Source organism: Tiliqua scincoides, chromosome 9 (assembly GCF_035046505.1).
Source record: "Tiliqua scincoides isolate rTilSci1 chromosome 9, rTilSci1.hap2, whole genome shotgun sequence".
NCBI classification, from domain to species: domain Eukaryota; kingdom Metazoa; phylum Chordata; class Lepidosauria; order Squamata; family Scincidae; genus Tiliqua; species Tiliqua scincoides.
This window is the reverse complement of record NC_089829.1, coordinates 45,468,734-45,538,829: the sequence shown is the minus strand read 5'-3', so window position 1 is coordinate 45,538,829 and position 70,096 is coordinate 45,468,734. Positions and strand designations below refer to the sequence as shown.

Here is a 70,096-nt window from a genome sequence, read left to right as displayed (position 1 = left end):
GGCTCACTTGGGATTGCAGCCTTGTATGTACCATGAACTACATCGTGTTTCTCCGGCAGCCCTTAGGAGATAGCCTGCTTGCAGCTTCCTTCCTTCCCATGATTTGAGTGATGAAGGGCTGACAGGCTGCAGGCATGCCCAGTGTGTGTGTGTGTGGGGGGGGGTGAGCATCTCCCTCCCTGCTCCCGGCTTGAAGAGAGGTGATGAGGTACCTGAGTGCTGCTTGAGTCAATAGGAGCAGCCCAGGCCAGGCCTGCGATGTCAGGCTTCAATTATCCTAGGCAGGTCGACTCAGAAGTTAGGCTGCAATCCTATGCACACTTTCCTGGGAGTCATCCCAACTGAGCACAGTGGGACTTACTTCTGAGTAGGCATGGCTAGGATTGGGCTGTTACAGCCATGTCTAATCAGGAGTAAGTCCCACTGTGCTCAGTTGGGATGACTCCCAGGAAAGTGTGCATAGGATTGCAACCTCACAACAGCTTTTATGCTGTGAAAAATGCAATTTAAAAAAAAATTGAATTTTTGCTCCTCCGCCATACCACTTCACACGGTCCACCTATTCAAAGTACCACCAGAAGTTACTGCCTATGACATCATTGCCAGTTACTTCTGGGTTGGGAGGCCAGATGTGATGTGACAAACACCAGTAAGAGGCTCAGTGTGGATGGGAGGGCTTTACTGAGCACAGAAAAACAGGCTTGGAGTTCTGCTCACCTAGCCTCTTACTGCTGTTTGTTGTTTTGTGATGCTGGTCTCGTTGCCGGGTGGGCAGGGGTCCTGTGAGTGCCACCAGACACCACCTCAAGTACCACTGGTGGCACCCATACCACTGGTTGAGAAACACTGTGCTAGATCATTGTTCCCACTCTACTGACAGGAAACAAACTCTCAAGTTCCATCTTGCCCAAGGTCAACAGGCCTGTGGCAGAGCTGGAAATTAGATTAGTAAATTACCCAAAGCGACTCCACTTGGTTGACCACACTCACTAGAAGCTTCCCTGTCAGTTAGTGTGGCTTCCAGCAGATCTGACATCTTTTTGTTGTTGTTAGCAATTGTAAAACGAGGCATCTCAGCCCTTTCTGCTGTTCATTGGACAGCCAGGAACCACCTACTAATTCCTCCAGCTTGAGCACTTCAGGAGGAATCATTTTTCTAGCAACGCAGACAGAGACACTTTTGAAGCTTTCACACAAAGGAGAGAATGTAAGCACCTGAAGGATTTTTACTCTTTTTCAAGTCTCACCACAGTCGGTGTCCAACACACTTCCTTGGGCTTTTAATGCATGTAAGCAAGAGACTTTGGACTGTTTTGCACTTCTCATTTTAACAGAACTGGATTGTGAAGCAAAAACTATATCCGGGAAGGGGGGGATTGGAATGGAAAGCTAAGATTTCTGTTGCTCAGCTAACATTAGATCCTGTCAGCCTGGATTTTTGATGTGCCCCATAGCAAGTGTTGCAAAATTAATACAGGAGAACCATGTAAAGTTTACCTGTGAAAATGCAGCTAGCGTCACCTGCGCAAGCAACATGAGTGGGTAGAGAGGAGTGTGTTTGGAAGCTTGCAAGACCCAGGGCGACTGGGCTGATGGCATTCATGCAGCACAAAAGCTGAAACACACAATATGGCAAGAGGCCCCTTCAGCACCATCAGACATCTGCTAAGTGCTGACTTCAGGCCGAAAGAGCATCTGACAGGGCAACAGATGCACACCAGCTCAGCACCAGCTTGACGAAGTAAGATATCTGCAGGCCCTTCTGCAACCCACATTCTGGGTAGATCCGATAAGGCCCATGGCTCCCAAAGAGGAACCGCCTACTACAAGGTTTTCACACTAGAAGGCTGCAGGAAACACAGCCAGGGGTGGGACGGAGGCTCCCAGTTGAGGGTGAACCCAGAACAAGCTGTGTGTCCTGAATTGTTTGCATCCTCCTGCAGTGAAGGCCAAGGGATTCCGAAGCTGGAGAGCCACAAGTCCAATGCAGCAGGAAGTAGGAGAAAAACTAGCAGATAGCAGACACTGAATCTTCAAAATTGGACAGTTTAATGCACAATAACTGAATGCTACTCTGGTCCTATGAAGATGCCAGAACTATGGTCTCCACGGTAGATCACCAGGTCCTGGTTCTGTGTCCACTATACAGCAATGAACAGCCCATCCATGATATCACACAAGTTACCTATTCACAGATTTGTCTTTCTGCAGATACAATCATAGTCTTCTCTTAGGAAATGAGTGTGACCTCTCTCTGAATCCATCCTGGTACAGATGGATTCCCAGCGGGCAAGCTACTGATTTCCTCATAGGTCAAGAATGCTTCCAACAACCATGTCCCAGCACAAGGGGCTTGCTTACTGAAAAAGCCAGAGATGATCTCCACTGTCACAAGTCTTTTGTATTTTGTTAGACTGCTGCTTGATTGTGTTTGGTTGATGTTGCCTGGAATATTTTGGAGAGTAAGACAGGATATAGTGTTTTAAAATGAAACTACAACAATAAATAAGGCCACAGATGGAACTGTTATTTCAGTTTTGAAGAGAAAGGGACATTGAAAGGAACAAAAATTCTTTCTATGCAAAATGAATTATAGAGTCTTGAGATCAGACACAAATCTCCACAGATCTCCATGCAATGAAATGTGGCGAAATTTATTTCTACAGATAGTTATGTGTCACATTTTTTTCTCCATTAGGACTCAAAGGAGCTTACAGTTCAAAACAATTAAAACCTGAACTTAAAACCACAATATTAAAAAAAAAAAATTACACTGCAGCAAGAAACAGAACAGTGGAGCCCAGTGATATCAGTTCAACAGCTGGATAGAAAAGGAATGCCATTTTTTAAATAAAAAGTGGACAGATTGGGGGCGGCTGGGGCAAGTCCAAAGGTGCATCTTTCCAGGAAGCTCAGGTTCCCGCATCGTTTATTTTTTAAAAACAAGCATGAAAACTGAGCATGCCAGAGATAGCCATAGACCTGATGACCTCGGTGACAGCCAGTTAGGGTGGTGGTTAGAGTGGCAGACTAGGGCTGAAAAGGCTCAGGTTCAACAAAAATCCCTGCTCAGCTGCAAGGCTTTTCACACAACTTATCTCACAGGATGGCTGTGAGGTACTAATGAATAGGGACGCAACGAGACCACGGAGGACTTGTTCTCCCTCTGGTAGTACAGATGCCTGCACATGATGCTTTCGCCAGCCCCCATGTTGGTTTTGCTTTTCTGCCACTGGCCAAGCCTCAAGTGATGGGAACGAGAGTGTTGAGGGTCGCTGGAAACCAAAATTATTTTGCCAGAGCTGGAGAGGAGAAAAATAAATCTCCACGTCTGCATCTGGTCACTGTATCCGCAGGACCGCAGCCTGCAATAAATCCAGTGAGGGGAATGAACCGAAACGTTTCCATTAATACCGAACAGTATCTGCACGTCCCGTTCTTCCTGTCCCCCACACAGTCTCCATCATTAGCTTACAGGGTCACATAAAGCCAGGCCTTCCTCACAGAAGCGCAGCCACCGCAAGGTCATTCACAGAAACTGCTGAAGAGCTTGGCTACAAGTTTCAAACTTCAGCCTCCTGTTTTGGGGGAGTCGGGGGGGTACATTGGTTAATGGCTATTGTTTTGCTTCTCTCAAAAGACAGTTAAGTCTGGCCCACTTGGTTTCAAACAGATGGGCTGGCCTTGTCATTATTGCTGGGGCAAGACATTAGGAAGATGAAGAGAACACTGTTCCCTGTTGCCCACTTCCTCATCTTCCCACCAGGAAATGGTGCACTTTCACGCTTTCAAACAGTGGCAAATGCAAAGAAAGCAGCCGCTGTGACAGAGAGGCTCAAATATTCGGTCAGAAGCCAGGTTCACATTGCAGGTTCACATGGTACAACTGCAGTTTGTGGTTGAGCCAGGATATACAATAAATTGCAGTTTGTTTTAAACAGGAATGAAAGCAACAAATATCTCCCTAGCGCATGAAGGGGAAGGAAAGTCCACAGATGTGACAAAGTCAGCCCCATATCTCCCAATGCTGGAGGCTTTTTTATCTCTGGGTAAGAAAGGACATCACAGAGACTTATAAAATTATATGTGGTATTGCAAACATGGATAGGTTTTCTCTACAACACTACACTGATATTCATGGGTCATCCAACAGTCCCGATTGATAGTAGATTAGCCACAAGCAAAAGACAGCACTTCTTCACACCAAGCATAGTCACCCTCTGGAACTCAATGCTACACAGTGTAGTGACCACTGCTGGCTGAAATGGTTTTAAAATGAAATCAGACAAATTCATGGGAGAGGATTGGTCTTTCTATGGTTATTAGCCATTATTACCCCTGGGGGCTGGGGATAAGAATAGGCCCTCAGTCTGACTGTACTTGTCGTAAGAGGCGACTAAACAGCCACTGGGTAGAGGCAAAATCCGGAGCCAGAGTCCCTGAGGCAGTTCATGGCTGAACACAGTCACGTTCTGGCAACTCCTGCGAGGCCACTGGAACCAACCGTATTGGCCTCTGCCTTTCCATTGGACCATTTCAGCGACGTGGAGAGGGGGGATTTGCTGCATGGGTAACAGCCTATCCTCCATACCTACTTTACCCAGGCTTCGCGCACTGGAGAGGACACTCTGTTCCAGAACCACCATTCAGAGCGTGACACCATGGTCTTCCGAGACTGAAGGATGCCAACAACTTAGCCATGATGGCTACACAGAACATACCAGTTGCTGGGACTGGCAACCACAGGAGAGCTCTACCGCTTTCGTGCCCTGCTTGTGAGCTTGCCTGAAGTACACAGATACTAGCCAAGGCTCTTCTTACTATGCAGAGTCAGTGGGATAAAAATGGTAAAGCACTATGCCTACCAAATGCTATCACAGAAACTATACATAACAAATTGCAGGACAACCACAGGCACTGCTGTTGTTGCCAATTCCATCCATTTTATTCTTAGCCTTGCCAATCTGTAGATGCCTTTAAAGCGTAAAATCAAACAAAAAGGCATGCAATGAAACTGTGAGAAGAATTACTTTCATGTTTAAAAAGCACATCTCCAACCCCTGTGGTGGTAAGGAAACTTGGCAAATGTCAACGTGACAGCAAAAGAGATCTGAAGGCTTTGATCCAAAAATAAATAAAGAAGCAAGTTACATCAAGAAACCTTTTTTCCCAAGTTAAAATTCATGACACTCAGACAATCTCATGGGGCTGAGGAGGGGTATGTTGATCCAAGGTTTTGAAGACTTGCCACTGGCAACTTTCCCTTGTTACTATTTATAATGGCTGGGAGGAGAAGCGGCATAAACATAGTCTGGATTTTCTATGGCAGGGAGGGAGACGGGACTGAGCGAATTGCTTTTTTTTTTTTTGCATGAGTTTGGTTTAGGCATATCACTGCCACACACACACACACACACACACACAGGCAGGACTGCCATCAAGAAAGGGCATCAATGATCTCCCTACATGCTGGAGGTAGACCCTGAGTCAGCATTAGGCATTATTTGGAGGCTGCCATGGCCCTACCGCCCTGGCAGGACACACCACTTGCCCCTTGCCCTCCGGTCCCTTATGGATGGCCATATTTTCCCCACAATGCATAATGTGAGGGGGTGAGAAAATAGATATGGCTGCCGAGAGGAAGCAGAAAATATCTGCTGCCACAGTAAGAGGCATTCTTTCCTTTGTGAGCATGAAGGGGGAACAGCGGTGGTGCTGCAGCCACATGTTTTTGTAAAGTGATTCAAAATAATTAATCTTTTAAAAAAATGTGCTGCCCAGTGAATTGAGGAAGGCTTTTTAGGTTGTAATCCAAAACTCATTTACTAGGAAGAAAACCCCTTTGCAAGCTGTGGGACTTACTTTTGAGTAAATATAAAAACATAGGACTTTATTCCAAGGCTGCAATCCTATGCATACTTACCTAGGAGTGTGTTCCATTTAACTCAGTGGGACTTAAATATGCCTGTGTATCACACTGTAAGTTGGCCAAGGCTGCAATTCTAAACACTGTGGGACTTATTTGAGGAAACTTACATAGAATTCTGCTATAGGAAGGCTTTTCATTGCATTGATTTGTCAGTTAAACTTGTGCCCATATATATTACTCAGCTAAGAGAGAATGGTAGAACTAGAGGCCTCATGAATCTGGCCCATTTCCACTCTTCTCTCTAACAGCTCTAGAAATATCTTGCCTTAGACAACACCTCACTGGATGGCCCAGACCAGAGATTCCCATTCCTGTTTATGTGGGGGAAGACCTTGAGCTGTATGGAAATAGCATTTGAGAGTTATAAGAATCTGCATACAACACTAGCACTGCAAATTCATGCATAATTTGTCAAGATACCAGTCACTTTCACCAGGTATGTGAGAATGTTCATACATGTACAAGACTTTAGTGTTTCTGCATACAGGGTCTATGTGCTCTTGTGCACAATGGTACAAGAACTCAGGGCAGCTTGGGCAGCAAATCCTAGCATGGCCTGCCAATCTCATGTAAGAATTCGCAAGAAAATTTGGCTTTAGGGCCAAATCCTATCCAACTTTCCAGCCCTGATATAGTCTTGCCAGTGGGGTGTGTTGCATCTTGTAGAGGGTAGTTATGGAGGCCTCCACAAGGTAGGGGAATATTTGTTCCCTAATGTCAGGGCTGTACTGCAGCTACACTGGCACTGGAAAGTTGGATAGGATTGGGCCCTTAATGTGTTATATTGCTGTTGTTCCCCCATCAGGGGCAAAGAAGAGCATCTCTCCCCACTGTAGGGCTGCCAACTCTCACTGATGCAATTCTTGGAGATCTTTTGGTGTGTTTTTTCTCTAACACGATAGAAGAAATCCCTGGAGGCCCCTGTGAAAATTCTCCAGGATTGCTTTCACTTGTCACCTGCAGATTGATGCAGATTCCTGGAGGCTCCAGGTCAATTAGCAATCCTGCCCCACAGTGGCACCAGCACTTACCCAACAGAATGAGCTAGAAAGTTTCCTTCTCAGTTTGTCTCTATGGATTCTGAGCAGTGCCACTCAGCAAATGGAGTGAACGACAGCAAAGATGGGAAGAAGCCAGCAGAGAAAGTGGGAACCTTAGCCCCTTTATGTTAGGTTTCAGGGACATTGACATGACTGCTGCCTCCTGAGAAACTTACAGAACAAGCTAAGGGTGGCATCAGACCCAGTGTCAGCATGTGGCACCCTCAGCACACCTTCCAGGGTCCAGCATTCCAGCTCACCACTGCCTGTCCTCATGTCCTGAGGAAGGACTGGACAGCATCCCCCCCCCATTGCCTCAATCTATTGTTATTCCAAAGCATTATGAGAAAAATAACACACTCCAAAATTGGTGGCAGCATGGGGGGCTGCCATCCAGCCCCCTCCCACAAACAGAATGATGCTAAGTCAGGGGCATTATGAGGAAGGAAAATGGCAGCTGTTGCTATTTATGTCAGCAGAGTGCGCGCGCGCTCGCGCACCCCCAACGTAACAGCACAAACTCATGCATATCTACCCAGAAGTAGATTGTTTTCAATGGCATTTACTCTTAAGAAAGTGTGTCATAGGATTGCAGCCTATGCACCCCTTGTGACCTTAGGAGGGTCCACACATGTAAGAGCAGGGCTGGCCTATCCTTGACATTGTCCCTGTAGAAAATGTCTGTTCTAGACCAATGTGAATAAAGTTTGTATTATTAGATCAATGCTGAAATTTCAGCTCATTTAAAAAGTGAGTTTCTCTTGCTTTTATACTCCCCAATGCTTTTTCAGGTCACATGACCCTTTCTCAAGGGCAATTAAAAGAATTCAGGAGGCTCTAATCATCCAGCTTTGTTACATCTCTGTGTTCTCAGCTGTGAATCACAAAGCATAGTTCCTAAACTAACACAGAATCTGCTAAGACAGTTGTTCAGAACATCAAGAATCTGCGTTTCCTTCCTTCCTTCAGTTCTTAATTCTCATAATTGTCAACAGTCTGGCCTCAACCACAAAAGCATGCAGAAAACTCAAAACAGTACAGCACAGACAACTCACACTGCCCATTTATGCAAACATGTCTACAGTACTTTGAATAACATTTTTCATAAAATTTTAGGAGCTTCTGTGAGTTTAAAGTACAGAAAAAAACCCAAGAATTTCTCTGTGACATGAACACGTCAAGTCCTTTTACTTAAGCAAACAGCAAGCAGAACTTATGGCAGCAAGTTCCACTGGTCTGTTATAGTGCAATCCTATGCATGTTTACTCAAAAGTTAGTTTAGCTGGTGTTCAATGGAATTTACTCTCAGGAAAGTACACATAGCACTGCAGCCTTAGGGTCCAATCCTATCCAACTTTCCAGCACCACAACAGCTGCTATGCAGCCCCGAGGTCAGGGAACAAAAGTTTCCATACTTGGTAGAGGCCTCTGTGAGTGCCTCCCCACCACAGGATGCAGCACACAACCCACTGACACGGCTGCACTGGTACTGGAAAATTAGATAGGATTGGGCCCTTAGAGAGGAGTTGTTCTTGGGAAGTGGTTCCCAACCTATGGTCCAAGGACCATAGGTGGTCCATGAGACCCTGAGAAGTGGTCCATGAGGTCTCAGGGAAAAAAGGATTGATTGAAAAAAAGTGACCTTTGACCCAGTGAGCACTGCCCCATGGACCACTGAAGTGCCAGCTGTGGTGGTAGGTGGTCCAGCACTTACTGAAGAGCCAACTGCGGGAGGGTCCATTCTCCAAACTTTCTGTCTGTCTGTGGAGGAGCACTTACTAAGCAAAATGCTTCCCCATGGACCACCAGAGAGGGTGGAGAATGGACCCCCCCCACAGCTGGCATTGCTAGTGTTTTGCCAAACACTCCCCCATGGACTATCAAATTGAATTGTATTTTGGTGTGATGGGGATGGAGGGGTTTGCATGTGGTCCATGACAATTCTAATATAAGAACATAAGAACAGCCCCGCTGGATCAGGCCATAGGCCCATTTAGTCCAGCTTCCTGTATCTCACAGCGGCCCAACAAATGCCCCAGGGAGCACACAAGACAACAAGAGACCTGCATCCTGGTGCCCTCCCCTGCATCTGGCATTCTGACATAGCCTATTTCTAAAGTGTGCAATGCTAAGGCTGCAATCCTATCCGCACTTACCAGAGATAGCCAATGTTGTGGTCCACGGGCTCCTAAAGGTTGGGAACCACTGTTCTTGAGGAAGCAAGGACATCATTTTCAGGGGGTTTCAAGCAGTTTTTTAAAAATGGTGTTAGTGGTACTTATAGCTTCCCTGCACAGGCTCTATTCAACCAGCATTCAACACCAGGAAAAATAAATCCAAAATGCAACTTCCTTTAATTGTCGTCATTGGGTGATATTGGCTTAGTTTCACACAAAATACAAGGCGCTTGGCACAAGTTAAATTGTAACTGCGGCTTGAATTCAACAGTGAATTTTGATAGGAGAGTACGTACGGGCACAATCCTATCCACTTCTGCTCAGAAGGAAGCCCTACACCAAGTTCAGTGAGCGAGACTGTGAGCCCAATCCTATGCATGTCCACTCAGAAGGAAGAAGCCATAGGACTTACTCCCTGGTAAGTATGGATAGGATTGCAGCCTTAGGATTGCACACTTTCCTAGGAGTAGGCCTCACTGAACACTTCTGAGTGATATGCATAGGACTGTGCCCTTAGGCTGCAACCCTACACACACTTTCCTGGGACTAAGACCCATTGAATACAATAGTAGTTCTGAGCAGACATGCATAGGATTGTGCCCTTAGGCTGCAATCCTAGCCACACTTTCCTAGGAGTATTCCCTTTGAATACAATAGTACTTACTTCTGAGTAGGCATGCCTAGGATTGTGCTAGTCGCAGGTACCTGTGCATTGGATTGCAGCCTATGGCCCATTTGGGTGCCACATCAGTAGCAACAGATTCTGCTTCTGCCATAGAAGAAGGGCAGCCTTCCCCCCCCCATTGGGGTGGCGTTACTTGTAGGTCTGGCGCTGCAGTCAGAGTGGGGCAGGGCATCGTAGCCACCCAGATGACGGTGCGCCTCCGCCTACAGCCCCAGCACTCCGGCCGTGCTTGCTTCGCCGCCCGCCAGCGCGCATCCACGCCGCTCCCAGCCGTGCTTCTGGCCTGACCTCGTCCCCGCCTTTCCCCGTCGCAGAGGCTGGACCGCAGCCAGGAGGTGTTGATCAGTCTCACCCTGGGGCTTCCGACTGGAAGGGAGGGAGGGCGGCTGCCAAGCGACCGCCTTGCGCTGTGCTCTGAGGCCGCAGTCCTTGCAGACTTACCTGGAAGTAAGCACCACTTATTATAACAGGACCTACTTCTGAGTAGGCACGTATAAGATCGGGCCGTCAGGCGGCACTCCTATCCACACTTATCTGGGAGTAAGCGCCGTTGACTACAACGGAACTTACTTCTGAGTAGACAGGCATAAGTTTGGGTTGTCAGGCTGCACTCCCAGCCACTCTTGTCTAGGAGTAAGCGCCACTGACTAAAATGGGACTTGCTTCCGAGTAGACACGGCAGGATTGGGCTGCGAGTGCGCAGGCAGCCGGGGGAGCCGCCCGTCTCCGGCGCCTCCGAAACCCAGAGAGGCCGCCGCCAGCCCCCTTGCGCCAGGCAGCGGCGTCGGGCTCAGCCGCAGGTCCCCGAGGGAGCCTTCCGGCAGCAGCCCCTCTCCCCGGCGCCCTGCTTTTGATCTGCAGCAGCTGGATACACCTCGGAACGCCCCGGGCCGCGGTTGCCCAGGCGACGTTGTCAGCAACGCTCCATCCTAGCGCCGGGGAACGTTCTGAGCCCGCCCCCTTCGGGGGGCTGCGCCAATCGCGCGGCACCTCCGAGCCGCTGGGGGTGACGTCATGGCCGGGAGTTCTCCCTCCCCCTGCAGCCTCCTCCCGCCGCCGCCGCTCGCTGGCTGGCTGGCTGTGTCCGCTGGTGGAGCCTCAGCCGCAGCAGCAGCCGGCGGCGCGGGGCGGGAGGCGCAGCAGCCGGCCCGCCCGGCCCGGCCCGGCCCAGCATGGCCAAGCACCACCGCACGCCGGCGCGCAGCCCGGAGCCCGTCATCGAGGTCAAGAGCAAGGTGAGGGCTGGCCGGGCGCGCTGAGCAGGACGCCGAGGAGCCGCCGCCGCACCTGCCCGGCTGCAGAACGCCCGGGCCGGCCGCGTGCGTCGCGGGGGGACCGGCAGCCTCCCCCGCCGCGGGTGCGGGGCCGCTCCGGCGCCCTTCCTGCTGCTCTCTCCCTCCGGCCCGGCGCCCTGCTGGGGGCAGCCTGGCCGGGCCGCAGCAGGTGCACTGGGGCGGGGGAAGGAGCTGCTGCTGCTCCCGCTCCCGGCTGCCCCTCCGCCCGTCTAGGCTGCCTGGCCTAGCGCGGGGTGCTGCTGCCCCCACCCTGGGCACGGTCCGGCCCGGGATTAGCGCTCCCCCCGCAGGCGCCTCTGTGCGGCTCCTGCTTCCCCGGGGAAAGCCCCCGGAGTCCTCCGCGGGTTATGCAACGGTGCGCCAGAAGCGGGCTGCAGCCCGAGGGAGGGAGGGAGGGAGGGTGTCCCCCCAGGACTGGACGCCCAGCCAGCGGGGAGTCCAGTGTGCAGGCGAGGGGAGGCGGGGCTGCCGTGTGTGGGTGGTCAGCTGCCCTGGGCATGCTCGGGCTCCACTCCTGGGAGTCAGCCCCCCTGCCTGTAGTGAGACTCGCTTCTGAGTAGGCGTGCGCAGGATTGGCCTCTGAGCGGCACATCGCGATGCCTCTCGCTCCTCTCCTGGGGCTGGTCGATGTGCCTCTGGGCTACCGCGACCGGCCACAAGGGGGGAGCCTGGCGGCGCAGCCCTGCACTCACGACACAGGGCAGCTGGCTGCGCTTCCACTCGCTCGGAGGAGGCTGCAGAACCCCGTGGTCTTGCTGGAGCGCTGACATCCCCTGCAGGGGGGCATGAGTTTCCAGAGACTGAGGGCCGTCCCAAATTGGTGCTGTCCAGTGGATGCCTGGGGACTGGCAGGGCCATTGGGGAAGAACCAGCTGGGAAGGGGTGAAGTTGCCCTCAGGCGTAGTCTTAAAAACTTTCTTCTTTCACTGTCGTTTGGAACTGATGAGAAGAACAGATCCCTTTCTCCCGCCCGGCATGATTTCCTGGTTTTCAGAGGAAAACCTTCAGACTGGGAATTGACCCATTTCACAGATCCCTGTGTCTGTAGGACTGTAGTGCGCAGCAAATTCCATATGCCCCCTATGTTGACCTTTGCAATTCCTTTGTTCCTCTTACAGCACTGTCCAATACATGTTTACTCAGAAGTGTGTCCCCCTCTTAATGGTACTTACTCCCAAGAAAGTGTGGTTAGAACTGAAGCCATAATAAATTATTCCAACATTGTGCCAGTTCTTGGTTAATATCTTCATAAGGAGACAGTGGAATTTGAGTAAGGGCTTGTGCGAGTAAGGCCCAAGTTCTCCTGATGCCTGAGGTGGGATGCCAAACACTGCTGCCCTTACCGGATGATGTGCCAGCCTCTGCTCTTCCCACTCTCCAATGGTCTAGCTTAGCACTCTCTTAAGAACAGCCCTCCTGGATCAGACCATAGGCTCACCTAGTCCAGCTTCCTGTATCTTACAGTGGCCCACCAAATGCTTCAGCAAGCACACAAGACAACAAGAGACCTGCATCCTGGTGCCATCCCTTGCATCTGGCATTCTGAGTTAGCCTACTTCTAAAACCAGGAGGCAGCACATACCCATCATGGCTTGCAACCTGTGATGAACTTTCCTCCAGAAATTTGTTCAATCCCCTTTTAAAGGCATCTAGGCCAGATGCCATCGCCACATCCTGTGGCAAGGAGTTCCACAGACTAATTATACACTGAGTAAAGAAATATTTTCCTTTGTCTGTCCTAACCCTCCCAACACTCAATTTTAGTGGATGTCTCCTGGTTCTGGTGTTACGTGAGAGAGAAGAGCATCTCTCTAGCCACTCTATCCTTCCTGTGCATAAGTTTGTATGTCTCAATCATGTCCTCCTTCAGGCTCCTCTTCCTCTCTGTCCCCTCTTCCTTTTCCAATTCAGGGTGTAGGAGGAAGAGGAGGCAAGTAGGCAGACAAAGATGGGTGTTCCCCACCAATCAGCTACCTGAGGCAATCGCTTCAGTTGGCCTCATGGTTGGGCCAGCTTTGAATATCTACTAGTTCAGGTGATTTACCATCCTTTCCTGGATACTGATCTGGGTACTATTTACTGGGCTAGTTGCTTCAGCATGTTAAGCCATTTCTGCCCAACGCTGCATATACGTACCAGGGATGAAATGTGTACACTTTTGGGCTGGGCAGAAATGGGTTAATTAAGCAATGTTGCCTACCTGCTGCGGTTAGATCCCAAGTTTGGGACCGCAGGAGATGAGCTAGCAAAGTAATTAAAAATCACATATGAAGGGGACTTTGCTGTTTCATTATAACAACTCTAAATGGACTCTATCATGCAATCAAGAGACAACAGTGCATGTAAGTGCAGTAACAGCAGTCTCTAGAAACAGTCTCTAGTAAGATGCCAGCAACTACTTTTAAGGCAGTTTGTTTACTAGAAAGAAGGAATTAAAGAAAAACAAAGTAAGAATTCTGATACATTTGTACGCAAGCTTTTGAATTGCACAGAATTTTTCATCAAGCAGCATGGAAAGTCTAGTGCTGAATCTAGATATAAAAAGCAAGACTGCTGACTGGTCCACATAATTTTTCATCCCCTTCAGGGTTACCTGTTCATAAGGGTTTTCACTGCATCAGGACACAACCCAGCAGGAGGCAAAGTGTAGGCAGTGCTGGAACCCCAGGATTTTGGCAAATAATTTGGCCTTCATCTGCTCTAAGGTCATGGATTTGAATTTCCAGGTGTACTTATTAAAAGTGTTGTTTGAGGACAAGGACAGATCTAAGGTTGAGCACTGAGGAGGAGGAAGGACTGATTGAGGTGGAGCCTAAAATCATTGGGACCCATTGGTCTGTTGAACGTGACAAATCTCTGCTGAATCACAGCCTGCTTATTGGACAGTGTTGTTAGCAGCCTGCTGTCTTGTGGCTGACCCTCCTTTACTCTTGTACAGTTCGATGCCGAGTTTCGCCGCTTTGCCATGAAGCGCTCCAGTGTGGGTGGCTTCCAGGAATTTTACCAGCTGATCCAGACTGTCCACCAGATCCCCCGCGTAGATGTTTTGCTTGGCTACACGGACATCCATGGTGACTTGCTGCCCATCAACAACGATGACAATTACCACAAGGCACTGTCGTCAGCCAATCCACTACTCCGGATCATCATCCAGAAAAGGGGTAAGATGATAGCAAAGAAAGCAGAGTTGACGGTTATTGCAACCTAGCTAAGAGATCAGAATGCTGTGATGGTCACAACCCTGTGTATACATCTGTCCCCAAATTCCAGGTTGTACACTAAGAAAAGTTCAGATTGTCTGAGCTGAATGAATCATACAAATTAAAACCAAGCCAGCCATGGAAAAGAGCAAGTTGCTAAGAAGAGCAATGAAATTCTTTTCCCCTCCTGCTGATAACTCTACTCTGCAAACATGTTTTTAGTTTCATCATTGTTGGCTAGAGGTCTTGTACCTTGACTTCTAAAAAGCAACACTGAGGAAGGCACCTGATGCATTCACCTTGCTGAAGTTAAACAGTCCCAGTTTAACTGGAACAGTTCTGGTCAGCGCTTAAATGCGGAGCTTGGTTGTCTCTGAATACCCAGATTTTCAGGTGCTGAATTCTGCGTCGGCCAATGAAGTCTGTATTTCCACCATGGAATCGATTATGTGTGAAATACTCCTACAGATTGGTGGCCTTAATGCGCAGGCCGCAGATGTCTGTGGCCATCTGAAATGGAGGTGCCCAGACCCCATGATGCTGATGGATTCCCAGAGGTCACCAGGTCAGAGACAGAATTCTCTGACCTGAGACAGAATTCACCTTTGGGATCTAGTTGGTGGCAGCACCTGGCAGATGCTGAAAGTAGGTCAGGCATAGTTCTTGCCAATTGTTGTGTTGATGCAGTGTGAGAAGTGGTGCATGTGATCACAGCAGCCTGATGTGAGGAGAGTCCTGTGGCATCTGTGCCGTGTGTTCTTATAGCAGAACCCCTGATAGGACTGTGCATAGGTAATGGAGAGTGTTGGGTCAGTTGGGGCAATGCTTATGCCTTTAATGGAACAATATCCCACAATATGTTTTTGTTTTTGTTGCCCAGTGAAGGTGCTCTGTATTTGGAATGCAAGAAAGTCTTTTGGTATTTAGAGATCACCCGTCAAGGTCAAGAATGTACCTTCTGGAAACGGGCCTGTGCAGATCTAACCTGTTTTAATTTTCCCGAGAAAATTGTTATATGAATTTTTTAATCCTTCTTTTAAAATTCAGTAATGACAGTAAAGGAAACTTTGCTTTCCTTGGCGATGTTTACCAGGGCCAGCTAGAGAACTCCTGATGGTGGTGGGTTGTATCACATCCACTGCTTTCCCTTTTCCCTGGTTTTGAAAAGTAAGAAGGGGGACAGAGGGGAAGTGTGGAGGAAAATAAAGTGGTGGGGTAGAGTGTCAGGTACACTTCTGGATCCAGGAGAGTATAAATAAATTTTAATTTTAATAAATAAATAGTGGAAGTGATTAGGGAGGAAGAGCAAGCCGTCCTCTGCCCATCTGCCTGAGGCAAATGCCTCAGTTGGCCTCATGAACAGCCCGGCCCTGGTTTCCAGAGGCCTATAGTCGGCAAAAATCATGCTTAAGCCCGTTTCTACCCAACATTGCTTATGTGCAACAGGGAGCAAATGTGTACATCTGTGGGCCGGGCAAAAATGGGTTAAAGCTGGAGCAGCTTTCCTAAACACTTCCTTTCCCAGACCATTGCCTCTAGCAGCCAGCCCATTTTTACTCGACACTGGTTTATCTCTGGGCTTTATAAGGCAGTTACACTAATTATAATAGAGGCTCTTTCAATAGCTTCACCATGTCACGGTTCTGTGTCTCCTTCTCTGTCCAGGATTTGCAATGGACCATAGAATCCAGAGAGCTGTAGCCTGGTCAGGAGCATCACTCCTCTCCTTAGTCCTATGATGCCAGTGCAATAACAGTGCCCTTTTGCTTTAAGAGCACGGTTTAGCTTTCAGAACCACAGCAAGCCAGCACTCCACCTGCAAAATCCCCTTCTGTCTCTTGCAACCAAATCTGCTAGAATTTGTTCTTCGAATAAACTATGCAGGTTAGATAAACTGGATGAGTTTATATTACGCAGATACTGAATGTTGTTTTTCTTGCAAGGCGTAGACTGGCTGGCAACAGGGGGGAATGAAATACTGAACGTGAGCTGCCTCAAGGAAGGAGCAGTAGTTTGGTGGCAAAGCCCATTTTTTTGTATGTAAATAGTCCCAGGTTGGTCCCCTTGTATGAAACATTGCAGAGCTGCTGCCAGTCAGTGTTGACAACTCAAGCGTCTGACTCACTGTAAGGCAGCTTCCTTGACACCTCCTCTTGAATTCCAGAGATACCTGGCTGGCTGATGGGGCAACATCCTCTCTTGCTTTGACCTTTGGCAGACATTCTAAGCATGTTTATAAGCACAGGAAGCTGCCACACTGAATCTGTCAAGTTCAGTGGTGCCAACACAGGCTGGCAGCATCTCTCCAGAATTCAGGCAGGAATTTTTCTTTGTCCAGCCTGGAGATTCCAGGGATAGATCCTGGAACCTTCTCCATGCAAAGCAGGTGCTCATCTTTTGAGCTGCAATTACTCCGTAAGACCTTGTGGAGCAGAGGTGTAGCTAAAGTATCTGCTACCCAGAGACAAAGATTTTGTAGTCCCCCCTCCCACAATGAAATCAAATTTAATAAAAGTTTTATACTTAATTGGCCATAACATGTGATAGAATACATATATTCCAACATGGTTTGTTTCATTGCATTCTGCATTAAATTACCTTTCCAATGATATATAACATGATGTATTATATGTACTTATTAAGGTTTTCACAATTTTGGCTACTAGTGTCAAGCTCAGCTTGTTTCCCCCCTAAAGCTTGCTGTCCAATGCAATTGCCAGCCCTGTACCCCCCAGCTATGCCATTGTTGCAGAGAACTTGGCCTGCTACCTTCCTTGAAGCCTGAAGCAAGAGAAGGCGACAAAGGACAGCCAGCCTTCCCCTACAGTTTTCTCTGCCATGTGGTTTTTGCCTTGCCTGCCCCAGCCAAGCCAAAGCCGCTAGAGAACCACTGGGTTGATAGATCCTGATTACATGGACCAGTTGCTGGGAAAAAACCTTCCACAGCCCTGTATGTTCTCCCTGGACTAAAATTAAGCTGCTGTTCCCATATTTATACCATGGTATTTATAGCCCAGGATCCCCATTTGACTTGCTCTGTAGAACGAGGGATGGACCACTGGCTCCATAACCCAACAAGGTCTTTTTCTGCCACTTTGGGGCATCTCTAGCCCTGCAGAGTCCCATCTACAGCCTCTGTTGATCAAGTGGGGCACCAGTGCAACACTGATGTTGATCACACAGCAGATCACCTGTGGCAGTTAAAAAAGAAATCTTAAGTAGGCAGGATGAAATTATAGATGGGAAGAGAGAAGGTTATTTTTGTCTTTCCAGCCACCTCTGTGCCATGAACAACTCACAAAACAAGCAGGTGCGTGAAAATGGTTTGAGGCCAGGGCAGGTCTTAATTGGCAAGGCTGCTGGGGCAAGGTTGTGAAATGGGACATGTGCTCCTTGGGGACATGGCACATGAGTTCCAAGACCGGGTTAGCATCACCTGCTGGGGTTCCTGTTTTAATGTCGTTCGGTCCTGGGTGTCTTGTTGCTCCCAGCTGTTTACTGTGGTTGTGTTGTCATTTGAGGTACTAACCTGGTTGGCTAGAATATACTGACTCAACAATGTTTTATTTTAATTTTTTTAATCCACCCTGCAGCCTATATTATTCTCCAATTGCCCTCATTTACATAGCCTTCCCTTGGGGGGGACCTTCGGCTTAGAGGTGGAACATCTCCTTTGCATACTGAATATTCCAGGTTCATTGTCCAGGCTGGACAAAGGAAAAAATTCCTATTTAAGGGCACAATCCTAACCCCTTATGTCAGTGCTTTCCAGCACTGGCATAGCGGTGCCAATGGGATGTGTGCTGCATCCTGCAGTTGGGTGTCACTCACGGAGGCCTCCTCAAAGTAAGGGAATGTTTGTTCCCTTACCGCAGAGCTGCATTGCCCTTATGTCAGTGTTGGAAAGCACTGACATAAGGGGTTAGGATTGCACCCTAAATTGCTAGAGAGCTGCTGCCTGTCTTGGTTGACAGTCCTAACTTTGATGGACCCATAATCTGACTCAGCTGACAGCCTCAATGATCTTTCTTACTACAGTCCTGATTTTGCAGGTGTTTCCTTTCCCTGATAAATTACTGTCCTTATTTTTTTCCCATTTTGGAGCATGTCTGTTTAAAACAGAGGTAGCCTGTGTTTCTAGAACTGCCAGTCTTCAAGGTTCAACCTGTTTTTCTGAGTGTGAAGAAATTGGTTGGTTGGTTGGCAACCTTCAGTCTCAAAAGACTATGGTATAAGCCTACAGCACCTGGTATTATGTTTCTGAATAGGGATGCATTTCTCTCTTCTGCGCATGCTCATAAATGCATGTGGATGAACACTCAGGCCTCAGTGTAGCATAGCCCACTATCTCAAATGCTATAGCTGCTGAGGTATGCTTTAAACTACTGATGACGGGTAGGACAAGTGTGTTTATCTAATATACCATTTAACTCTAAAGAACAGTCTCTTGGCTTTTAAATCACTGGAGTTATATTGGGGGGCTGTTGTCACCCGACCACCAGGTAGTACTACCCATGTGGCTTCTGGTGACTCACCTGGCACATCTTTTCTTGGTCTTGCATGAGGCAAGTATGTCCTGATTAGTACTGCAGACTGATCTGAATAACTGCTAGATTTTGTATGTATCTTAAAAAAAAACAAAAACAACTGTTTTTGTTCCTTTGGTACCGACTAAAATCTGCCCTGAATCTAGCAAAGGCTGATCGGTCCCTGTAAATCCTTTTGCACTTCATCTAGTTGGTTACAGATTGTAGACTTGTCCCTTGTACCTAACTTTTGTCTATTTCCCCTGCCCCCTTCCTTCTTTTGCTTAATATTCGTCCTGACGAGGCGTTCTGTAGAGCTCAGAAGTTGACTGATTACATTGTATTGTAATATGTTAGTTGGTCCTCACCAAGGTGTTTCTTGCCTTTTAGCATACGGCAGACAGAGCTGAGCATTCAGCGCTGCGTAATGTGTTGGGGGAAGGGGACACCCTTGAGCAGCAATGTATAAGGACAGAAGTGTTTATCAATTGCTTTGCAAAGATCTTTTTTTCTACCCATGGCCCTTTAAGTCTTGCCAACTCCCTGGTATCTTGCGCATGCATGCTCCTTCCCCTGTAGCTTTGGCATCTGGTGTGGACAGCAGAACAGTGTGCACTCCTGCCAGGCATCCTGTGGAAACCCAAAACAGGAAACAGCGCCCCCTGCGGGGTTCTCTTCTGCCAAGCCCAGCTTTTCTCCCCGCCTGGCTATTTACATTGCCATTTTGAGTACTACATGTCCAGCCTGTCCTTCAGTGAGGAGTGAAGGCGAGTGGGCAGCCGTCTGGCCCTGTCTGAGAATTGTGTTTTCTTCCTCTCTGTCATGATGAGCTGCTGTTGGGGCTCAAGAACCTGTTTCTTATTGCCTGTGACTAGTGCATACACAAGAAGCTCACCTTTAACTTATTTAAAGCATTTTTTTCATAATGTTTCACATTTATAGAGCATGTTCTGAGTGAGCAAAGTGCCTTCATGTAATGTTATCTTCGTGTAATCCTTACAGCTGTATAAGGCAAGTATCATTACCCTCACATTATGGATGGGAAGACTGAGGCTGAGTGACTTGTCTAAGGACACCAAGTGAATTTGTGGCAGAGGTGAAATTTGAGTTGTGGATTTCCTGGTTTTGTGACTCAGTCTCTTAGCTACTGTGCAAATGCCAACTCTCTTGAACCCCACCTTTTTCAAAATAGCGTCTCAATAGCTCCTAATAAAACATAATGGCACCAATAACAAAATCAGCAGATTTAAGGCAACATATAAAACAAAAGCCAATAATACCAGCAGAATAACAACCTCTAAACAACCCCACAGGTTGGCAACCTTCAGTCTCAAAAGACTATGGTATAAGCCTACAGCACCCAGTTTTCCCAGGCAGTCTCCCATCCAAGTACTAACCAGGCCTGACCCTGCGTAGCTTCCTAGATCAGACGCGATCAGGCATGTGCAGGGTAACAGTTGCTATCTAACCCCACATCAGCCTTTAGAGTCATCATTGGGATGATCAAAGGGCACACTTCCTTTGCCCATTCTTCAAATCCTTAAATGTTTATTTCCTTGGCTTACCCTTTGCAACTGCCAATCTTTCATCACCCCAAGTAACTTATGTACCTCCTTCCTGGATTGGTTATGTGCGTTTAAGACTTTCGTGTGCATCTTTTCCTCATCCACAGTAACAATTAGCAAGTTCATTTAAACGTGCATACGTTTAAGTAAATTGTGTCCATGAGGAGCACAGTTTCCACCTCCATTTGGGAGAAAAAGAGATTCGGATGTTTGGGTTGAGGGGTAACCCTAGTCTGTACTGATGGTTTTTGAGTTGCAGTTTATTCCTGGTTAGTGTGTCTAGAACAACACTGGCATTCTGTAGCCAGTGGCCTGGGCATGCATGCGTCTTGATGGCAGAAGAGGGTGCCTCAAGGGACAAAATCCTGGGTTTTGTTCCTAGAATACCAGAGTCTGCCTTGTAGGTTTTGGAGCAGGCAGCTACAGAGTTAACTCTGCAGGGCACAGCTCAAAGTGTGATTAAAACTGAATTATTCATATCCCTTTAATCCCAGCCTGGCAAACGGCGTGTAATCCCAGGGAGGCTGGGTCCCTCAGCAAGAGCAGGTACCATACATCCTGGTATGGGGAGATGGTGCTTCCTGAAAAAGATAAGCCCTGCTTTGCATTTGGGGCTAGCTGTTGTCTCTGTGTGTGTCCAGCAAAGTGGAATCCTAAAGCAAGAAGCTGCTGTCTCCTTATAGTGAGTCTAGCCATTGTCTATCTAGACCAGCATTGCCTGCTGGGACTGGCAGAGGCCCATTGGCATTACCCAGCCCTGCCTGCAGATGCTAAGGATTCCACCTGGGGTCTTTTGCATGCAAAGCAAAATTGCATTGAGCTCTGGACCCTCCCCGAGAGTCCCTTTGCTTCACACTGCTGCAGTCATGGCTGATCTGTGTGATGCTGCCAACACCCTCCAATGTGATTAAGAGCATCCCCCTTGCTGTACCCCTGTCCTCTCTGCCATCACCACGCCTGCCACAGGGAACTGTTTATGTACCATTCAGGATTTTAATGGAGAGAAAACAGGTGGAGTCATTTTGTTACACACAACCGTTGGGCTCATCAGATGGTCGTGAGCAAAACCATGTCATCTGGTGCCTTTTGCAGTGGAATTAGGAAAATACCACCCAACAGGCTTTTCCCTCCCAGCCAGAAAGAGGTTTTCACATTTGGATGTCATGAATGTTAATGCTTGTGCTGTCCTACGTCATCTTGGCTCCCATCGTACGAAAGCATCCTGAGGCTGTGGGAATCGGCTGCCAAAATGCAGACAGGTAGACTTGAACAGTGTAAGAGAGAAATCTAGTACTTAGTGCCCATCTCTAGAGAGAACTGCTACCAGTTATGTAGGCCAGTGTCTCTAAACATTTGTCGCCCACTGTACCACTTCACATGGTCCACCTATTGAAAGCACCACTGGAAGTAACTGGCGATGATGCCGTCACCAGTTACTTCCATATTGGGAGACCAGACACAACATGACAAACACCAGTAAGAAGCTCAGGGTGGACAGGAGGGCTTTTTGGAGTGCTCAGAAAGCTCATGCTGAGTTCTGCCCACCAAGATGAGTGCAGCTTCTTGTTTCATTGCATTGCTGGTTTTACTGCCAGTCAGCGAGGGTCTGGGGGTTCTGCAAGTACCACCAGAGACCACCTCAAGTACCACCAGTGGTATGAATACCAGTGGTTGAGAAACACTGATATAGGCTGTATAGGCTCTGTGCTGGGACAGGCTGGGCAAACAGGATTCATTTTTGGAAATTTGTTTCCTGTTATCTGCACGTATTCAAACCCCAGAGGCAAAGCAACATCTCTCAGCAGTCTAAGTGACCACTGCACTTTATGTTAGTTAGATCCAGTCCCTGTGTGACACTTGTGATGTTATAAGCTCTCGTTTCCAGTACTTTTTGATTTCTTCTTGTAGCTTTTCACCTTTCTTTTGTCCTTTTAATTATAGTATGGGAACCTGGAGTGCATGGTGTGAGTTTTGTAAGTGTATTCATCTGGATGTGTTTTTATATCTTGCCATTCGCTGCCTTAGGGGCCAGAAAAGACCTGAAAAGACACCAAGACTTGCTGGTGCCCGAGGCTGTGTGCCAAATGCTGCCTCACTATACCTGGTGATGGGCTGATGACCTCCCACTCCCTGGATTGGAAAAGGAAGAGGGGGAATGGTGTGGAGGTGAGGAGATGAGAGTGGTGGAATTGGACTTCAGAGATGCTCCTCCACACTTCCTCTTTTCCAATCTGGGGAGAAAAAGGAGCAGTTATGACAAGGGCAGACAAACGAGGGCATCCTCTGCTGCCTGAAGTGATTGCTTAGTCGGCCTCATGGATGGGTCAACTCTGGAGACAGAAAAGCAAAAGTATTTAGGTTGGATTTAGGTAACATCGTGGTGGTTGGCAACCTTCAGTCTCGAAAGACTATGGTATAAGCCTACAGCACCTGGTATTCCCAGGCGGTCTCCCATCCAAGTACGAACCAGGCCTGACCCTGCTTAGCTTCCGAGATCATGGTATAAGCCTACAGCACCCGGTATTCCCAGGCGGTCTCCCATCCAAGTACTAACCAGGCCTGACTCTGCTTAGCTTCCGAGATCATGGTATAAGCCTATAGCACCCGGTGTTCCCAGGTGGTCTCCCATCCAAGTACTAACCAGGCCTGACCTTGCTTAGCTTCCGAGATCATGGTATAAGTCTATAGCACCCAGTGTTCCCAGGCGGTCTCCCATCCAAGTACTAACCAGGCCTGACCCTGCTTAGCTTCCGAGATCAGATGAGATCGGGCATGTGCAGGATAACATAGGAGGAAGCAATGGAGGCGGTTGGAAAGGAGTGATAGAAAACAAGCATGGGAGAGGGAGGGAAGGAGCCAAGACTGAAGGCTACTATGGACCACAGACTTGAATTCCACCCTTCCTCCAAGATGCAGGGTTGGGACTGAGCCTGACATATGTGCATGTCTGACTTGTGCTTCTTTTCCTGCTACCCTGCAGCAGAAGCTGACGCCAGCGTCTTTGCCTCCAACTCCCTGCAGCGGAAGAAAAAGGGGTTGTTGCGCCCAGTGCACCAGCGGGCCAAGCCGCATCTGCTGATCGGGATGCCTCAGGACTTCCGCCAAATCTCCTCCATAATTGATGTGGACATTCTGCCTGAGACCCACCGGCGTGTGAGGCTCCATAAGCATGGGTCTAACAAGCCCCTGGGCTTCTACATCCGGGATGGCGTCAGCGTGCGTGTGGCCCCCCACGGGGTGGAGAAGGTGCCCGGCATCTTCATCTCGCGCCTGGTCAAGGGGGGCCTGGCTGAGAGCACCGGGCTGCTGGCTGTGAACGACGAGATCCTGGAGGTGAACGGCATCGACGTGGCAGGCAAGTCGCTGGACCAGGTCACGGACATGATGGTGGCCAATAGCCACAACCTCATCATTACCGTCAAGCCGGCCAACCAGCGCAATAATGTGATCCGCAGCAGCAAGGCCTCAGGAAGCTCTGGGGTGTCCACGGACAGCACTCCCAGCCAGCAGACACCCAGCCCAGCTTCCCAGTACCTCAGCAATTGCAGCACAGCCGAGGGGGAAAGCGATGAAGAGGGGGACCTGGTGATCGAGAGTGATTTGCCCACCAGCTGCCCCAATGGAGGCCTCCTCGACAGCCTACAGCACAGCCTGTCCCTGTACAGCTCTCAAGGCTCCCTTCCTTCCCTGAACAGTCACAGTGGCAGCGGCAGCCCTATCCGGGGTAGTCGTGCAGGCAGCCTCCGGGAAGATGGCACAGTCATCACGCTATAGCCTTTGTCCCTTTGTGTTCTGTATCAAACCATTTCCAAGGCCAGTTTGGTGGGCGGCCTCATTCCCAGATGGGATCTGGGGTCTGCACCTGGATCTCAAGACACTGCTCAGTCTTGCCATTGCTGACCTCCCTTGTGCACTGCCTCCCAGCACAACAGCGTCCTCTGTAGCCACTGCAGCAAAGGCCACAACCAGGATCTGCGCAACAGGGGGCTAGCCCACCTTCCCCAAATCCTTTGCCAGACATGTTCCTGGTCCCCATTGAACCAAAGTTATGGGGTTTTTACTGTCTTTCTCCTTTCCTTCCTTGAGCCCCCCTTTGCCTCTTCTTGAGGCAGAAAGGGGGCCTCCCTCTCATGCCCCCCTCAATCCTTGTCCTCCTCAGACTACTGATTCCCACAAAGTGTTGGTTTTAGTTGTTTGTTTTTATGATAACATGCATCACAGATTAATATATTGCAACAGACTATTAAACTTTTTTTAAAGAAAAAGCACGTTCATGTAGTTTTTAGAAACATATGGCAAAGGGGGGGGTGGAGGTTAGAGAGAAGGGGGGTTATACAGGTTGTGCCTCATTATCCACTGGGGTTCCCTTCCAGAAACTCCAGTGGACAAAAAAATCAGTGGTTACCAAATCAGTGGAAAAATAGCTTTAAAGACCCACTTCCACATTTCTTGCTCCTCTATTGTAACCCCAGAATGCATCGGTATAGACGCTATACCACATTCAGCCACTAGATGGGGTGAATAATGGAATCTAGTGGAATAAAATTATAATTTAACAGTGTGATGGTAGGAAATTGGATTTTTATGCTTTTTTCCCCCTTGTTACAAGGCATTTAGAGCTGGACCTTAGTATCAGTGGTGAGTCAAATCGGTGGATATCCAGGTCCGACTTGTATAGGAAAAAGCCTTGAACCGCTTCAGCTGCTCAATGAAATGATTGCGAATGGCTTCGTTCTTCAGGGGAGAGAGATCCAATCTGGACTGGCACTGAAGTGTCAGGCCCTAGCGCAGTCATAAAGTCCCTGCTTTCCATGCGGAATCCATGTCATCTGCAGGTGGGGCTAGGGAAGAGTCCCCATCTGAGATACTGGGGATCTGGTACCAGTCTGTGCGGACAGGGCTCAGACAGATGGGCCCATGATCTGACTTGGCAGACTGCAACACCTGGTTAGGAAGCAGGTCTCACACTGCCAGTTGGGAGTGGAAAAGTGAATCCTGACCACTATTCAAACTACACAGGACTCCCTAGTTCAACCTTAGTTGTTGCAGGAAGGGCTATGATTTTGCTAAAATTTACAAGCGAGTGGGACTGGTTGATCTCACTGCCAGTCCCACATCCGTCCCTTCACCCTTATCTGAGCTTCCTGGGTGTAAAGAGTCTGAAAATTACTGGGCCTAAGGCCTTGTTGTGCCTCCCCATTCTTCACAAAATCCCTGAAGGACATCCAGAGTGCTTATTCTCTCAAATGACAGCCAGCACAAAGAAACCTGCATGTTTATGCAAAGTATGTAGCTTATGCAAATGTTTATGCTAATTTGAATTCTCCCAGGATGCCTTGGTGCAGAGATGCTATGTACCTGCTGGCAAGAGGTGGGGAGGGAGGCAGTGTGTGTGTGTTGCATCATGGGTTAAGCTGGACCACAGCACAGAGTGGGGCAGGCAGGCGGGAAGGCAGGCAGTGGTCCTATTAGCATGCTGAGTTCATTTGGCCTTCCAAGGTGAACAGCTTCCCTCTAGAATTCTTGCCTGGGGCCTTCACACCTGCCTTTCTGTTACTGATGTTCACGAACAGTAGAAGTATATCTTTGCAGTGTCTCCTTTCATTTTCTCCTGCAAACAGTGTCTGGAGGAGAAAGGAAAAAAAAGGAATCTCTAGCAAATAAGCCATTGATCCCAGCATGTCGTTAGTGCTGCAGTTCCACCAGATCAGGCTCATTTGCAACGAAATGGTTGTTGGCAGAAGGCTTAATTTAGAACCTTAAATCCCCGAAGCGCAGACGACTCCTGTTTTTCTCAAAGGCCAACCAGTGAGAGATGTTGAACCCACAGGCTATGAATTCTCTCAATTTTTAAATCAGCAAGGGTGAAACAGGCTTGCAGAAGCATTGCCAGCAGTTAAGTCCCACTGAAGTAAATGGTGAATTCACAAATGTGTGATTTTGAACAGGGTTCCCATGTCATTGACAACTGCATGTGTCTTGGGGCAGGAGCTTAATGCCAACTGGGCCAACATATGCACAGTTAGTAGTGAAATATGGACATCAACAGAACCAGTTGCCAGTCCTCCAGGCTGGCCTGGAGCCTCCAGAAATGAGCATCTATCGCCAGGTGATGACAAAGCAATCCTGGGAGACTTTAACATGGTTGGCAACCTTCAGTCTCGAAAGACTATGGTATAAGCCTACAGCACCCGGTATTCCCAGGCAGTCTCCCATCCAATCCCTGACCCTGCTTAGTTTCCGAGATCAGATGGGATCGGCCATGTGCAGGGTAACAGTTGCTGTCTTTAACAAGGTTTCTAGGAATTGCCGGCATTACATCCTGTTGGGGGAAAATAATCTCCAGGAATAGCTTCACCCAGCAGCATTTGCCAAGAATTTGTCCTTATATACAACATGATGCTTATGAAAATTAGGCCTTCAATGATGGAAGTGTAGCTTCTTTTTCTTTTAGAGGACATAAGAACATAAGAAGAGCCCCATAGGATCAGGCCAAAGGCCCATGTAGGCCAGCTTCCTGTATCTCACAGTGGCCCACCAGGTGCCTAGGGAGCACTTAAGACAAGATACTTACATCCTGGTGCCACTCCCTTGCACCTGGCCTTCTGAGGTGGCCTACTTCTAAAACCAGGAGGTTGCATATACCCATCATGGCTTGTAAACTGTGATGGACCTTTCCTCAAGAAATCTGTACAATCCTCTTTTAAAGGCATCTAGACAAGATACCATCACCACATCCTGATTACATGCTTAGTAAAAAAAATTTTTTGTCTGTTCTAACTCTCCCAACACTCAACTTCAGTGGATGTCCCCTGGCTATGGTGTTGTGTGAGAGGGTAAAGAACATTCCTCTAGCCATCCCCTGCATAATTTAGTATGTCTCAATATACGTATGTTCCCCCCTCCAGTGCATCTGTCATATCCTGATGAGTCCCAAACATTGTAGCCTTTCCTCATAAGGGAGAGGCCCATTCCAGTAATCATTTTAGTTGCTCTCTTCTGCACCTTTTCTATTTTCCCTGTATCTTTTTTGAGATGTGGTCACCAGAACTGTATGAAATACTCTTAGGTGTGGCCTTACCGTCGATTTGTTCAATGTCATTATAATACTGGCCATTTTATTCTCACTTCCTTTTTCAGTGATCCCAAGCATGGAAGAAGCCTTCTTCATCACTGTCACTGGACAGTTGAGCTGTCCACCAGCACCCCCAAGCTCGCTGTCCTGATCCATCACACACAGCCTATATATGAAGTTTTGATGTTTTGCCCCAATGTGCATTACTTTATGTTTACTTATATTGTTTACTTATACTGTTTACTTATACTGTTACTAATGCCATATCTGTGACTATCCAAGTGTGCAAAGCCTTTTACCAGAAAAGTACCACTATACAAGCCAATATGAATAGCCCTATTGGTCAAAGTGAAATTTAGCTGCAATAGCATGCCTGTTCTGAATCTCTGTTCTGACTCAACCATGTGTGCTATGGCTGGTCCGTAGGTGTGTCACTGTGTTTTTGGGGGACAGTCATATGGGGGATGTGACTCCCCACCCCAAGCTGGCAGCGCAGTGTAACTTGTCAATTATTAAAAAAACTGTTGGCGTATCCTGAATGTTTTATCACCTTGTCAGTATGCTGTGAGATGAAAGAGGTTGAAAAGTGATCTCTTGGCTGATTTATGAATGCCCAGGGAAATAACTTCCACTTGTAATATGGGACTGGCAGGAAATAGTTGTGCTATCTTGATATTCAGTGCTCACTTGGGCCCATCCATGAGCCCCCCTGGGCACTGGGAGTTCTGGGCCAGCCCTGGGTGGACTGTGCAATGTCAAGCTAACCCCATTTCTCCTGTATGCATAGGTTACCGCTTATCTTCTTACAGGTGCAACAGAACCAGAACAAAACTGCTAACCTTTCACTCTGCCAACCAATAACATCTAGTCAAGTATTTTCAATATGTCCTAATGACTGGTGATACAGATACAGCATTCCCTGGCTCATATACAGGTATATCTCATCCCAAATCTTGATTTTGGAGGTGAGGGAAGGATCCAAAATACTCATCCTTGCTAAACTGTACTGAATTTAAACGTTGAAAGGAGCAGCTGCAAATCTTATTAGATTGCTAAACCCTACCACCAGAGGGCAGCATGAACCTGAACCACAGTAGCCAAGGAGAGGCTCAGGGGTCAAGACATCTCCGCACCCCACTGGGCTAGAAAATCCATCTTCCTATACTGTGTTAATCTAAACTAGGAATGAGGAGTTCTAGGTATGTGTAGTTCTTGTGGAGGATTGTGACCAGCCAGTTACAGCCTATTACAGTTAAAGCAAGTGTGGCCCCAAACTTTAGTAAAATATGTCAGATTGGGAAAAACCTTACAGAGTTGTCTCCCCACAACTAGTTGGGGCAGGCAAGGGAAGACAGGTTGTTGAACTACTTACAGAGCTGCTCGATCTGAGCAGAAGCCAGGATAACACCCACCAATCACTTCTTGAGTGTAGGTGGGTTACTTTACAAACACTTATGGGCTTAGGTGGCAGCCCTAGGAAATTTCTAATCCTGCTACATTCCATCAACCTTCCCAGCCATTCTGGCAGCCCTTAAAGAGAATCAAACTAAATGCTGCCCAGCCTCTCTTCTGCAGATTACGCAGACATCTCTAGAAAACATACATGACTTTTTTTAAAAATAGCATTATTCACCTTTTTCCAAGTCTGCATTAAGGGGCATCTTTGCTTTGGGTTTTATCTTGCCCCTGCCTGCTTCCTAAGAACCCTGCAGCTGAATTTGGCTGCAAGATTCTCTGGGGATAGAAAAGGGCCAGATGTGGGCTTTCCAGACAGTAAAGCAAAGATGGCACCAGAGATCTACCAACAGATCCTGATCAACTTCCTCCCCCCACCGTACTAGATCACTGTTTCTCAACCAGGGGCACTCATGCCACTGATGATACCAGGGGTGGTGTCCAGTGGTACTCGTGGGACCCCCACTGCCTGGCAGTAAGACCAGCAATATAATGTGATAAGCAGCAGTAGGAGGCTCAGATCAGCAGGCAAAGCTCCACATTCATTAAACACAGCAGTAGAAACTTATCACCTGAATTTAAAATAGACATGGTAATTGCAGAAAAGACTTATGTTAAAAGTATTCCAACGGAGACATTCAAGCAGTTTCTACACTGTGTTCAAAGGCACCCTCAGTTTCTGCTTGTGCACTTAAGTCTGTGACAAGTACTTACAAAAATTGTTTTATTTAAAACCATCCAACTGCTTAAATTACAATTTCACATATTCCTCCGCGATGCTTCAAAGCAATGGCCGCTCACCAAGCTGTGCCGTGTACCTGTTGGGACTTCCTCAATTGCCTCACTAAGAAGATGACAGCTGCAGAAGGGTCATCCCTCCCCAGGACTTGGATCTGCTTTATTGCTCGCACATATCTCCCCTGTCTGTGCTGGAGGGGGCCTGTGAATATTCAAGTGGTGGCTGCACAGGATCAAGGACTCGCCAGAAGGCTGTGCAAAGATAGACAAGCTGCTAGACAGGGGCATCTCTTGCTTCCTAACTCCTGAAGGACTGGGGAAAGCAAGAAACTGGTCAGCCACAAGGGTGTGGAACAGGCTTGAAACTCCGGGATAGTGCAAGGGGGGGCAGGAAGGGGAGGTTCTGGCCAAGTGCAGAAACAAGGAGCAGAAGCCTTCCCTTTCTATCTCTGGTGATTTAGACTGGCGCCTGATATGGACAGCATCCTTTCCCCACTTAGGAGTCCAGCTTGACAAAAACTTTGGGACGTGAGAAGATCTTCAGTGCTTCCTCGATCTGCATCAGCTTCTTTTCCAGAGCTGCCCTTCGGTTTTGGACACTCAAAGTGTCTGTTCGGACGGGAAGCAGCACGAGGTCTTTCAGGAGCTGCTCTTGGCCTACGTAGCAGGAAGAAGGGCCAGCATGTTAGAATCAAGGCTAGTTCTCGATTAAAGAAATCTTTGTCAGTTCATTTATCAGAGCTCATAGGAGTAGATCAAATCAATTATGCAGATAAATAAAACAAAAGCTGTAAAGAAGACCAAACAATTCTCCTGCCACTCAAATGATTTATATATATATATTTCTTTGTTTAGAATATTTAACACCCCACCATTTGATCCAAAGATCCTCAAGGTGGTTTATCATGCATTGGCTAAGAGGCAAAGAAGGAAGGCCCATAGCCAGGGAGACAGACCAGGGACAGACTGCACTTGCTCCCAGTGTGGAAGGGATTGTCACTCCCAAATTGGCCTTTTCAGCCACACTAGATGCTGTTCCAGAACCACCTTTCAGAGCGCGATACCAGAGTCTTTCGAGACTGAAGGTTGCCAACAACAACCAATAATTTTTTTAATGCACAAAACCAGCAGCCCTTAATAGTCTAACTGAGGGCAAAAGCGCAAGGATCCTTCTCTTCTGCTCTGCAGTCCCCAGAACTGGCCATTAGAGCCGAGAAGAGCGTTCTTTTCTGGTAGGAAGGAGAGAAGCAAACTCCCTGCTGCTGTATCTTCCCTGGCTGATGGCTGGGTCTAGGCTCCTCTTTCCCTTGCCAAGGGGAGGGTGCTTCTGAGAGCCCAAGGGTATAACATCCCAGGGGCCCTTAGGGCTCAATCCTCAACAGGTCTACTCAGAAGTAAGTCCTATTTTGTTCAATGGGGCTTACTGTCAGGAAAGTGTGGTTAGGACTGCAGCCCAAGTCCTCTGCCTGACCATCTAGGCAGAAGTTGCTTCTGTTTTGCAGTCCCAGAGAAAGTTGTCCCAACATCAAAAATAATTAATGAAAAAAATCTGCCACTCAGTTAATTTGGGAATGGGATGGTAGAACTTGTTTCATCAATCAAACGAATCCAGTAATTGAGCAAACTTTGCAGCCTTAGCTACTGTCACTGCTACTCCACTGAACTCAGCTGTGACAAGATAGTCCCTGACTCAAGCATTTGGATGAGGCTTAATGCTAGCTAAGCAACCGCCACTGGTTGGAATCGTTTTGCAGAAGACACAGAAGACACACACAAAGCTTCCTTTGCAGTCATGAGAAGCTCCTTCACTGGTTCCATGGAATCAGCATCATCCCAGCTCAGCTGGACACCAGGAAAAGAGCTATAAAGCTCAGGGCTAAGTGAACTCAGCTGACCAGGAACCAATTCTGTCCTCCATGGAAGGTCTACCAGAGCAACAAGTTTCACTGGTTAATTCTTGAACCGTCAAGAAGCTGAGAATGTAGAAGGAAGTCCCTGATGCTCCCCAGAGCTTATCTCCCTAACAGAAAGCTTGCACGAGACCCCAGCACTTCCAAAGATCTCAAGGCTGGAAAAGACATCTGGGCCAAGACCTTGGAGAGCTACGACCAATACTGGGCTAGGCTGACTCATGGTCGGACAGTCTGAAGCAGCCTCCCACCCGCCTTACTCTGTTTGAGTTGGTTGAGCGTTTCCAGCCGCTGGCTCTCCGGCACCTTGGCATGGCCAGGTGGCATGGCGGGGTCAGGCATGTTGCGCTGGCGTTCCTCTGCCTCTTTCCGCCAGTGATCCTTCCTCTCAACCAGGCTGTCCCCAAAAGAAAACAGTGTGTCAGGAGTGGCAAGAAAGCAAGAAAACCAGTGTGCTGCAGTTCTGAAGTGAGCTTGGTCTGGCTACACCCTGTTGCTCACAGATTCTCTCCAGCAGACACAATGGCCCAGTGGTGACTTAGGGAAGAGCTGGACTTGGCTCAGCAATAAATGCCATCTTTGTTGCATTTGGGAGTCATCAGCCCAGTTGCTGGGGAACTGAACTGAACTGAGGAACTCAGGGGCAGAGTAAAAGATATACATGTTTCAGCTCTTTAACATCCTGAATGGTTATCTTCAACCTCTTCTCCACAAGCCAATCGTAGTCCCTCTAGGGGAGTGACAAAGACGGACGATCCCTGTTTCTGTTGTATTTTTAAAGTCAAGTTTCAGATCTTATGACTCCAAAGCTGGGCTTGAACAACTGTGAGTCATGTCTGGAGAAATCTTAGAAGCCAGAGAGGGGACCACTGCACAGATTCCTCAATGACAGGGAATCCCGACTCTTGGTCCTTCTGTAGGACTAACAGAAATGGAACGAATTCACAAATGTCCTCAATTTGCCTGACTCAGCAGATTTTCCAGGTGCAGGTTTGTTTGTTTCTGTTTTTTGTTTAAGGCACAGAAAAAAAAAAAAAAACGAGCTGGAAACTTGCTTCAGAAGAGAAAGCCAAGATTCCCAGGAAGCCAAATTTAGCAGCAGACATTTGTTTCCCGCTTGCATGGCAAAGCTGGGGTGGTGGGAGTTCTGTCTACCCACATGGCTGCTGCTTGACGCATAGCAGGACAACATGTTACATTCCTATATGCGCCTGCCCTACCCGCCTGCCGCAGGCTCAATACATACTAGCGGGGGACCTGGCCTTTCTGCTTGGCATCGTATTCTTCCTGCTCCTTCCGTTTCTGCTCCAGGACCTCGGCCAACGACTGCAGGGAGCGGGAGCGCTGCAGCTGGGCTCGTTTGGCGTTTTGGGCGTTGTGGCTGACAAAGTCCACCTTCTTGCTCTCCTCTGGGTTCTGAAAGGAGAAGAAGGCATAGCTCTGAGCACCTGCAAAGCACTCATTTTCCATAGGGGTCCACTGATCACTGAACCCTGAAAATAAAGGAGGTTGAAACACCAGAGGTGGTTGAGCTCTTCCAAGTTTGCCTCAGGTCAGCTTGCAAGTGACCTGAGATCTTTCTCAAAAGCTTAGATGATCTCAGACCATTTTTCAAATCCATTAAAGGCCCAGAAAGAAAGAATCCACCATCCCTGCTACTCAGTGCAACAAAGTTGTTATATTGTATTGAATATGGGGCAAATTCAGAGGCTACAGGGGCAACAACCAAGTGTGGCAGAGAACATAAGAACATAAGAACAGCCCCACTGGATCAGGCCATAGGCCCATCTAGTCCAGCTTCCTGTATCTCACAGCGGCCCACCAAATGCCCCAGGGAGCACACCAGATAACAAGAGACCTGCAAGGCCTCCTGGGAATTGTAGTTAAGAACATAAGAACAGCCCCACTGGATCAGGCTATAGGCGCATCTAGTCCAGCTTCCTGTATCTCACAGCGGCCCACCAAATGCCCCAGGGAGCACACCAGATAACAGGAGACCTCATTCTGGCACCCTCCCTTGCATCTGGCCTTCTGACATAACCCATTTCTAAAATCAGGAGGCTGCACATAAACATCATGGCTTGTACCCCGGAATGGATTTTTCCTCAAGAAACATGTCCAATCACCTTTAAAGGCGTCCAGGCCAGATGCTGTCACCACATCCTGTGGCAAGGAGTTCCACAGACCAACCACACGCTGAGTAAAGAAATATTTTCTTTTGTCTGTCCTAACCCTCCCAACACTCAATTTTAGTGGATGTTCCCTGGTTCTGGTGTTATGTGAGAGTGTAAAGAGCATCTCCCTATCCACTCTGTCCATCCCCTGCATAATTTTGTATGTCTCAATCATGTCCCCCCTCAGGCGCCTCTTTTCTAGGCTGAAGAGGCCCAAACGCTGCAGCCTTTCCTCATAAGGAAGGTGCCCCAGCCCAGCAATCATCTTAGTTGTCCTCTTTTGCACCTTTTCCATTTCCACTATGTCCTTTTTGAGATGTGGCTACCAGAACTGGACATAATACTCCAGGTTTGGCCTTACCATCGATTTGTACAACGACATTATAATATTAGCCATTTTGTTCTCAATCCCTTTTCTAATGATCCCAAGCATAGAATTGGCCTTCTTTACTGGCGCCGCACATTGGGTCGACAGAGTGAGAAGTTCACTCTCGTGTGGAGAACCAGCCAAATGCTAGCTTTTCTCACCCACCCTCAGTTTCTGCACACCTGCAGCCTCTGAATTCACCCCCTGATGCATTCATTTAATGCATTAGAGCCACAGAGCTCCATCACATGAAACAGGGGCCAAGGGAGGGCAGCCATTATTTTATCTTTCATTCTCCTTTCACTTATTTTATTTTTAGCTAAGCCGGAAAAGAATCCAAGAACTTGCAAAGCTTGCTGCCCCTCGAAGGCAGATTTAAACTTTGGTTTGCTTCCAAGACTGGCCCAGGAGAACTCGAAGGGCATCTCTACAGATCAGCAATAGTAAGTGGGAAGTAGATGGCACCGGGTGTGGTGGCTGCGAGCAACACCTCCCCTCTCACCTTGATGATCCCACTCTGCATTTCCACAGTGGCAACGTTTGCGGTCTCTTTTGACCGGGCGTGGCTTGGGGACAATGACCTTCGTGGGTGAATCCCGGTGCCACAGCGAGAGTAAGCCCTCAGGAACCTCTGTGCCTCTGGAGATGGAGGGACAGGACTCTCCTGGAGAAGCAAGATGGAGAAACAGGGAGGGAAGAAAGAAAGAACGACTGTGTGGCAGGGAAGTGCATCAGAGGAAGCCCCAAGGCTCCAGTCACAGCTGGTGACTGTTTGGAATTGAGCTCCGTTTTTTCCTGTATTTAAAACTGTTCTTCATGAACATCTATGTAAACACTCAAGTTTCTAGGGGTGGATTGGAAAGGAAGAGGGCTCACTTATGAAATCCACAAGACCCTGAATCCTTCCAATTTCAGCCAAATTATGTCCCCTATAACATTTGGAACACAGTAGCTAAAATATCCCCTTCTAGCCTTCCTGTAATTCTAGCACTGACTTTTACACTTTGGGAGCTGGGCCAACAAATTACACTGTCTCCTATCAGAGACGAAACACCAGGCTGCAGTGCCAGGAAATTAAAAGGCCTGGGTACAAGGATCTGGGCCATCTAGATCTGGGTACTAAAGCTTCAGTGTGGGCCCAGGTAAGGCCTCACCTGCCTCTTCCAAGGCAGTGGGCTTCAGCTGGCTGTGGGCATTTTTTCTGCATCTCTGGTGAGTTATGAAAGCAGGGCTGGCTCATCCGTGAGGCCAACTGAGGCAATTGCCTGAGGTCCTTAGCCACCACACTACTACCACCGACCCCAATATGTCATCTACCATGCAAGCTTATCTATCTCTCTGTGTGCTTGATGGTTTCATGATAAGCACAGGTAACTAAACAGCAGAGAGGGGCTTAGCAGTACCTGCAACTTGGCCTTCACCTTGGACTCCACATTCTCATACTTCTGAGACTTCCATAGGGCTTTCACAGGTTTTGGTCGGCTTAGCTCCTGTGCTTGCTCCTTCTCTCTGCATCTCCTCTGAATCTCTCTCATACGTCTTAGATTCTCCTTCTCGTGGTCCTTGGGAACCTTCCCTGCAGGATGAGAGACAGAAGACGTCTCTCTGTATGCAAAAGCCTCCAAACCTTTGGATTTCCTTTAATGGCAACAGCAAATTATATGGTCTTTGGAGCTTAACCAGACAGAAGGTATTATTATTATTATTATTATTATTATTATTAACAGTATTTATATACCGCTTTTCAACTAGAAGTTCACAAAGCGGTTTACAGAGAAAAATCAAGTAACTAAATGGCTCCCTGTCCCAAAAGGGCTCACAATCTAAAAAGATGCAAATGAATACCAGCAGACAGCCACTAGAACAGACAGTGCTGGGGTGAGGTGGGCCAGTTACTCTCCCCCTGCTAAAAAGAGGAGCACCCACTTGAAAAAGTGCCTCCTACCCAATTAGCAGGGGTTAAGGTAGAGTGAGAACGGGCACCCTGGTTTTGGGGCTAACTGCCTTTCTGGTGGCAGCGAATCTATATATTTTGTGTTTCAAGAGGTACATGGAAGGTCAAGTTCATATTTCACATGCTTTGATTTTGCTTCTTCCCAGCATCATAGCACAAAGACCGTGTGGCCTCCTCCAAGTCAACACAAAGGCACTTACACCATCATCAATACATTTTTCCCCTCCCTGGAGCATTTTTGCAACGTTTTTCTTGTGCAGAACGAACATCTCTGCATGCATGTACACAGACACAAGCAGACTTTAAAAATATTTGTTTTAAAAGAAGGACATTCCACACAAAGCATGGGAGAGCGGCAAGACCAGCAGCTGAACCAACCTCCAGTTTCACAGTGATCATTGTTAAAAATGTCTGTCTTCACCCTGAATTTTATGAGGCGCCAGCATTTCCTGCAGGGACTTTTTAAATGCACGTGTGCCACTTTGCACCTTAAGGCCAACAATAGAATTAAAACAAAAACACAGAACCCTGGTCGACAGAGAATTACCTTAATAAGAGTGAGCGGCAAGAGCAGCACCACAGCCACCGGTTCAAACCCATGGGGTTCCCCCACGCCAGCATTTCACATTCCTGCTAGCAGACGGAACATGAGTCTCCAGCATGGAGACTCTTCATGCGACTGGGCTAAAGCACAAGGCAAGAGCCTGGGAAACATTGTACCTGCTGGGCAGCACGCCGGCAACTGGAAGCGCTCTCTGCTGGCTCCCACATGGAGGCTGCAATGCTAGAATCAGTTTTTCATCTCCCTAAATACTGATCCCTCAAAGGGGATCACAGCTACTTCATGGCCACCCTACAAGCAAAGGAAGGCAAAGGAAGACAGACAGGTCTGAGTAGCATACACGCACCCCAACACCAATTCAAACAGCTGCCCCACTTACGCTTGTGTGGCAAGTCCTGGCACAGGGACATCTCATCCAATTGCAGCAGGACCCCCACCGTCCCCTTCTGTCCCCGTTCCAGAATGTCCTTGGCATTGGGTTGAATCCGTGGAGGAGGGCAGGCTAGGCGAGCGCTGTAGCACGTTGGGTAGAGGCTGGGTTCTGGAGGAATGGGGCCAGGGAGCAAATCCAGCTTCAGAGAGTTCCCTTCCAGCCTTCCCCGTGCTGAAGACACAGAACGAGAGTTAAGAGAGGGGTGAGAGCGAGCCACCCTAAGCCAGCTTTTCCCCCCGGCCCACATGGCTTTGATCAATGTTGCGGAAGAATCTTCTTTCCCAGCCTGTTTCAACTCAACCTCTAGCACTCGGCAACTTCTTGGTCACTAGTGCGTGCTCAGATCCCCGGAGGACCCAACCCCTTATGAAAGGAAGAGGGGGCACTCCAGTTCCCTGGAGGAAAAAAAGGGTCATTCTTCTTCCGTGCTAAGACTGGGCAAACCACATTTGACCCGAGATTATCAGGATGCTCAATAACACCAGTACCACACAGTGCACTCACCTGACAAGGGGCGCCTGTAGTAATTTGGGCAAAGACTGGGGTCTGGAGGAATGGGCCCCGTGATTCTGGAGGGGCCCTCCGACATCTCCGTCTCTAGGCCTGCAATCGAGGGGCTTTAAAATTTTGCTTTCCTTGGGTCTCACACGCAGGAGACCCTCCTTCTCAGTCAACAGGTATGACCGACGAATCCAGAAGAATGGAGAGTTAGTGAAGAGCCGCTGCAAAGGAAAACAGCCATTGTATCATTTGGGAGCAAGCACACACAAAACAACAACAACAACAACAACAACAGGTATTTATATACCGCCTTTCTTGGTCTTTATTCAAGACTTTATTCAAGGCGGTTTACATAGGCAGGCTTTATTAAATCCCTTATTAAATAGGGATTTTTACAATTTCAAAGAAGGTTCTTTCTTTCAAGAATGACTACATTCAAGGTGTTTCATTCCGATCTGGCTTCACATTCTGGCCTCCATCCTCCCACGCTCCGAGCAGATGGAATAGCTCGGCTTCAGCTTGTCAGCTGCTCCAAGGTCGCACGGTGCCGGTGGCCTCGAACTGGTGACCTTGTGGATGTTATCTTCAGGCAGATGGAGGCTCTACCCTCTAGACCAGACCTCCTGCCCAAACAGGAGGCAGTCATTCTCCATACTCTGGTCTCATCCACACACCAACAGCACTATCCTATGCATGCCTACTCAGAAGAAAGTCCCACTGTTTTCAATAAGGCTTACTCCCAGTGGAAGTGTGTACAGGGCTGCAGCCTGAAAAAGGTCAACGGAGGCCTTTCTCTGGGTGCTACTGCCCTCTGAGGCTGAGGCTAAGAGGCAAAGAAGGAAGGCCCATAGCCAGGGAGACAGACCAGGGACAGACTGCACTTGCTCCCAGTGTGGAAGGGATTGTCACTCCCGAATCGGCCTTTTCAGCCACACTAGACGCTGTGCCAGAACCACCTTTCAGAGCGCGATACCAGAGTCTTTCGAGACTGAAGGTTGCCAACAAGAAGATTGCTAACAAGAGTTGCCCTCTGCAGTTTATTTATTTTATCCTGCTTCTCCACTTTGCATTAAAAATTCTCAAGGCTATTTGTCCACCATCTTGAATTCCACGACGGAATAAAGGCAAGACATAAATGTCATCACAGATGAAAAGAAGCAGCAGGTTCTCAATGGATATGGCTGCAATCCTAGGCACACTTTCCTGAAAGTAAAGAAACACAGCAGTACTTCCTTTTGAGTGAATACACATAGAATTGCACCGGAAGGAGGCAGCCAAGAGGATAACTTGTGAGTCACTTTCCTTGCCCATCCAAGCAGTTACTGTAGAACACACCACTAAGCTACATACAAAGCCTGGAAATTCTGCTTGCAATGAACAGGTGCAACCCCCACGGCTGAGTGCTCCAGCAGACCTCACAAGCCATCAGCACAATCAAGCAGGCACCATGGCAAAAAAAAAAAAATCGCTCCAGCATCTGCCTCCTTCCGCCTTTCTGCAGCGTCCTCTGAGATGCTCTAAAAGCACACTGTAAGCATCTAGGCAAACACCTAGATGAGGGAAACCCAGGCAGGTTCTCACTGCTTGGCATCCAGAGGGAAGACACAACCAGAGCAAAGCTGGCCTCATCCAAAGGAGGCCAAACACCTTCCTCACACCTCTGTTTAAAAAAAAGAAGGCACGGAGCAGGGCAGTCTTGGCCTCCTTCCAAGCACAGCTCAGAAATGTGTTTATTCTGTTGGCTTGGAGGGCAAACGGCTGTTCAGAGGTGAGTGCCAACAAGCGACAACAATGCTCCTTTGCCCTAAATCAGGGAAACTGCCATGATCAAAAAGCAAGAGACAGGGAGGCCTCTGGGAGACCTTCTTGCAGGGCAAACAAGAGACAAATGGCTCAACCATGGAGAGCTGCTGGAGTGGCAAATGCTCCAGGGACAACCAAAGATCTCCTGATGTTTGAAGCACCATGACAAGTGCTTCCCCACCAGCAGAGCACACCAGCTAACTTTGCCACTTCTCTTCCTCCAACCCCCTCCACTCTAAATTCAAAAAGGAACAGCGGAATGGAACAGAAGTAACATAAAGGAGAAAAGAGTCATAGGCTACAGTATTTCCAATGCTTTCAGGGGTTTCAACTTGTGGTCCGAGGTGTGCCAGAATAATTTTTCTAGATGCAGCACAGTGGTAGCGAAGCCTTACTCTTCTGTCCCACAGACAGCAGTTTTTGTGCCTGAAAATTGCCACGCCTTGCACAAGGGAGCCACTTCCCTGGGAAATCGCCCCAAAAGGTTCTGTGCCCCAATTTCCAAGGGCAGGGGTGTCCAAAGTTTTTGGCAGGAGGGCCACATCATCTCTCTGACACTGTGTCGGGGGCCGGGGGAAAAAAGAATTAATTTACATTTAAAATTTGAATAAATTTACATAAATTTACATAAATGAATATATTAAAGATGAACTTGTATAAATGAATGGTCTTGCAATAGCTCAAGGCCTATAAAAGGCCTTGTACAAAGCAAGGCTGGCCTTTCCTTTGCTGCTGCTGCTGCATCACAGATGTGAAACAGCAAGCAGTGGAGGGAGCTCTCATCCCACAGCTCATGCAAGAGGTCAAATAGTCGCCCTCTTGCTGAGAGCAGTTGCGTTGGGCCAGTGAGGGCTCCAACAAATCTCCAGAGGGCCAGAGGCTCATTGGAGACTGGGGGCTCCCTGAGGGCCGCATTGAGAGGCCTCGAGGGCCGCAAGTGGCCCCCGGGCCAGGGTTTGGGCACCCCTGTCCTAAGGAAATGGCTTCCCTGTGTGAGGACAGGCTCGGCAATGTTCAAAAGTGAAAACTGTTGGCTGCCACCAGTGCTGTGACCAAAATAATTATTCTGGTGCACCAGATCTGGTTCAAGAGCCAAAGTTTGGAGGCCCATCATCACTCTCCTCTTCTCCACTAGAGACACTCTAGACGACCACTCTCCTCTCCTAGCTCAACAACTTCAGCTCCTCACTAAAGACACTCTTGATTACCACTCTCCTCCCTACGTTCTCTTCTGTTCTGTACCCCTCTTCAAATTCAGGGATAACAGTGTGTGTGGGGGGAGGGGGAGGAACAGCAGAATGCATAGAATTAGAATATTAATGCCTTAGGCAACTGCCTTCATTGCCTTCATGAATGGGCCAGCCCTGAAATGCCATTTGATACAGGTCTACTTTAGTAGGTTTTGCTCAGTTTATCTGTGATATCTGTGATAAAGTGAGCAGACTGATTTAATAGAGAACGTTTTGCTTGATCTTAGCTAATAAGACTGTGAAAAGAACCATCGAGCACATACTCAGGAAAAGTAATCTGCAGCTCATGCAGGCAGAAAATCAAAGCTGATTCATAGCACTATGCAGCTTGTCAATACTTGTAGTCAATACTAAGCAAACAGGGTCACCTGAAAGCTTTGCCACATATATGAGCTGCGGTTTTCCTGCACTCGGCCTCCAAACTGACACAGGAAAGATCTGCAGCTGTTCACAAGAGGACAGTCTGCAGACAATGTAAACGACCCATTAATGACAACCATGGCCTAAACCAGGCAAAGAAATTACCCAGCTACCACCAGAGCGGTGGCATGAACTGGACAAGAGTTCACAGAGAATGGGAATATGCTGGTCCACCTCCGGAACCCCTTTCTACCTGGTCAGCATAACACATGACTTGGACACATCAAGACTACTGTAACGCACACAGCATGGGACTACCCTAGAAAAGCATTTGGAAACAGAATGCAGCAGCATGGTTCAGGCTAGTACCATGGAAGCTCCAATGTTGTCTCATATCTGCTACCAGTTCATTTCCAGGCTCAATTCAAGATGTTGAATTCAACCATTCAAGATCTTTGAAGTGTTAAATCATTTTGGATCAGTTTAGCTGAGGGACCATCTCTTCCCATACAAAATCTGCCCATCTCCTTCATTCATTCAGTGGTGTAGCTAGAGAGGGTGCAGTGTGCTAGGTTTAGCAGGGAGCCTCACCGCAGCATGCAAGCATGCTCGGAGCCATTCCCACTGCCCCTCGGAGCCATTCCAGGCAGCGGGAGCAAAATCGAGGCATTCGCCTCCATGGAGGCATGGAATGGCTCCAAGGAGGAGGGACCGCTTGCATGCTGTGGTGAGGCTCCATACAAAAGAGCACTTTGCACCCCCTCTAGCTATGCCACTGCATTCACGATCCGAAGCTGGGCACAGCATTCCCCCATCATTAGAAACCAGCAGGGGGGCAAGCACAGGACTGAGCCTTTTTGGTTACATTCCTTCACATTCTGGAACTCACTGCCTTTCCTCCCAGTTTTCCTCCAAAGAGTTGCAGACAAGAGTACCACATTCTCCCTACATCCTCTTCCGTTTTATCCTTATTAACCACCTTGTGAGACAGACAGGCCAGGCTGAAAGACAGTCACCCAAGTGAGTTCTGGTGGATCTGAACCCAACTGTCTCCGCTCCTAAATCTAACAACCACTACACCAAATGAACTCACCAACTAGACCACCTATTTCACAAGAATCTCAGTGGGTACAAAGTGGTCCACCAGTGCCCCCCTCCTAAACAAACACCCCAAATACCTTGCAGCAGGTGCATGTTGGCCAGAGATCTGCTCGCACTTCAACGGCACTGGCCTTCCAGCTAGTCCTTCTCCTCTTTCCTTCTTCCCTGCTCCCCAAGGCTGTCCCTCTTCTCCGCTCTATACCAGCATCTCTCTAAGTGTGCTCCTAGGAGCCCTGGGGCTCCCTGAGACCCTTTCAAGGGTTCCACGAGCACATCATAAGTGGCCACCATCTGCCATGCAGCGGTGCCACTCTGTGCATGCAGCCACCATCTGCCCTGCGACCATGCTGCTCTGTGCATGCAGCTACCATCTGCCCTGCAGCCATGCCACTCTGACTATGCAGCCACCACCCACTGTGTGGGCATGCCACTCTGTGTATGCAGCTACCATCTGCCCTGCAGCCATGCCACTCTGACTATGCAGCCACCACCCACTGTGTGGGCATGCCACTCTGTGTATGCAGCTACCATCTGCCCTGCAGCCATGCCACTCTGACTATGCAGCCACCACCCACTGTGTGGGCATGCCACTCTGTGTATGCGGCTACCACCTGCCCTGTGGTCATGCCATTCTGTGTATGTGGCCACCATCTGCCATGTGGCCGTGCCACTCTGACTATGCGGCTACCATCTGCCCTGCGGCCATGCCACTTTGTGCATGCTGCCACCATCTGCCGTGCGGCCGTGCCACTCTAACCATGTGCCCACCATCTGCTGTGTGGCCGTGCCACTCTGTGCATGCAGCTACCATCTGCCCTGCAGCCATGCCACTCTGACTATGCAGCCACCATCCACTGTGTGGGCATGCCACTCTGTGTATGCGGCCACCACCTGCCATGCGGCGGTGCTGCTCCATGCATGTGCCGCTGGGGCTCCCCGAGGATCTGTTTAGAAGCGTAAAGGGCTTCAGAGATGGAAAAGTTTGAGAACTGCTGCACAATGCAGCCAGCCAGGAACCCACTTCCAGGACCTGCAGCTATAGTACATGCAACCCCAGTAGCTTCAGGGTCTTCCCCACTGCAGATGCTCTAGTACTTCCTAATTCTCACCAGGCACAAGGTATCCTCATCCCCAGCCTTGCCTGGAGGGGACCACCCACCTCCCACCTCCTCCTCCCTGCCCATCCCAGACTCTCACTCACAAGTCCAGGTCCCTCTGTCTAGCAGCAAAGCCCAGATTCAGGCAGTTGTTCTCCCCGCCTCCTGTTTCTAAGCAACAGGTACTTCCTGTTACTGTTTGCGCTATGGACAGAGGCTTCTGGGAACTGTAGTTTTTCCCTGCAAGGCTTTCTAAACCAGCCAGGTGTTGTATAGGGAGAGCATAAGAACATAAGAAAAGCTCAGCTAGATCAGGCCAAAGGCCCATCTAGTCCAGCTACCTGTATCTCACAGTGGCCCCCCAGATGCCTCAGGGAGCACACAAGACAACAACCTGCATCCTGGTGCCCTCCCTTGCACCTGGCATTCAGCCTGCTTCTAAAATCAGGAGGTTGCACATACCCATCATGGCTTGTAACCTGTGATGGACTTTTCCTCCAGAAATTTATCCAACCCCCTTTTAAAGGCATATAGACCAGATGCCATCACGACATCCTGTGGCAAGGAGTTCCACAGCTCCAGAAACTATCAGTTCACCATCTTCCAGGTTTCTGATTTCCAGCATAATATCTGGAAAATGGGGGGAGGCATTGATTTTTGCAGCAGATTTTCTGCTTTCAGTATCAGCTGAATTATAGCTGATATAATATATATATTATATTTCATATATATTTATGAAAATAAACAACATGCCATTCTAAACTTGCTGTAGGGTACATACTGCTTTTCAATAAGAGCTAGTAAAGTTCACAGAGCAGTTTAAAGTACATAAATTTAACTAATGGTTCACTGTCCCACATGGGCTCATCAAATCAGTAGAACTTATTTCAGAGGAAACATGTTTAGGACAGTGTTTCTCAACCAGTGGTACAGGTACCACCAATGGCACTTGAGGCGGTGTCTGGTTGTATTCATGGAACCCCTGGACACCCAGCAGCAAGAGCAGGATTGTGACACAACAAACAGTAACAGGAGGATCAGCTCTGCAGGCAGAGCTCCAAAGCATGCTTTTCCACACTCAAAAAAGCCCTCCCGTCCACCCTGAGCCTCTTACTGGTGTTTGTTGCACTGCATCTGGCCTCCCAACCCAGAAGTAACTGGAAATGATGTCATTGCAGTTGCTTCCAGTGGTACTTCAAATAGGTGGACCATTTGAAGTGGTACAGTGGAGGGCAAACGTGGAGAAACACTGGGATAGGAGCATTCATAAGAAATATGGGGTTACTTTATCTTTCAGAATAATAAAGCCATGCTTTTCAACACGATGTAACAACATTAGGGCTGCAATCCTATACACAACTTTATTGGGAGTAAGCCCCATGGAACTCAGTGGAACTTACTTCTGTGTAGACATGCATAGATTGGGCTGTAAGGCTGCAATCCTATCCATGCTTACTGGATTAAGACCCATTGACTATAATGGGACTTAGTTCTGAGTAGACATCCATAGGACTGGGCTCTAAGCCAAGGAAACCCTATTAAAATCTCCAGGATTGGTTTCACTAGTCACCTGGTGATCAATGCTGATCACTGGAGACTCCAGGTCAATTCTGGCTGGTTAGCACCCTTATGCCACTTTTGTCTCACCTACTAACTACCAATGGTGTGAGACAGAATGCTACCGCCATTCCGTAGCTTAGCAACTGACACTAAGGAAGGGTAGAAGCCATCCCTACATGGCCTACCAACCTTAACCACAAGAGAGAGCAGGCTGTTCCCCCTTGAGGATCAACTTGCACTTGTAGACAGAGCACCACAGCCTTGGCAGATCAGATTCAAGTGAGAGCAAACTTCTGCAAAGCTGCCAGTTCACTGGTTTTTTGGCCCAAGTTTTGGGTTGGGGAGGGCCTGGGACTTCACACTCCAGGAGGTCTACCTCCACTGCTTCCTCCCTCCCATTCAAAACATGTACTTGCCACCCCAGCACCTCCCATTGCTGTGGTCGGTTAGGCTGAAAAGGAGGAGTGGTGTAGCAGCAGGAATTTTGCAGCAGTATAATTTCTAACAATATGCTTTTCAAACGCTGCTTTAAGAAGTATTTCACTCACTATTCTGCCAAGTTTCCACTCGAAACATTGGGAAAATTGTTTTCCAAAAAATTGAGATTCCTCCCCCATTTTAATTCCCTTCCCCCCATCTCTTTGCTGTGAGTCTCCATTTTGGAGGGGAGGGCCCTCCACTGAAATTATGGGTCCAAGGAGCTGGGTTGCTAAAGGAAACTAAACTGCCTTTGGATGTTATAACGTGTGGTTCTTGGGATCGCAGTCCAGAAATCACTTATCTTTGTTCTGGTTCTCAAGCATTTAAACTGTTTAGATGCTGGCAGTAGCATTGTTGAGTTATGCACATGTTCCTCAAGGGGTCTCTATCATTAGTGGGGCTGCCAATCCTCCAGGACTGGCCTAGAGTCTCAAAAAATCAGCAATAACCTCCAGGCAATTACTGAAAGCGGTCCTGGAGATTTTAAAAGGGTCTCCTAGGCTGAGTGACATTTCATCATGCTGGATAAAAACATATCCAGGAATAGCTTCCATCATAGTTGGCAACCCTGAGCATCAGGGACAGGAAACAGCGGTCTGAACTACCGCAGATACTCGCGTATAAGTCGACCCCACAGAACAGTCGAGGGCAACAATCATGGAATTTTCTATGACCCTCGGATAAGTTGGGGGTTAAACTTAGGGGGGTGTCTGACTAAAGTTTTGTCTGATTTTGTCTGAGGCCTGACCCTGAAAAATAACCTACCACTAATTGTTACCTAAGACCTGTAGTCTCTAATTTATTAAAAGCATAGTAAAAGATCATAAGATACATTTTTATTCTTTTTCAATTCTGGTCTTCACCACCTTTTTGTAAACACTGTCAGAGTAAGTGCACTGTAAACAACATACCAGTAAATCAGTGGTTCCCAACCTGGAATTCATGTACTCCAGGGACACTCAACAGGACCTTTAGGGGTACCTGAAAAAGAATGGAATAATGGCAGAAAAAGGCAGGCCGTGCTCCAGAATGCACGGCCTGGAAGGGAGGTAGCTAGTTGGCTGTGAAAGCCCCACCAATAGCTAGTTTTTGGTCATCAATTCATGTATGAACCAGTGATTGAAAACCAGCACAGTAAAAAAGCTGAAACATAATATGGAAAGTGATCAATCACCCAGAATTTCTCAGCACACTTCTGGTGCAAAACAGTGCAAAGGCAGAGTCTTCTGTTCTTCAAACAGATGAAAAGAGAAAAAATGTGATGAATACATCAACTCTGGGCTTTCACATGGAGGAGATGAGGGCTTGTCTTACTAATTACAATTTTGCTAATATGAAGGGTACAAGTTATGGAAATAGGCTGCCAAAGGATATGCAAGTGAAAAATGTTGGGAACCACTGCAGGACATCAATGAATCAAATCCACCTTTAAGGTGCCTGGTGTTTTAAGCCAGAAGCTCTACATACAAATACAACCCATAATACAGAACTGGGAGTGTGCAATTCAATTCACAGCAGAGAGATGCAGTTGCATATATTTGCAAACCTTTTTACTCAGAAGTAGACCCACTGCTTTCCATGGGTGCTATTCTTAAGTAAGGGTGCATTGAATTGCAGTCTGAATTGAATTTCTGGTGGAAAGGAGGATCCCGTCCTGGTGTTGGAAAAAAAAGACTTCTGCCAAATGCATTTGCAAGAAGGGAACAGAGGAGAATAAAAGGTTAACTTTGGCTGGAATTTCCCAGGAAAGTTACTATAGAACAGCCATTTTCAACCTTTTTCAGCACACTGTCAAGGCACTAAAATTGTCAAGGCACACTCCCAGTTTTCTACTTACATTAAATTAGTATATTACAATTAATTTTTAATTAATATAAGTAATACAATTAAATCATTACATGACAAAGGGCACAATCCTAACCAGGTCTACTCAGAAGTAAGTCTGAGAGTAAGCCCCATTTTGTTCAATGGGGCTTACTCTCAGGAAAGTGTGGTTAGGATTGCAGTCAAAGACTGGGGGGGACAGTGGGGGGGGGGGGAAATGTGCCTGTAGGACTTACTTCTGAGTAGACATGCCTAGGATTGGGATTTCAGTTGCACTCTTTTTTCTCAAATACAGGAGCAGGCAATTGGCACTTCTCTCTCCTCCTTTCCCCCACCCCACCCCCTCCTACAGGGACATTCCCCCCATCTCATAATTGCAGTTAGCACTTCTCCTACTGTCCCTCCCCTCACTGGTCCACACCTTCCAAAGGTCCAGAATCCCCCCCCCCCATTGCCTGCTCCTGTATTTCAGAAAAAAGCCCAATCCTAGGCATGTCTACTCAGAAGTAAGTCCCATTATAAACGGGGCTTACTTCCAGGAAAGTGGGGCTAGGAGAGGAACTTGAGAGCCCAGCCCAGCTCAGGTGTGTCTACTCAGAAGTAAGTCCCATTATAGCCAATGGGGCTTACTCCCAGGAAAGTGTGGATAGGATTGTGGCCCAAAGCCCCTCCTCTGAAAGGCAAAGGCGAGGCAGGGAGGGTCGCTCTGGGGGGCTGCAGGCAACTGTGGCAAGGAAAAGGGACTTCAGCCAGCCCATTCTTAGGCTGGTGGCCTCAGCAGACTGGCTGGCTTGGTACCTGCTTGCCTGCCCCTGACTCCCCTCCAGACCTCCTCCAGAGTTCTGGTTGCCCAATCAGCAGGCAGGGCAGACAAGGGACTTGATACCCAATCCTAGGCGTGTCCACTCAGAAGTAAGCCCCATAATAGTCAACAGGGCTGACTCCCAGGTAAAGGAGGATCACAGCAGGAGATGCAAATCAGCTGCAAATCAGGAGATGCTCCTTTTTCCACCTATGCCTGTGAGAGTCAACTGCTGCTATAGAAGCAAATGAGCCTGCTTGAGCAAGAAGGGAAACTGTTCCAGTGGAAAGGCACTGCCCTCTGATTGACAGAGATCGGGCAAAGTGAGAATTGGAGCTGGATCGTACTATACCTGAGTATCTATGGTAGCTCTGTTTATTTTCATTGCAACAGAAGTGCCAGTCTTGCCCCTCCTAACTCACAGCTATTTCTGAGCAATGTGGCAACTGGAAATAGAACTGAGGGAAGGAAAAGAAAAGAAAAAAACCCTTCTAACTTTTTAAGCTACAGTTTTCATCAGATTTAGGATTTAAGGCTTTAAGAATCAGTCAAACCCCTCCATGGCTCATGAGCCAAGCGAGAGATGAGGCATGCAGTGACCTTGCCGGCTGACTTCCTTAGCTGAATGAATAGAACTCCCAGCAGGAGCATCAATTAAGGGAGGAAGGCGCATCTGTCAGAGAATTTTAAGGGTGGATCTGCACTAGGGAGAAGCTGTCTCGCCTTGGTGCATCAAGAATTAATGTATATGCCTTTGGAGCTGCATTGATATGAGCGAATGCAGGAAGAGCAATATAATTAGAGGGACTTTGCTCAGATGACTCCAGCAGCTCTGAGCAGTTTTTCTCAGAGGTTGGAACAATGGTGAATATGCTGGCGCCGGTTTTGGGAAAACTTCGTCCAGGGCCAGCTCTGCCCATATACTCCAGAATCCTTTTCAATACATTCAATACTTCTCAAATATTCATTAAGCCATTTCTGTCCAATGTTGCGTATACGCAACAGGGATCAAATGTGTACACCTCTGGGTTGGGCAGAAATGGGTTAACTTCCTTTCCATTTCTACAATGAGGGCAACAGAGAGGGACATCACATAATGGCTTAGAGACTGAGCTACAAATCAGGAAGGCCCAGAATTTTGATTACACACATTTACTGGGAGTAAATGCCCTTGACCATCCTACACACATTTACTGGGAGTAAACCCTATCAAACACAATGGGACTTACTTCCAAGTAGACATATATGGGATTGCATTGCAATTCGCCTTAAGCAAGTCACTTCCTCTGAGACCCAAAACCTCCCTCTCTTTGGAAGTGAGTGTTTGTGCATGCATGTTAATGGGACAACAACCTACCTTACAAAGTTGTTGTAAAGAGTGCTGCAAGACAATGTCTTTAATAGCGTTTTAGACACAAGGCTAAGTATTATACTAGGTAACACAAAAACTTGTTTGTTGAATCTTTCTTATACAATTTAGAGGTGCTGATTCCAATGATAATCGTAGTTTCTCACATCATCAAACATTTGTGTTATCTATCCTGTTATCTAAAGCAGTGTTTCTCAAACTGGGGATTGGAACCCAATAGGTGGGTTGTGAGCCAATTTCAGGTGGGTCCCCATTCGTTTCAATATTTTATTTTTAATATATTAGACTTGATGCTCCCATGGTATGTGACTGCATTTGGGGAAATGTTACAGATATGTACTTTTAACAACCTATTACGTATATTCTTTTAACAATGAAGTAAATGGGATTTACTCCTGGATAAGTGTGGGTAGGACTGCAGCCTAGGATTGTTAAAAATTTTCCTGCTTGATGATGTCACTTCTGGTCATGACATCACTTCTTGTGGATCCTGACAGATTCTGATTCTAAAAAGTGTGTCCGGTGCTAAATGTGTGAGAACCACTGATCTAATGCATTATAATACACATTGTCTAATACAATTGCGTGGTGTTAACTGTGGCTAAACTATCAATGCAGTGGAAAAGTTTGCAATCCTTGCACCAGAATTAAGAAACATCAAAATATTCAGCTAAACACAAAATGGTTCGAATTTTGTTACACGGTGTTCTTCAAACTGATACTTGGCTACCTTTCACTATGTAGATATTGTGGATTCAGAGTGTGGATTATTCCAGTATCATGGGCTGGTTCACACATACATGTCCTTTGCGTGATGGCAGCATCAGGATAACATGCACGTGTGAATGGGCTATCTCAGACATAAGACTATAGGCTGAATGTTTATATTTCCTCCTATCACCGCTTTAAAACAATGCTTTGCCCCCTTTCCAGGCAATGGCTGGTTTTTCAAGGAGCCCCAATGAGAAGAAATCCGGAGCGAAGGTGACCTCTCCTCACTTCCTCTTCCAGTTGGCTGCAGCCCTAGACAACCCCAATGTCAAATCACTGGAGGTAAAGGATGTACACAGTTTGTGAGAAAATTAGGGAATGCAGATGGTGGATGATTCGTTTATAGAGCACATGCCATAGAATTGTAAAGCTGAAGGGAGTAGATGGGGATTCGGGTGCAGAAGGAGCAGGTTTGTAAGGTGTCAGAATACCACACTGTAAGTGCAAGGACAACCTAGCAGGGGACAGCAAGTGCTCTTCCAAAGTATCTCTTGCTATGTCATGTATCTAATCAGAGAAGGCACATCATTTCAGCCATTCCAGCAAATTATCAGACACCGCACATCAACGTCTTGAGTTTGAATTCAAAAATGTTTAAAGTCTTCCAGTGGTTGTGTTTTTATTTTAAAAAGGCCTCTCCCCCAGTTTCCCACCCAGGAAAGAAGGGAACCAGGAAAGAAGGGAATGGTGAAACTGCTTCAGAGGGATGCAACATCTCGGTCAGCAGAACCGAAGCCAGAATCCACCTTTCTGTGTCTGCATAGCTAGGAACAGTACAAATGCATAGCTAGGAACAAGTACAAACAGTACAAATGCTAGGAATAAATAAATGCAGTTTCAACGTCTTTATTCCACCAAAGATGGTCAAGGGCAGTGTTTCTCAGCACTTGCCCTCCGCTGTACCACTTCACACAGTCCTCCTATTCAAAGTACCACCGGAAGTTACATCATTGCCAGTTACTTCTGGGTTGGGAGGCCAGATGGGATGTGACAAACACCAGTAAGAGGCTCAGGGTGGGCAGGAGGGCATTTCCAAGTGCAGAAAAGCATGCTTTGGAGCTCTGCCTGCCGAGCTAAGCCTCCTGCCACTATCTGTTGTGACACATTCCTGGTCTCACTGTTGAACAGCAGGGGTCCAGCAAATACCACTAGACACCACCTCAAGTACCACTGGTGGTACCTGTACTACTGTTGAGAAACACTGGTCTATGGTGCTCCCCAAAGGAATTATTCTGGAGTCATTTCAGTTCCCTTAACTGTGCTTCCCCTTCCCTTTCTCAGCATCATTTTACTTTTGTTAAATGACCTCTGCAACAGCCAGCCAGCCAGCCAGCCAGGGCCACATTCACTGACCTCACCCTCAGACAACTTCACCCACAAGCTGCTAGCATTCCCCTCACCCACAGGGCATCAATTCAGTGACAAATGGCAATAGGCTGCTTGTTTATCTATTGTTGTAGTTGTTTCTGCATTTTTATCCCACTCTTCCTACAAGTTGCTTAGGGCAGTGTGCTTCATTCTTCTCCAATTTATCCTCACAGCAACCCTGTGGGGTAGGCTGAGCTAAGAGTGCCCGACCCAAGGGGATTGACTGGTTACCAAGTGAGCACTATGCTTGCGTCATGATTTGTACCTGAGTTGAACAAGGCCTTTTCATAGTCCAGCACATTAGCCACCATACCAGGCTGGCTGCTGGCTCAGTAAATTCAAAGACATAGCCTGCAGCTTCCCTTTCTGTGGTCTCCAGTGAGCCTCAAGAGAAAAACAGAACAAATTCTTGGTTCTTCAGATTGGCCTTCTGTATGGAGTAACTGTAGGCTTCCTTTCACAGTGGCATGAAGATGGGAAGGGCATTCTCCTCCATGCCAAGCTCTACGAGGACGAGATCCAGAGGCACCAAGAACTGTTTCCAGAACTTAAGAATCTGAAATCCATCTCTGTGCTTCAGGCCTGGCTGGCAACCTATGGCTTCAAAGCAAGAACGAAGTACGTCCTGAGAGAGTTCTCTGTCCCATTGCGTAGTGGCAAAGCACATGCAGAAGCACTGGGATTCCTGAAGTTGAAAGCATTAAGGATGCAAAGTAGCAAAGTTAGGAAAGACTGCGGGAGGTCTTCACGACCTGCATCCATCAGAGTAGGCAGTACCAGGCTAGAAGAACAGGTGGTCTGACTCATTGGAAGACTTCATGTGTGTGCAAATGGTGCAAGGACCATATTTTTGCTGGTGGCTTCAGCGCAAAGCCCCCCAGCAGCAAAGGATGCCTTGCTCTTTCTGTCAGTGAGCCTAGCATCCAATTGCTATGAGGCTACAAAAGGACTGTGGCATGTTAACAGAGAGCTGCTCCTCTGCAGGAGGATTTCATAGCAGCTCAGGTGGAAGGCTTTTTACCCAGAGGGCAAGACTGTAACAAGCAGGGATGGACACAGACAGGGTCAGCTTTAAGCCAATTGGACCCTGTGCCTAAGGACACCGCCCCACACCCACTTGAGGGTAATCTAGGCTTGTTAAGTATATACAACAACACATTGCAGGTTTTTATAGAGAACAGCAACAACTTTAATTTTCTTCTGAATTCTTGAAAAGTCACTAGTGTTTGTTTGTACTGTTTATTGCTTTCTCTTCTACCATAAAGTCTATAATAAATTTTTTATCTCTAATTTTCTACAGACCTTGGCTGTGAACCTAAGCCCCACAAAAAAATGAAAGGCTGGCCCTGGACTCTGATGGATCCAGCCAATCTAGCAAATGGGGCTAGCCTGTAGTGGTCTGTAAAGGGTCACAGATGCTTCACTGGAAGTGGTAGCTCCTCCTTCTCCAGACATTTTGTTCTTAGTATCTCTCCCCTCCACCCACAGAACAGACTCCGACATCCTCATTTTCCAACATGCAGACTTTAAGAAACTCCCTCTGAGGACAGAGGAGGCAGACTGCCCCAAAGCTGAGGTCCCTCAAATTCCAAAGCAACCGAAGAAATCCAAGAAACGGAAAAGTGCACTGGATGTCATGGTGATCCCGCCTGCCAGCACAGGGGGTGCAATGCCTTCAGAATCTGCAGTAGACAGTGAGCACAAACGGGCAGAGCTACAAGCTAGGTCTCTCTCAGCAGGGCTGGCCCATAATGAGGTCAACTGTGGCAGCTGCCTTAGGCAACAGATTGGTCAGGTGGTGCCCACCTCCATCCACCCACTTGCACCTACTCAGTGGCATCACTAGGGGGTGTGGGAGGGGGTATGCGTCACACTGGGTGACACCCTCAGGGCTGACACACTAGTGGCCAAAATGTGGAAATCTTGGTATTTTTGAATCATGCCATGTTGAATGATATTGAATGATATATGATTGGTGATTTAATGCAGAATGCAATGGAACAAACCTCGCTGAAATTATTCTATCCAAAGTTATAGCCAAATAACCAGAAAAGGAAAAAACAATTGCAGTATGTAACAAAAAGTGGATTTTCCTAACTCAGAACTGACCAATGAAACTGATTGTTCTGAGAGCCAGTGAGTTGTTATGACACAGCAGGGAACCAGTAAGTTTTATGGGTCAGCTCTTATTTCCATGCATCAGAGTGAGTACTAGAACTCTTCTTCAGTTGTGTGTCATCAAGCTGGCCACTGGTTTTTTGTTGGTTACTGATTTTTGGGTGACCTGTACTGTTATATATTAAAATAAATAGAATGGGGTTACCCCAACCCTAGTGATGCGTAGTGAGCACTTAGGCTGTGCGGATGATACTGTAATTTATTCTGTATGATCGGAGGTTCCTCATGGGAGTGATGTAATGAGCTCTCACACTAGGTGATGCAAACCCTAGTGTCACCTCCGCCTCCATTGCCCTAACCTTCCACTCTCAGCCCAGATGCTCCTCTCCTCCACACTCCATCTTCCTCTTCCTTTTCCAATCTGGGGATGGGGAGGAGGCTAGCTCATCAGCACCATGTATGGGAGGCAACATTTGGCAGGCTCTCTCAGACACCAGGAAGTCTTGGGTTGGCTCTCATCATTAGGATATGGTTGCTGCTGAAAGAGATTTGGGCTTTGGTAGAAAGTGGCTGTCATTGGGACACTAATATTAGCAATATTTGTATATCAGTTTTCAACAAAAGTTCACAAAGCTGCCTGTTACTAACTGTTGCTTTCCAGAGTGGGATGTTTGGCCTCTGACTGGCTCCACCGCATAGCCAAGACCACCTTCTATGCTAATGGTGACCCATGAGTTATTTGTAACTTATGCAGAAATACTGACATTTACTGCTGCTTCTCTTTCTTTGCTGATCTTTCAGGAGAATGGACCTTACTTTTAAGTTCTACCCTTTAAGTTCTGTGACCCCCCCCCCCCAATCATTTCCAACACACACAATTACTAGACTTCTCCAGAAAGGGCACAAAGAAAGACAATTAATAAGTAGTTTAGTGTTTACTTGGACTACCAAAAAGAGAGCCACCACCATTTCCCAAACCCATTTCAGGAATGGGAACTCAGGTTCAGGAATCCTTGCATTGTATTCAAAGGGAAATCTGCTCCTTGTTTGGGGAGGGATGAATAAGGCCCTTCTAGGCTGCCACTGCTCAAGTAATGACATGAGCCTGCAGGACTGGTTGCTTGCTAGGATAGGTACCAGGTGAAGCACAAATAAAAATGGAAAAGTCATTCCAGCTGCAAATATCTCCCACACTGGGGAAAAAAAGCCAAGGTATGGCCAACAGGTGCTACAGTTCTAGTCCCACCTGAGCTAAATACGCCTGTCCTCCAACATTCACGTCATCTTATGATTTCTAGGGAAGTCCCAGCGTCTGCGACCCTTGTATCAATACATTAACTATGACAACCCAGAGATGAACAGCCCATCAGACAAGGAGTGTGACCTGCCTCAGCCAGAAGCACCTTCTACCCTGGAGAACAAAACAGGGCTCTCAGAACAGAGAACAACTCCACCAAAAGGTAACAAGTGGAGAACAAAGAGGGAGGGTGTACCTGTCCCCACCCTCAGCCCCAAACCCAACAACACAACCACAGTTGGAACTTGGAAAGAATGATGGGTTTGCCAGAAAATGGTGCTTCAGGGGCTTTGAAGGGCTTGGGGCTCAATCCTATCCAAATTTCCAGCGCTCATACAGCCATGCCAATGGTGTGTGCTGCTTCTGGGGATGGGCAGTCACAGAGGCCTTCTCAAGATAAGGAAACATTTGTTCCCTTACCTTGAGTCTGCACTGAGACTGCATCAGCATTGGGAAGTTGGATAGGATTGGGCTCTCAGTGAAGAAGTGAGATGGATGAGCCCATTCTTGATGTATTAAGATTCCCTCCTAGGCAGAAGTTACTAGCTATGAAATTACTAGGGTGAATGACTAGCTATGTAACATAGCTATGTAGCTATGTAATTCAAGAGAAGCAGAAGTCAACTAGCACTGCTTTCACCCACTAACAAGCAAGGACATTGTTCCACTAACCCCCCTTTTCCCCTTTTCATCATCAGAGGCCCTCCTCCAAGTTCTCTTTCTTTCTGAAGCAAGATGGCTGAGGAGGACACTCTCAGCTACGGCCACCCCATATGTGTGCACGCACTCCTTAGACAGGTTACCTTGGCACAAAATGTCATATTTTCAGTACCAGATAAAGACCTTTTCCTTTTCCCCAGACTTCCAGCATGTAATCAGCACTGTTTTAACCAATGGTTTTGTTTCTTTTACTGGCTCTTGTTTTTCTGTATTTCTGCTGCCTTAAAGCACAACATTTTATTGTATTTATTATTCTTCAGTTGTCCCTTTTAAAAACCAAAGTGCAGCAATAAGCTTTGACATTTCAATATTTCAGTCACAGAAGACAAAGGCAAAGAAGTGAGGAGCCCAACATGTGCAACTGCGGGCATTGCAACAAAGACAGAGGTGGACACGTCCACACAGGTTGCCATTGACAAGATGCTCAGTGTCTGCGCAGCTCACCTGGTCCCACCATTGTCACCGCAACTCAAGTAGCGACACAGAGTGGGTGACATAACTCCTTCAAGAGCAGACAAGCCGAAAGCCAACTCTGCTCCTTGCTCATTTACAGCACTCACCAGAGATGGCCATGTGGCTATATGCTCCTTAAGCGTACCTGCATTATATTCAAATGAGATGTTTGCATTTGTCTTATCCTTTGTTTGCAAAATAAAGAGATATTGGGTTCTAGCACATGTAGCTCCAGACCACTAAGGGTGAAACAAACCAAGATGTGGTGGGACTTGAGCGACTGCTGGACAGAGTTCAGGGCCAGTCCACCCATCTCATCAGGCTCTACCAAAATGTCCAAAAAGAAATGATGCAATCACCATTTCCAAAAAGAAATGATGCAAGAAATGATGCAATCACCAAACAATGATGAGACCCTTGTTCAGAGAAAGGAGGCAAATTTAAACTCTCTCGCCATTTTCAGGCAAACAGCAGCTTGGAGGTCAATTTAAATCAGGAAAATAAGGCAGGGGACAGGCGTAATGCCCCCCATCCACCCCCCCAGGATCTCAATCTAATCCCACCTAGTCTGTTTATAAATGAGTCAGGGAATCCAAGTAATGGATTGCTACATCTTGCCTAGTGTGCCCTCCCCTCTATCACTGCAGTTCATGCCAAAGCATTCTCAGTTCTTAAATCTGCATACCATCCACACAGCACTGAGGTCCCCTTACTGTGGAATCTGGATTTTTCTAGCACTGAGCACCATCAGCTCTCCATTTGGTTAGCCCACAAAACCAACATCTGCAATTAGAATTAAGACTACAGGTGTTATGATTTAAAAAAAACTGTAAAGTCTCAGAATAGGAAAAGGGAAAAAAAGGCACAAAGTCCTCTCCTGGGGAACAGGGCAAACAGATGATACAGCTGGCAGTCATAACTGCTCTTTGTCCCTCCTCCCCAAAAATTTATAATTCACAAGAACACACGATGTTTGTTAATGCTTTATAGTAATGTACAGGATTAAAATCTAGTAGGAAACAATAAAAACATTCAAGTAAACAATATAGCTCATACAAAAATGTTAGCGACCCCCTCCTCAGTTTTAGCCCAGTGAAGAGGAGCTGACACTTGGGAGCTGCATGTTAAGATCTGCTCTGCAAGCAGCACCAGGGTTCCCACAAGATACAAGCTCGGAAGGAAAGGGGATGGGGAACCTTGTCCAGTGTTTGATTAAATCCACTTACCTAACCAAAACCAATTCTTAAGTGTTTCCAGTTAACTATTCTTATCTAACCAGCACGCAGCCAAAGATAGCAATGGAGTATTTATTTTCCCAACCAACTTTGCATTCCTTGAAGGAATAAATTCCTGCCTCATTTGGAAGCCAGGTGCAACATCTCTTGAGTCCAAATCAGGCTTGCAAAGCTGGCCGTGGTTTTGGCTTTCAGTGTGGGCAAACAAGCAAGACCAAAGGATTTCCATGGACAGTCGGGTTTGGTTGGCAGCACTTGAACAGGGCAGCAGAGAAGGCAGGAGAAGAAGTGCAAAACGTCTTCTGCCCCACTCACTTGTCAGGAGGGGCAGCCCTGATGTGTGCCAACAGCAGCTAAGTCAACACAGCAGTCAAACCCGGGAACAGAGACCTTGGCTGGCATTGCAGAGCCACAGGCTCAATCAGGAACATTCAACACTGAAAGTCAAACTAGATGTGACAGGGGCAGCATTTACATTTCTACCCCATTCACATATTTAAAAAGTGGGGCGTGGAGGCAAGTCTAACAGCAAAGAGAGTGCACCAGAAACAGATGCTGAATCCATCCCCACATCCTGACCTCTCCACCTTTTGCTCCAAGCACTTTCTCTCTTCTGGTACTGGAGCAAAGCACAGAAGAGAGTGGCTGATGGGAAAGTTGCTTTCCCTGCACTTCTCCTGCACACTTCTCCTGCACACTCCCTCTACTGCTACAGTTAATAGCAATATTAATCTCACTGTGTATGTGAACAAAAAGATGACATGAATAGGAACTTGGGAATGCCACATCACACCTTGGTTGGTCCTAAACTAATTTTAGAGACTGCAGTCTGTTCTTTCCACTTCCCTGGTTGACCAATTTTAAAAATGTCTTTCCTTATGTTCCTTCCTTCCCACCCCCCTCCAATTAAGAACAGGCGAGAGCTCATATTCCTATAAAAGAAAATAAAAACTAATGCTCTGTCCTGTCATGTTAAACTTACAAGAATGATAAAGCTGTGCAAGGAAGGGACACTGACTCCTCCCCATGGTTTGATTTGTTTTAGCTACTGCTGAGTGCAAAGGGCAATTCAAGTTTTCCTAATGATCCACAATGTAGAAAGTTCAGCTTTAAAAACAGCACAAACACACACACAAACCTGCAACATTTAAAACTCTCTAAAACGAGTTTGCGCGCAAAAGGATTTCCTTAAAGATGCTATCCACAAGTCTAGTTCCACATTTTCCCTTCCCCATCCTTCAAAATAGGAGATAAAATGTATCTGTCTAAAAGATTCCTGCACATTTGCAACATTTCTGTCCTCCAGGAATGCCTCCATTATAGGTTATTCCTCTGCAGAGCCTCACACAGGTTTTGGTTGGCATCTGGCTCCTCAGTCATGTCCTCCACAGCTTCCCATTCCCCAGACCTGCTGGATTGTCTAATGGCATCTACAACGCTTTGCATGTAGAGACCATCTTCAAAGGAAGCTGCCATAGCAACTGGCTTGGGATCCCAAGTGCGCTGGTCTTCCTGGTCCTGGAAGGACTGGCGGAGCGCTTGCACCAGATACACCATCCCTTTAAGGTACAACATGGGTATGTCTTTGAATCCTTTTTCGGAAAGCCCTGCATTGATGTTCAGAGAGTCCGCAAGGAGGAGCTCTTCTTGGGGGGCAGTGTTTTTCTGACCATACAAATCTGTGCCACGCGCTATAAGGCGCCCGGCAGACCCAACAATCATGACCTCATGGACAAATGACCCAGGCATGTTAAAGTTAAGGGTCACCGTGCTACAGATGCCTCCTGACATCAGCATCTGAAAAAAGCAAAAGTCATCGCTGGTGACGTGTCGAATGCCGTTGATGACAGAGTTCTGTTTGACAAAGGTTTTCAGCAGGCCATGGACCTTTTCTGCCTTTCGGCTTGTCAGGTGAGTGAGAAGGTCTATGATGTAAGTCCCCATCGTGTGCAAGCCGCCCCCGCCCATCAACTCATCGCAGATCCAGTTGTATTTGTGGCTAAGAAGGCTCCCCCAGTACACTCGCACGTCACAGACCAGGATGTCACCCACATAGTGGTCCTCAATTAACTGCTTCATTTTGACGAAAGCCGGCAGAAAACGCAGGACGTTGCCTACAATGCTCATGAGTTTGGGGTAGTATCTGGCGGCGGTGACCATCCGGAAAGCATCCACAGAGGTAGCAGCTTTCTCACAGATGACATTCTTTCCAATTCCTGCAAATAACATAAAGCCACTTAATTTGGAAGTCATTGGGAGGACCACTACACTCAAGCAAGAATAAAAATAGTTTAGGGAACACTGTAAAGCATCATGTAAGCTGTATAAGTGATTTAAGGTCCCTTTCCTGCAAAGCTAAATCTCTTTTAGAGGGAGAGGGGAAGAAGACAAAGACAGAGAAGACTAAGTTAACAAGGGATCCAATAAAAGTGTGATGAAGGGTTACAGAAGATTGGCTTTACCAAAAAGAATGATAGCCTTAGGCAGTGGCTCTCAAACTGTGCACCATGGTGCCTGTGGGCACCGTGGCAAACTCACAGGGGCACTGATGGATGTCCCCAGTGGCCTCTTTTTCTTGGCTGCTGCCATCTTGGATCTCATGAGATCTTGCATGTTTTTCACGAGATCCAAGATGGCAGCATCCAGGAGAGCCAGTATGGCCACTGCAAAGAAGGGCAATGTGATCATGGAAAATTTGGGAACTGCTGGTCAGTGATGAACAATTCCTTGGCGAACCAACAGGTTTGGCTTAAGTCTTAGCCAGGATAAGTTCTATAAAAATCTCACAAGCACACACAATGTCATTTTTTGTAACAAACTTAAGCCTTGAGAGCATCAGCTGATTAACCCTATCTGCCCTGCATTCATTCAGACATCCAATGATTCTTTTAAACCACCAAGGAAGTATTTAGTGCTTCCAGCAAAACTCCCATAATACTTTCCAGTACCACACACAGATACTTCTACATATTATTGGGCAAATAGTGCTACAGACCCATATATGGAGAAGGAGCCCTTCTCTGCTTCAGATGCTAGCCTTAATATTGGAACACTGAAATCCATTAGCAAGATGCTTTGTGACTGGCAAGGTAATTGGTGGATCTCAATCTCTGTTCCAGCAAATGCTAAGTCAAGCTTTCTTGAATGAGCTGTCTGCAAAGTTTAAGTCATTCATAATTAATAATGTTTTTGCTCCCTGAAGAGCTTCAGTGTTGGAGCTATGCGCCCCAGTAGCCTGCAGGAACAGCGCCACTATGGAATATCAGCTTCCATGCTCTGGCTATACCACATGAACATGAAGCCTCTGTAGCCATTTCCAGCAGTTCTTCAACGGCAAGTTTATTTATCCACCTGCTTTTGTGCTTCTGTAAGTTATGGCAACAGGGATGATTGCCAATGCTGGCAACAAACACTTAATGCTTCCCTTTTGCTGAATTTCTCCTGGTATTTGTTTCCTACCAAGGATTAAATCCCATGAAGTAGTCTTTGTAGACACCCGGTGGTAAGTGAAGCAGCAACAAAAGCATGCTGGCAGATTTTCCTCTGTCCTTCGGGGCTTTGGCAATGTGGAAATATAATCACAAGCATAGTAAGAGTCCCCTTCTAACCTCTATAAAGCCATTCTTGTTTTGGAGGCCTGCCATCCAGCGTCAACTCTGCTCAGGGAGGAATGTGAAATCCATTCCAAGAGACAGTGTTGCCTCGCTGCTTCCTGTTTATCACACCCTTGAAACATAGAAGTCCTTGCCCGGGGAAAATGCACCAAGCCCCCTCCCTTTTGGCCTTTAAACAGGCCTTTAAAACGTTGACTTCCGGAAGGCACTTTCATCTCTCTGACAGATTTTTATGCCAGTATATGTTATGTATCTAACATAAAGCAGCTGCCTTATACAGAGTAGCATCTACACTGACTAGCAGTGATTCACTGTGACACAGACTTTTCCTGGAACTACCTGGAGATGCCAGAGATGGAATTTGGGATCTTCTGCATGCAGAGCTTTACCAATGAGTTATGACCCCACTGACCCCAGTTTCCTAGAGTAATCTAATTCTTGTAGTTTTATTGTTGCTGTTCCTTTTTTTGCAGCAAGTCACCATGCAAAAAGTTCTTTTTTAAAGCAAAGGATACAAACATGTAAATAAATAAAATACTTGTAATAAAAGATATGCACAGACCAAGCAAATATGGTGCATGTCACTACCCCCTAACTTTCTCTGCCATGATGCATGTAATATACAAAATACAAAACAACTCAGAAAACATAACAAAGGCTTGCCTACAAAATCCAAAACTGAGTTTGGATCTCTTGCAGCCCTTGCAAAAAATCCAGCGTTTTGGGACCAATGGAAGCAGGTGTGGCAATATCAGATTTGGCTGCCTGACAAAATTCAAGGGGGAATTCTTCTTTCCCTCTGTTTTCCCAAATATTTTTGTTCCTTATGTGTCACACTATTATGCAAAGCAACTTTGCAAAACATACAAACCAGTATAAGAGGGAAAAGCCAGGATTAAATTATTTCTTTTCACGCATGTGAAAAACTGACAGTACACAAATACGCCTCAAGCAGTTTGCCCAAACACAATCAACAAGGCACCCAAACAAGTATTGCTCAAATTTTAGTAACATGCTGTTCCATTATGATTCCTCAAGACAGATTGGGGGGAGGGGGTTCCATAACTACACAATTCTAACACATGGTCCCCAAATCAAGTCTTCAGTTTTATATTATCAATTATTCAGCAACAATCATCAAGTCCCAGCCAGAATCTAACTAGAGAGGGAAAGAAGGAAGGCTTTAAACCACAGGTAGAACTTGTTTGAACCAACAGGAAAAAGATAGTACCTAGAGCTTTCACAGCAATTTGTCGTGTTAACGGTGGGGGAATGTTGATGCAAACCAGATCCACATCCTGGTGGAGCAAGACGTCATCTGTCCGACTCGTGTAGAAAGAAATGTTCATTTCCTCAGCTAGTTGCTTTGCTTCTTCTTCAGTTTTCCCCCAAAGCGCCTGGATGGAGAAGCCTTCTGCTCTCAGCAGAGGCACCAGAACTCGAGCTGAGCTCCCAGTCCCAAACACCCCCACACCTGGAAGCATTTTCATTGTGCGTCTTTTTCATAAGTTAATTCCTGAGCACGGGTCTCAGGCATGAAGATGAAACACTTCCACATTCTGTTTCATCCATGGCTCCTAAAACAGGGGGGACAATGACAAAGTATTCAACAAGCAGACATAAGCAATTGTGTTGGATGCCCATAATGCTAAACAGTAGACAAGCACATTATGAAAATTCTTTTATTTTTATCATATTTGTTTAGTGGCAGTCAATTTTATGGGCAGAGATACGATTCACAATCATACAAAAACCTTTTTGTGCGCACAGACACACCCCACCTGAAATCTATATACATCTCCCTTCACTTTCTTTGCCCTTTTGTCACACATTCCTATCACAGCCTAATGGCGCTATGAATTATTGCTTCCATGTGAGCTTTGTACAGAAACATCAGACTTGTCCTGCTTGCATTTTATATCCTTTCTTTTGGTGCCACTGTTTACATTTTTTCCCTCTGTACCCAACAAGAATTATCCTCCGTTGGCAGAGATAGAAGGACAACATTCCCTACGCCTGACAAAGTGGGCCCTTGTCCATGAACGGCTGATGCCACAATAAAGTCTTGATGTAACAGAAAACTCCCTCTCACACCTCCAACATTTCAGAGTGGAAAACAAGGTCACTGTTTCGCAATGGTACTCTTGACTTAAGTTTGTTTTTCAAACAGGCTCATATAATAATAATGCTAATATCAATTCTAATATTATAATACTAATCATCTAATGACAACTGTGCTTTGCTTGATATTGTTAAACAACAATCAAGAAAAGCACAATTGCCACTAGTTCTATTAGCATTATTTCACACAACAAATGCAACATATCAAACCACACGTACATTTTGGGAACCAATTGTGTAGTATATTTCTAGATGTCAAATGTCTACCAGGAATTTATGATTTTAACAAATTCATGTCTCATCACACTCATTTTTAATTCTCTTTTCATCCTGCTAATTGGGTAAGAGGCAACCCCTGCTAATTGGGTAAGAGGCACTTTTTCAAGTGGGTGCTCCTTTTTTTAGCAGGGGGAGAGTAACTGGCCCACCTCACCCCAGCACTGTCTGTTTTAGTGGCTGTCTGCTGGTATTCTTTTTGCATCTTTTTAGATGTTAGCCCTTTTGGGACAGGGAGCCATTAGATATTTGATTTTTCTCTGTAAACCGCTTTGTGAACATTTAGTTGAAAAGCGGTATATAAATACTGTTATTATTATTATTATTATCCCCCCTTTTTACATTCCTATATGTCTTCATAGTTAAGTTTTATGCACCTTATAAAGCATGTAATTGGTTGTCATTGCAAAGTTCCATTAATAAATAGGGAACCTATTCTCTCAGACACACACCGAGGACTATTGCAAGCGCATCACTCTCCTTCTGTTTTTTCACCTTGCTGAAGATCCTCTCAGCTGCTGGACAGCATTGTAAGAAGATCAGACACAACAAAATTTCTGTTTTTATATTTAAAAGATAAAATTTTCTTTGAAAATAGTGAAAGTGAAAAATAAAGACTACAAAGAAATCAAGAAAACCTGAAGAATACTAGCAATCCTGCAGCTAGTCTCGGTTGCATTATAGGCTAGCAGGCACCTATAGGTACCTATAAGTATAGGCACCTATAAGAAGCTTTATAGGTGGGGCTCTGGGTGAGGTTTAAAAGAAAAGGCAGTCAAAACAGGAATCAAAAAAGAGTGTCTCTTTCTCAATTTAAGAAAGTATTTTAGAAATAAGTAAGAGACTATTTTTATAAGATATACAATACTTATATGCTTAATGATTATTGATAAGTACTTTGCAGAAGAACAAAGTAATTTAGATTTATGACTCCACACTTGCTATATATCTTTCAATGTCCGTTTTTATTACAGTCAGTTTTCGTTATCTGCTAGGCTTAGGTTCTGGGAAAACCTAGTGGATGCTAAATTAGCAGATATTGAATATCACTTAATTTGTTGAAGGTTGCTGGCCCAACAATGAGGCCTCAGAGATCAGTAGTAGGGAGGGGGTTGCTTCACCTGTCCTCCTCCTCCACCTCCACCTGTCTCTTGGTCCCTTTCCTTGGCTTGCTCCAGCCCCAGATCAGCTCTCAGGTAGCTTTCCAGAGACCTCTGCACCGCCAGAGTTATGAAGGTTCAGCTGGAGTCCCCATGATGGTGCCCAAGATGGTGGGGCAAGTCTGGAAGGGGGCACAAATGTGGCTGATGATTCTCCATAGGCCAATTCCAATGCCTGTTTGATGCAGCACCAGAACATTATTATTGGTTTGCCCCAGAGCAGCGCTCAGGAAGCCTTCCAGAGACTTCTCCTCATCAGCATCTGACCATCGCCAGGGTTGTGACAGTTCGGCTGGATGCCCCAAAATGGGACAAGTCTGGAAGCGGACAGAAATGTGTCTGACAACTCTCCACGGGCCAATACCAATGCCCATTTGATGTGGTGCCAGCGCAATGTTGGCATCCTTCAGTCTTCGAAGACTATGGTATCGCGCTCTGAATGGTGGTTCTAGAACAGAGTGTCCTCTCCAGTGTGTGAAGCCTAGGTAAAGTAGATATGGAGGATAGACTGTTTCCCATGCAGCAAATCCCCCCTCTCCACGTCACTGAAATGGTCCAATGGAAAGGCAGAGGCCAATATGGTTGGTTCCAGCGGCATCGCAGGAGTTGCCAAAACGTGACTGTGTTCAGCCATGAACTGCCTCAGGTGGTAATTCTAGAGCTAATACATGCCAACTATCCCCTGGGGGCTGGGGATAAGAATAGGCCCTCAGTCTGGCTGTACTTGTCGTAAGAGGCGACTAAACAGCACCGGGTAGATGGGACCCGTTAGCCTGGGAAGGCAGCTCATCTGAGAGAAGGAAAACTCTGATCCCAAACCTCCACGGCCAGTACAATATTAGCAGGCAATGAGGAGAGGCGCAGATAACAAGAGGTGGGTGGCAATTCCTGCCCTCGTGGATTCGTGTATAAAGAGAACTGACTGTGCTTGTTTGTCGTATGCTGTGGTGTGTGTTACTGTATGTTTAAGGCACTGATTGTCAACCCTTTTCATCTCATGGCACAGTGACAAGGTGCTAATGTGGTCAAGGCACACCATCGGTTTTTGACAATTGACAGGGCCCACCATGCTGCTGGTGGGGGCCTCACACCCCCAGTGGCCCTGCTAAAAGATGACCCCTCCAACCTCCCACGGCACAACTGCGGACCATTCGCGGCACACCAGTGTTTCAACTATCGGTTTTTGGACCACTGACAAGGCCGCCATGCTGGGTGGGGGCTCACATCCCCCAACGGCCCTATTAACAGACGCCCCTCCCCCAAGCTCCTGAGGCACACCTGCGGACCCTTCGTAGCACACCAGTGTGCGCCACGGCACAGTGGTTAAAATGGCTGGTTTAGGGTACTGTGGGTTTGTGTTTGTTAATGTCAACTCTCTTAATTAATTAAATTAATTAATGAACAAATGAACGATGGTCCCCTGCCCCCAGTGAAAGGCAGCCAAAGGGAGGGGGGCTGCCCTTACCCACAGGGACGCTGGCTCGCCCTGAAGCCTCTGGGGTTTCCCACATGGCTTCAGGCCCCGCTTCCACCTGCTCACCTCCCTCCCACGACCTCCAGGATGCCCCCACTGCTGCCCGCCCTCCTTCCACATTCACACGTTCATCCCCTAGACACGTGTCTTCAAAGGTACTCACGCGTGGGAGGCGGGAGGAAGAGGAGCAGCGCAGGGAAGCTCCGTGTCTGTGTGTGTGTGTGTGTGTCTCTCTTTCTCTCACCTGAGGCCCCGGCAGGCGCGGCGCAGCACCCCGCCTCCTCCAACCACCGCCGCACGGGGTGTCCGCCTCAGTCATTCAGGGCCACCCCTCGGCGGCTCTGCGCATGCGCGGGGTTCGAGCGGGATGGAGAAGTTCCAGGCCACGCCCCCAGGTCTCCCTGCCCTGCAGCATCGGTCGCTGGATACAGCAATGTGGATTCAGGCTCTCCCTCTCGCGCATGCGCGCTCTTCACCGCCGCCTCCTCGCCTCACGGGCCCCCTGGAGGACGGGGGTGGCAGCGCCGCTCCCTCAGGGCCGAGACTGTCAATCAAAGGAAGGAGGAGCCAATGAGCATGCAGAGGGGGCGGGGAAAGTGATTCGTTCGCACGGGCGCCTCTTTAAGCTGTGCCTATGACGTCAGCGGGGAGGCCACGCGCTGAGCCTCTGCCCGCCCCCTCCGCTCGCTCATTCGTTCATCCGTCGTTTGATTGAAAGGCCGCCTTCCCTCTCAGGGGAGGAGAAACATAGTAGCCTGTTGGAAGTACAGGAGTGTCACATTTGTCCAATGCAGTCACGTGCCTTGGCAGCCTCAAGTCTAATAGACTGAAAATAAAGTATTGAAATGAGTGGGGACCCACCTGAGAATGGCTTGTGACCCACCTGGTGGGTCTCGACCCACAGAGAAGAAACTGCATCAGAGCATTTTCTTCACCTGCCCCTTAGTCCTACTTTAAAATTAAATTGAAAAATTAAAAAAAAATTAAATTAAATTGAAAAATTCAATAAATTAAATATACAACTTAATTTTCAATTAGTTAGTTAGTTAATTAATTGCATTTCCTTTAATGATTTAGCTCACTTGCAGTGGCTGCAATAGTTTCAAATCATATGTATAAAAACGCAACCCTCTCTCCCCAAGTTGCTGCAAAGGCTGAATACAGCCTCCACAGGCCAGTGCTTGTCCTTGCAGCAGCCCAGCCAACTCCTGAGGAGGTGCAAATGTGCTCTACGTTTAGGGCCATGTTTGCGACCCTCCTGGGAAAGCACTAGGTTAGGACTGTGCCCTTAGATATTCACGTACACCCCTAAGGAAGTTTCCTAATGTCCCTCCTGCTGAGTCTGATGCTTCTTCTTGGCTAAAATCTTTTTGAGAAACGTTTTCTATTTGGTTATATATTTGGCTGGTTCTCTGGATCCTAGTGAAGAAAAAAAGCCGCACATAATTTTCTTGCAATACGGTTCATTTATTGGGAGGTCTGTCGCAAGCGCAGGCTGCCTCTCCGCCTTCTGAGACAAAGCTCTCACCAGGGAATTCGGCGTCCTTCCCAGTCCACAAAGGTACCATTATCCATTTCAGTCAGCGTGGAGAGCACACGGACGATGCCTTGGGTGCTCTCTTCCACGGTCAGCTCTGCCTGCCATGAAAAAGTGTCTGATTAGCTAGGAAAGAACCACTGCCAGGCTAAGTACCTGGCCCCAAAACCACGTGCTGTTTGATATCTTGGTGGCACCACCTGGATCTCCACATTGGGGGTGACATGATGGTGAGTGTTTCTACTGATGAGTACTGGCTTTCCAGAGCTTCAGGCGGGAGCTACCCAAGCTTACAGGGGAGAAATTCAAGATACAGCATTACCAAAAGTACTACTAAGTGGCAGGGCCCCTGAGAAGAGTTTTATCAAGAGTATAAAGTTAATTAATTTGTATAATTTCTACAAATTATGGTATATCAAACTATGTAGGCTTACACAAAATGTGAGTGATCATCTTCACACAAGATATGCAAACATTTTCTGAGATCCCAGGAAATTTCTGGCTCCCCTCCTTTGGCTCCTGGACACCCTTTTTGACCCTGGGCCCAGGTACAACGGGCCATGCTAAAAGTCTTGCACTTCCACTTGTTGCTGCTTCTCGTATCTCCAAGCTCCAATCCTGTAGGCTAAACTAGCAAGGCCAGGGACTGAACCTGGGGTCAGAAGGCTCCAGGTGCTCTTAAATGCACTGCTGGTTAATTACCGTATTTTTCGCTCTATAAGACGCACTTTTTCCCCCCCAAAAAGTGGGGGGAAAAGTGTGTGCGTCTTATGGAGCGAATACTGCAAAAAAAAAAAAAAAAAAAACTCCGCCCCTGGCCCCGCCCCCTGCCCGCTCTGCTCGGCTCCGCTTCCCAGGAAAGCGTGGGTGGGGTGGCAGTCTTGCTGAGCAAGCCCGTGTGTCTACTCAGAAGTAAGTCTCAGACTCACTGGGACTCACTCCCAGGAAAGGGGGGGGGATGGCAGGCTCGCTGAGAAAGCCCACGTGTCTACTCAGAAGTAAGTCTCAGAGTCACTGGGGCTCACTCCCAGGAAAGCGGGGGTGGGGTGGCAGTCTTGCTGAGCAAGCCCCTAGAGCAGGGGTGCTCATTACGTCAACCCTCGAGCTACCAGTCCATCTCCAGGCGAAATGAGTCAATCGCGGGCTTCTCTCCTGTCCACGCATCCCTAGGAGTGAGCCCCTGGCAGGCTTGTGAGCCCAGGGAGCGAGCCTAGGGAGTGAGTCCAGGGAGCCCAGGGACTGAGACGGGCTCCTACCTGGGAGAGGAGGCGCTGGCAGGCTTTTCTCCTGTCCACTCATCCCTGGGAGTGAGCCCCATTGGCTCTACTGGGGCTGACTTACCTTTCCCCTGCTTTTGCACTGGTATGTATGGAGATCTGCCCCCCCCCACTTCCATCTGTTGGTTCTGTGTGCAAGGGGTTTTGCAATGGCCTTGCTGTGATGCCTATACAGAGATCTTACCTGCCCCACACTTTTCCCCTGCTTTTGCACTGCTATGTATGGAGATCTGCCCCCCCCCACTTCCATCTGTTGGTTCTGTGTGCAAGGGGTTTTGCAATGGCCTTGCTGTGATGCCTATACAGAGATCTTACCTGCCCCACACTTTTCCCCTGCTTTTGCACTGCTATGTATGGAGATCTGCGCCCCCCCCCACTTCCATCTGTTGGTTCTGTGTGCAAGGGGTTTTGCAATGGCCTTGCTGTGATGCCTATACAGAGATCTTACCTGCCCCACACTTTTCCCCTGCTTTTGCACTGCTATGTATGGAGATCTGCGCCCCCCCCCACTTCCATCTGTTGGTTCTGTGTGCAAGGGGTTTTGCAATGGCCTTGCTGTGATGCCTATACAGAGATCTTACCTGCCCCACACTTTTCCCCTGCTTTTGCACTGCTATGTATGGAGATCTGCGCCCCCCCCACTTCCATCTGTTGGTTCTGTGTGCAAGGGGTTTTGCAATGGCCTTGCTGTGATGCCTATACAGAGATCTTACCTGCCCCACACTTTTCCCCTGCTTTTGCACTGCTATGTATGGAGATCTGCGCCCCCCCCCCCACTTCCATCTGTTGGTTCTGTGTGCAAGGGGTTTTGCAATGGCCTTGCTGTGATGCCTATACAGAGATCTTACCTGCCCCACACTTTTCCCCTGCTTTTGCACTGCTATGTATGGAGATCTGCGCCCCCCCCCCACTTCCATCTGTTGGTTCTGTGTGCAAGGGGTTTTGCAATGGCCTTGCTGTGATGCCTATACAGAGATCTTACCTGCCCCACACTTTTCCCCTGCTTTTGCACTGCTATGTATGGAGATCTGCGCCCCCCCCCCCACTTCCATCTGTTGGTTCTGTGTGCAAGGGGTTTTGCAATGGCCTTGCTGTGATGCCTATACAGAGATCTTACCTGCCCCACACTTTTCCCCTGCTTTTGCACTGCTATGTATGGAGATCTGCGCCCCCCCCACTTCCATCTGTTGGTTCTGTGTGCAAGGGGTTTTGCAATGGCCTTGCTGTGATGCCTATACAGAGATCTTACCTGCCCCACACTTTTCCCCTGCTTTTGCACTGCTATGTATGGAGATCTGCGCCCCCCCCCCACTTCCATCTGTTGGTTCTGTGTGCAAGGGGTTTTGCAATGGCCTTGCTGTGATGCCTATACAGAGATCTTACCTGCCCCACACTTTTCCCCTGCTTTTGCACTGCTATGTATGGAGATCTGCACCCCCCCCC

General features: G+C 47.5%; 4 protein-coding genes and 1 pseudogene across 6 annotated transcripts in view; 1 reads left to right on the top strand and 4 right to left on the bottom strand.

Annotated features, from left to right (window-relative positions):
• Window positions 1-10,960: 10,960 nt before the first annotated feature.
• Window positions 10,961-24,682, top strand: PARD6A (par-6 family cell polarity regulator alpha). 2 transcript variants are annotated; one of them, XM_066637334.1, is made up of 3 exons: window positions 10,961-11,066; window positions 14,065-14,287; window positions 23,401-24,682. In XM_066637334.1, exons 1-3 carry the CDS (start codon window positions 11,004-11,006, stop codon window positions 24,189-24,191), a joined length of 1,077 nt encoding a protein of 358 aa, XP_066493431.1. In that variant the 5' UTR covers window positions 10,961-11,003; the 3' UTR covers window positions 24,192-24,682. The 2 variants fall into 2 exon arrangements, with proteins under 2 accessions (XP_066493431.1, XP_066493430.1); XM_066637333.1 differs by having other exon boundaries at window positions 23,398-24,682.
• On the bottom strand, window positions 23,097-23,209 carry LOC136660857 (5S ribosomal RNA; annotated as a pseudogene).
• Window positions 24,683-29,688: 5,006 nt separating the features above from the next.
• On the bottom strand, window positions 29,689-43,356 carry ENKD1 (enkurin domain containing 1). Its single transcript, XM_066637641.1, has 8 exons — window positions 43,302-43,356; window positions 37,590-37,807; window positions 37,032-37,256; window positions 35,540-35,712; window positions 34,639-34,800; window positions 32,842-33,011; window positions 31,856-31,992; window positions 29,689-30,342 (listed from the first exon to the last, which is right to left on the bottom strand). The coding sequence occupies exons 2-8, from the start codon at window positions 37,672-37,674 to the stop codon at window positions 30,182-30,184; spliced, it is 1,113 nt and encodes a 370-aa protein (XP_066493738.1). The 5' UTR covers window positions 37,675-37,807; window positions 43,302-43,356; the 3' UTR covers window positions 29,689-30,181.
• Window positions 43,357-56,945: 13,589 nt separating this feature from the next.
• On the bottom strand, window positions 56,946-66,163 carry GFOD2 (Gfo/Idh/MocA-like oxidoreductase domain containing 2). Of its 2 annotated transcripts, none has more exons than XM_066637266.1 (3): window positions 66,084-66,163; window positions 62,040-62,385; window positions 56,946-59,410 (listed from the first exon to the last, which is right to left on the bottom strand). In XM_066637266.1, the coding sequence occupies exons 2-3, from the start codon at window positions 62,296-62,298 to the stop codon at window positions 58,512-58,514; spliced, it is 1,158 nt and encodes a 385-aa protein (XP_066493363.1). In that variant the 5' UTR covers window positions 62,299-62,385; window positions 66,084-66,163; the 3' UTR covers window positions 56,946-58,511. The 2 variants fall into 2 exon arrangements, with proteins under 2 accessions (XP_066493363.1, XP_066493362.1); XM_066637265.1 differs by having other exon boundaries at window positions 66,003-66,149.
• A 950-nt stretch (window positions 66,164-67,113) lies between these two features.
• LOC136660680 (C-signal-like) overlaps window positions 67,114-70,096 on the bottom strand; it is a 10,125-nt gene continuing 7,142 nt past the window's right edge. The window contains exons 6-7 of the mRNA XM_066637988.1: window positions 67,368-67,477; window positions 67,114-67,258 (exon numbers count right to left, since the gene is read on the bottom strand). Of these exons, the coding sequence (XP_066494085.1) occupies window positions 67,114-67,258; window positions 67,368-67,477 (255 nt within the window). The remainder of the gene's footprint in view (window positions 67,259-67,367; window positions 67,478-70,096) is intronic.

Bases quoted from the DNA above. Each gene is read 5' to 3' on its own strand.
- ENKD1 (XM_066637641.1), bottom strand. From the start codon at position 37,674: ATGTCGGAGGGCCCCTCCAGAATCACGGGGCCCATTCCTCCAGACCCC. The intron at 34,801-35,539 runs GTACTGCTAAGC...TTGCTTCTCCAG, and splicing joins AGGTGAAGGCCAAGTTGCAG to GAGAGTCCTGTCCCTCCATC. The intron at 31,993-32,841 runs GTATGTATTGAG...TTTTGGGGACAG, and splicing joins AAAGGCCAGGTCCCCCGCTA to CCTGGTTGAGAGGAAGGATC.
- GFOD2 (XM_066637266.1), bottom strand. From the start codon at position 62,298: ATGAAAATGCTTCCAGGTGTGGGGGTGTTTGGGACTGGGAGCTCAGCT. The intron at 59,411-62,039 runs GTACTATCTTTT...TGTTATTTGCAG, and splicing joins AATTGCTGTGAAAGCTCTAG to GAATTGGAAAGAATGTCATC.
- PARD6A (XM_066637333.1), top strand. From the start codon at position 11,004: ATGGCCAAGCACCACCGCACGCCGGCGCGCAGCCCGGAGCCCGTCATC. The intron at 11,067-14,064 runs GTGAGGGCTGGC...ACTCTTGTACAG, and splicing joins TCATCGAGGTCAAGAGCAAG to TTCGATGCCGAGTTTCGCCG. The intron at 14,288-23,397 runs GTAAGATGATAG...GCTACCCTGCAG, and splicing joins GATCATCATCCAGAAAAGGG to CAGAAGCTGACGCCAGCGTC.